This window comes from Perissodus microlepis, chromosome 18 (genome assembly GCF_051167445.1).
Source record: "Perissodus microlepis isolate ML-2025 ecotype Zambia chromosome 18, ASM5116744v1, whole genome shotgun sequence".
Taxonomy (NCBI): Eukaryota; Metazoa; Chordata; class Actinopteri; order Cichliformes; family Cichlidae; genus Perissodus; species Perissodus microlepis.
Window position 1 is genome coordinate 32,077,287 of NC_140478.1, and position 60,948 is coordinate 32,138,234.

The window sequence follows — 60,948 nt, forward strand, 5'->3', positions numbered from 1 at the left end:
TCAGGTTGCCTAGCAACCATGATACTAACCGCGAGAAACGTTATATTCAGCTTTGTTTGACAGAAATGAAGGAGAAAAAATGTTTTGTTGGTCATTCATTTTTGTCATGACATCACTTTGATTAGTTGAGTATCTGAGGCTGAAACCACAGGACTGTAAAACATGATTGTTGGGCTTCATTTCTGTACTGAACACTCATTTCAAGAGTAGCTAGTAAATAACAATTAGCTAATGTTGTTCATGAGACTAAAGTCATCTCACTGTGGTAATGTAAATATAATATGGCCAATATTATATGTATTGTCAGATTATTATGATATATATATTACAGGATATATTACAGCAGTGAGCTTGAACTCTGGGTCAAAGATTCAAGTTGCAGTTATTTATATTTCCTATCACCTTAAATCTTCAGTCAAAGACAAGTATCTTTGACAGTGAATATACAGATGTATTATATATGAGACAAATATTGTTCGTTTAATATGTTGCCATTATTACATTTGGCTCAATGCTTACATATATGTGTAAAAAGAAAATGTACGAGCTGTGATAACTGTTTCTGATAGAATGAAGAGTACACTGATATATTAAATATTCCTTTATTGGGTGAGAAAATCAGACCATGTCATAACTGCTTTAACACTAGATTTACTAAACCTGCGCAAATTTGCGTAACTTCCCTAAACCCAACACCCCCTAGAATTACTGGGTTTTTTATTTTCTGGTGCAAGTCCCGAGGTGTTAAGCACCCCTGCTGAGATTTTCACAGGTCGTCAGCTCGTTTCTCCTCCAGCTTTTGTTGTGCAAACCACCCATTATCCTTGAGGCCTGGCACATTTGTATTTGCTCACTCAGAGTTTCTCAGATCCAAGTCAGGCCAAACCTCTGTGTTACAACTTTCAGAAATGCCTGCCGTATCTATACAAAATATCCCACACATTGACTGACCTGCAAATATAAAAGACGCACATTCACACCTTCCTTGACTCTCAGCACAGATCTTCCATTGTTCCATTGTCACTGTGTATGTGAGGAAGTGGCATCGCTTGACTACAGCACAGTGCTGTGCATAAAAGCAGATCGACCCAGGCGGGAGAATGATTTCTTGTTTGCATTTCTGAGAACGCACATCAGGATGGCCTCCGTATCACTGCCACACAGGAAGAACCTCTCCGCGCAACAGGCTTTGGCCTTGCTTCAGGAAATGGACGAAGCAGATTCTGATGGAGGAGAGGTTTCATTTGTCCAGCAGGCCACTGATACCTCCTCAGAAGAATCTGAAAAGGAGATGGAACAAGAACCCAACATGCCTCCACAGAAGAGTCCCCGTGGTTCTGGGAAGCCGAGCCAGAGCCACACGGCAAAAGACGGCACTGTGTGGGTTGAGGAGGACATTGGAAAGCCCAGTGCAGTAGCAAATCGTTCGTGCTTCACTTCACTGTCCATTCACACAGTATATTGCAACCAAGCCAGACAAATTTGGGATCAAGTTCTGGATGGCCACAGATTTGGACACCAAGTATGTCTGCAGTGCATCTCCTTACTTGGGAAAGGACCCCAGTCGTCAGAAGGGAGAGAGGCTGGCAGAGAACGTGGTCATGAAACTGATGGAGCCGTTTTTGGATGATGGGAGAAACGTCACAACGGACAATTTCTTTACTTCACTGTTACTGTCGCACAGACTGCTGCAGCGCAAAACAACGTTACTGGGCACGGTGAATAAAGTCCAGCGTGAACTTCCTCAAGTTGAAAAAGATACTGCAAAGCGAGAGGTATTCTCCACTTCAGTGCTTAGAAGTGGCGTTGTCTCCTTGACAATTTATGCACCTAAAAAAACCAAGACTGTGTGTGTTCTAAGTTCCATGCACCAAGACGTGATGATCTGTGACGGCAGAAAGAGGAAACCCAACACGATAATAGACTATAACCACATGAAGGTATGTGAATGTGTGTACAATTTTACACCAGTGCTACAATGTTTTCTGATGTGTGCTATACAGGCCTATAGAAAAAAAAAACATATACTCATGACTCTCTCTGCTTTTACAGTGTGGTGTAGACGTGTTGGACCAAATGGCACGGATGTATTCCGTAAGAGCAGCAACACGCAGGTGGCCAGTAGCGGTTTTCTACAATATGCTGGACTTGGCGGCGGTGAATGCCTACATTTTGTACAAGGCATGTACAGGGTGGACAGGCAAAAGAAGATTGTTTCTGAGTCTTCTAGCGCAGCAACTTCGTTGCCGATTCATGCAGCTCAAGGAAATATTAGCACAGAGGCAGGCTGCTGAAGCTGCTGCAGCTGCTGTGCCAGGGACTGTAAAGACAACGCAGTGCCAGGTGCAAGAGAGCTGCAACAGGAATCGCAGCAGGTTTACCTGTGCAACATGTCAGAAATTCACCTGTGCCAAATGCAGGGATGATGGACACTGGGTCTGCAAACGCTGTAAAGTCTGAAACACTTTGAAATAAAACAGACTTGTGTACCCATATATTGTGAATGTGTGTCTTTTGTATGTAGGTTGTAACACAGAGGTTTGGCCTGCCTTGGATCTGAGTAAACAAATGCCAATGTTGCACAAACACACACACACGCACGCACACACACACACACACACACACACACACACACACACACACACACACACACACAGCAAATCTGCATTTATTTGTCCCACAAGTGGAAAATCTGCATTGTCATTGCAAAAAAGTGGACAGTGCAAGACAAAAGCAGCTAAATAAAAACTGTACAAAGAGCACGGTATAGAAAGTGCACTATACAAACAATACACACACACACACACACATATATATATACCGATCTATCTATCTATCTGTGTGTGCGTGCGTGCGTGCGTGTGTGTATATATATATATATATATATATATATTAGGGGTGAAACGATACACAAAATTCACGGTTCGGTTCGATACTTTGGTGTCACGGTTCGATATTTTTTCGATACAAAAAAAAAATGTTCATGCCTTTTTAATTTGTCATTTATTAAAATTATAAATATATATTTTAACTCAAAAGTACAGTTTTTAAATTTAATGTTGCTGAAACAAAAAAGTAATAAAAAAAATAAATATATCTCAGGGCTCGCAAAATGTCAAAATCCCTGGTAGCCCTTCGGGCAGGGACTCTTCAGTTTTTGGTAGCCCAAAATAAATTTAAGTAGCCCGAATAAAAAAGAGAGCAATTTTTTGATTGATGTTTTGTTTCCTTTACAATATTATTCACTAGAACTGAAACAAACATTTATTTTTAGCTCCATTCTGCTGCTGATACATACTTTAGGTTTCTGAACATTAAACTTGTTGCTGCCTTTCATAGTGTGTAACTTGAAGGCCCTGAGTACTTTCTCCCACACTGAAAACACTGGAATGGTAAAATTATTTGAACATTACCTAATAAGACTGATTCAGGACAGACAGTTATGTTAAACTTTCCTAGCAGTCCTTCACAAACAGGGAACAGTCTGTCTATTCTCTCCATCTGTCAGCTGCTGTTGGCTCTTCCTCCTCCTCTTCCTCACACACTGCTGAGTTTGTCCTGCTGGATCATCAGGGCTGCAAAGCCTCACAGATGATGTGTAGCAGTGGGTCCCTCAGTCTGTCCTCACTCTGGACACTTGCAGTCGTCACACACGGAAATCAAATGTGTGATAAGCTGCAGGATTCAAACACAAGTGTAACTTATAAACACATGTTCATACTTTTATTCCACAATCAGAGAGAAAGAAACAGAGAGAGAGTGCAGGACAGACAGACAGGTGACAGTCTCAGGTGTACACACTGCTACACAACAGCACCAGAGAAGCAGGATTTAGTGTTTGTGTTATTACGAGTGTAAACAAGAAGAGTTCCAGATGGTCCAGTGGACACATGTGTGACTGCTGTGATTAAAGCATCTTTCTTTCAGCTTAACGAGTGAACCGTCAGCTCGTTCAAACACACGTTAAAGTCCGTTTGGCTCGACACCACCGAACAGAGGCAGCAATATAACATAGCTAACATTAACAGTGCAGTGAATCCTGCTTGTGCCGTGATATTCAGGACTGCAAACCGAGCAGCATCACTGACTTTCAGCTTGTTGTGTTTGTGGATATATGACTGACTTTAATTATCCACAAAATCATCACATTCTCTGTAAGATTAAAGTCAACTATATATATATTTTGAAGTAGAGGCTTTAAAACCAAGTTAACGCTGAAAGTACAAACATCACTAATGTCACACAACTTTGCCAACATGTGGCCAACAGTAATGATTTAATGTTCTTCATTATTAAACATTCGCACATAAGTGACGTCATATTCAGTACTTACTTTTGACAGTTCACCCTTTGGCCGCTCCCTTCTGCCGTATTTTGCGGCAAAATTATCCACACCCACCACCGCGCTATGAATTGTGGGATATATGGGACCACGAAGCGTGCACCGGACCACGCTTGATATTTGGGGAACTCGACGGCGCATTTGGAGTATGCATTTGAAGTACACTTCGAATTGGGACAGCCGCCGTTGCGTGGCGGTGACATAATCGCACTTAAAATGCGTACTTCAAGCGTGCAGACCCTGAATTGGGACACAGCCATTATGTTTCATTCCAGCTGTGTCCTCATGTGTCTCCACTTCCCCTGATCATCTCATGTGTGTATTTAAGTCCTCAGTCTTCCTGTGTTCAGTGTCGCGTTGTCTGTGTTTCCTTCTGTATGTACCCCTTGTCACAGTTTCCCAGTCAGGAGAGGATTCAAGTTTTTTATTTGTCACAAACAGGTAACAACAACACATCACTCCCAGCAGTAAAATGTTTAGGCTCAGAGCCTCAGATTCCAGCAGAGATGATTGATCGCAGACCAACATGCGAACCTGCAAACTGATTTTGTAATTTTTTGCCATGTTAGGGAAAATATCAAGAAGACCTGGATTTCCACTCAGCACAGAACACAGACATGAGGATGTCCAACATGTCTGTGGCCTGTGTGGGGCCCTTTCTCGCCAATATGTCTGTAAAGGTTCTCTGTCATTCAGGTCATCATACTCTAAGACACTTGAAAAAAAGCATCTGGACGTCTTTAAGTTTCTTGAAGACGTTTCACCTCTCATCCAAGAAGCTTCTTCAGTTCTAGGGTCAAATGGTCCACAGCAGGACATACTGGACACCTGCAAGGCTGCGGGCAATATTCATGCTGGCTGCAGGACCCTAGGTGTGCACCGAGTGTGTGGCCTGAGAGACATGGCACCAGCAGCACGTCACTGAAGGAGAGATTTTCCATTTTGGATCGGGGCAACAGAAATCTAGGAGGCTGCCTCGAAAGGCTCCCACCACAAAGGTAACAAATACAATTGTGGTGCTGCATGGCCCACTTTCTCCTGGGATTCAGTTCACAGACAGATGTTCTGATAGTTTTCTGTAGAATTTGCTGCTATAATTCAAAATTGATTGTGTGATTAATGATGGTGAGCCAGATGGGCCAAACCATGATACTATCAGCAGCATGTTTCATTGTAGTGGTGCATCATTGATGGGATAAATGGACTGGTGCTTATATAGTGATTTTCTATTTTCATGTGGACTAAAGTAGTGGACTGACCAACAGACTGACATTAACATCAGAGCCGTGCTGCTAGTGTGGCTAAAAGAAAAGAGAAGAAGAGACAGTCATGTTGATATGAACATTAGAGAAACACATCATGGAGCTGAAATATGATCCTGCTTCCTCATTTGGACTCATTCACCTCAGCTGACACATTCAACAGCAGACAGGTTTTTGTAGCAGTCTGTCTCACTGTGGAGATTATAACGACTACTTCATCTTTGGCTCTGGAACTAAACTGTCTGTAACAGGTAAGAACAAACATTTATTTTCCTTCAGTTGTTTTATTGTAGAAGCTGAAAATGTGTTTAAAGTCAGTTTCTGCTGCTTCAGGCTTTACATGTTAGTTTTTCATCATTAGTAGAGAATTCATCTGCAGCCATTGTTACATAAGAAAAGCTCAATAATCTCTGAAAACATGTTGAAATCTCACTGAACAACTAAAGTTATTCTTTATTTCTGCAAATATTAGTGATGTTACAAATATTTAGGATTTGATCCTCTCAGTGATTCTGCACCATCTGCTGGTTTTTAACACAAGATCATATTTGATGTTAAAAATAATACAGTAGTACATTTGTAAGTATAAATATTGCTGAAGAGAAAATGTAAACATGTTTTTAATATTCAAAAATAGATTCTATTGGTGATTTTTTTTTTTTTTTATATATTAATATATAAATTGACATGGATACTGATTAGGGACACAAAGTGTTTAAACAGTGAAGAAAAAATATAAATAATAAATAATATAGATCAAACAACAAAATATGAAATTGTTAAAGTCATGTTTGTGTTTCTTGCTTGTTTGATTTGTCAGTCTAAATTAGAAATGAAGAAAAAATTTCACAATGTTCATATTTCAGTAAATATTTCTTCAGAAAAATGTACTTTTCATGATGTTTCAGATTCTTTAGATTTTATATTATAAATAATGATGAATTAATTTATACTGTTGAAAAAAGGTATTTAATTCTCATTCAAATTGCAGCTTAATTACATTTAATTTCTGCATTAATTCAAACATACACCGTATATAATCAAAACAAAATAAAAAAAAAAACAATAATAAAACTAAATAATAGATGTAGTGCCCTTCAAATTATTCCAATAACATTTTTAAGGACTGTGAAGTCTGTGAAAGAAGTATAGTATTGATTAAAACATGAATGAAACACCTGTTTAAAAACTGATACAAAAGTGGAAATTTCATTGCTGGAATTAAATCATGTTGAATTATGTTGGGTTGTATTTTTTAGGAAGCAAAACATCTCTGGTAAAACTTGTGTTTGAGATGGAAAACTGTTAGGGCTGAGAGGGCCAGGCTGTGGGTGTGGACTCAAATGCAGACACAGAGGGAGGCAAAACGGGCGTGAACACAGTGCTTTATTTACAGTGCCTAGTGAACTTACAAAGCAGGAAACTATGAATGCTATGAACGGAGAATGCTATGAACTGTGGAAGCTATGAACTGAGAACTGTGAGGCCAAACTGTGAACATGAAACTCTGAATGCTATGACTAGGTGCTAGATTTCACGGATGGATCCTGGGAATGGAAAAAAGGGGCAGCGGCTTGGATGGAGGTACGCAGTCACTATAATGAGAGGAGACAAGTAGTCAGTGGCAATCTAGTGAATCACAGCTGAAGGATTAGACTATGGTGGTTAGGGCTTAGGGCAGGTTAAAGTGTCATGCAAGGAGGGGGTGTCCAAGGGGTTCCGGGTGAGGAGTGTCCAGAGAGGATCCAGAATATGCTTGGAGTGAGGGACTTGGCAGGGAGGCAGGCAGGTGTAGTCCAATGATGGAAAGGAAGCAACCAGATGACAGAACCAGCGTCCAGGCGGAGATGTGAGTAGTTTAGGTTGGAAAGCGCGACTGCCAGGTGGGTCCTATGACAAAGAAAACACAGTGAGGAGAAAAGCAGTAGTTAAGGGCTTGGCGGCCTAGCACTAACATGAGTTAGCAGAAGATCTGGCAGAGGTCTGTTGTGAATGCTGGTCTTGTATGCTGGTGACTTGATTGGAACCAGGTGTGGAAGCTGATTGGAGTCTCTGCCTGAAGGTGGAGCCCAGCGGAGTGGAAAAACCCCGTACTCACCCGGACCATGACAGAAAATAAAATTTAAATAGTTTGAAGACAAATCTATATATGCGTACATTTGTGATAAATAATATATTAAAACAACAGCAAACAGATATTTTATTTCATAATGTAAAGACACACTGAGTGTTCCTCATGTGAGCCATGATGACATGAGGTGATGACTGTGTTTGATATGAAGCTGAATCCAGTGTATGTAGTGAACTTTGTGCTGTATTGATGAGTAGTTTAGTGATCAGAGTCCATGTAGTTTTGTTACGGATTCAAATATTGGGGATGGATACAAGAGGAAAAACCACAATAACAACACTGGTCCGGCCGGGTTGAGTCAAATGATGATTTTAATGATCACACGCGTGGGAGATGGACACCGTACGCAGACGGCATCAGATCTCAAAATGGTGCAGCATTGATCAAACTCTTATAGCCTCTAGTGGCCCCCACCTAATCATAAAAGCCTAAACATTCACATTCTTTCTCTCACACAGCGCCTAAGCTACAACCTTGGCTCCCTGTTTATCTGCTCCTGCTGAGATGGGGCAGAAAACTCCAGTTTGTTCTGTTCTCTTCTAATCAGACAAATAAGGCGATGACTTTCTGCAAATAGTATTTCTCATAACTAATTAATAATTATCTGCTGAATTGAATTTTGTGAAATGATATTTAATTTTATTAATAGTACAAAACAATATGAAAAAAGATGAATTTATTTTTGGGCAGAAGAGGATCTCTGTTAGAACTCGTGTCTAAGGACTAATAAGAAAAATACATTTTCACTTGTATAAAGACAAATGTAAATATTTTAAAATTGGACTGAACTAAATTTCTATAAAACAATAAAAAGCAAACACATGACGAATTAAACTGAAAGGAATTTAATTTTACTTTAAAATCATGCTGAGTGTTCCTCATGTGAGCCATGATGACATGAGGTGATGACTGTGTTTGATATGAAGCTGAATCCAGTGTATGTAGTGAACTTTGTGCTGTATTGATGAGTAGTTTAGTGATCAGAGTCCATGTAGTTTCCAGGATCAGACTGAATGCAGTGCAGTGCTGGAAGCTGCTGCTGACTGTGTGAATGTGTGTCTGTGCTGCTTGTTGCTGCTGTCAAACTTCAGATGAGCAGGTAGTGAAGCCCGTGGTGAGCGTGTACCCAGCAGCATCCAGAGCCCACCTGGAGGGGAACAGCTCCCTGCTGTGTGTGGCCTCAGCCATGTTTCCTCCTCTGGTCCAGTTCTCCTGGAAAAGACAGAAGAAGAACGGCGGAGAACCGGAGGAGCTGCCCCCTGCTGAGGGAGAGCAGCTGGAGCTCAGAGAGGCGGGACGCACCATTGCCATCAGGATGGTTGATGGGAGCCATTCTGACACATATAAATACAGCTGCTGGGTGAAGCACGAGGGGGGCACAGTGGAGGCCCAAACACAACAAGGTAATGAAGGCTTGGTGACTGTGTTCAGCAGTGATTCAGCTTCATGTGGAGATGCTGTCAAAGAGAGCAGAGCAGCAGAGGACTGACATTTCTCACTGCAGCTCCAAACATTTGACTCCTTTTCTGTTTCAGAGCTTCCAGCTCTTCCACCAGCCTCGTATCTTCCTTCTCTTCCTTCTATACACGAGGTGAAGCTGCTCTGCCTGCTGTACACAGTGCTGATAGTGAAGAGTCTGGTGTACTGCTGTGGACTCTCTCTGCTGATGATGCTCACAAACAAGGGACCGTCCACCAACTGCACACATGCTGACTGACTGTTTCCTGCTCGCCTTTTCTCACCATCAGATTTCCTCCAGTCAGCAGTCAGAAATGTAAATTATGTGCTGGTTGGTTCAATATTTGTTTATTGAAAATGTATTGTTTTCTCATTTAACATCTTAAACCTTCTAATATAAATGCACATAATAAGTGTGCTTTACGTGCTTGTAAAAAGCGTAGATTCTTTGTGAAGTTTACATTTTTTAATGTAAAGTTTAATTAATTTTTTGTTCAGCTGTGCAGTAAAACTCAGTTGATGCATTCAGATCCCACCATAACAAAATAACAGTATAGTTATTTGTTCTAAGTAAAAATAAAGATTTGGATTTTAAGAATGTGTTTCTCATTTCTTCTGTGATACATAACCTGTGTGACTGCAGCATTCACAGATCATAAACTTGCTCTCCTGCAGCAGACGGGCTGTGTGGGTTTCTGCTCTGCAGCCTCCACACCGTTAGCTGTGGCTTTTCACTTTAATAACACAATGACAGTTACAAGCATGAACTCTGCTTCAAGTTATTCAGGAAGCATCTGTGTTCATGTGTGTGAGAGAAACAAAGTGTGAACTCAGAGCTGTTACAGAGTTGATGTTTAGTACGATCACAAAAGACAAATACAAGATGAAGTCTAAACATTAAATCCCACAGAACTCAAGTTGAACCGTTATGATTTAAAAACACTGAAAAAGGGAATAAATTCGACATTTGTAAAAACAATTTCACAAAACACCATCAGTTCAGATGGATATTGAGCATCTTTCTCACTTTTTCTAATAATCATAAATATGTAAAATGTTTAATCAAAATGTGTCATTGATTAATCAGCTTAATTATTCAGACTAGTACAATTTATACAAATAATATAATTGAGTTAAAAATTGAAATCAAATCATAATTATTATAATTAAGACCAGCACAGAGAAACAAACTCAAACAAAGAACATTCATCAATTTGATGATTTAACCAGTGCTGAATATTTATTAAGTTCACCCACGCTGTGCTGTAAATTCTGTTGATATTAATATTAAGATTTAACCCTCATAATGTCGTCCTGATTTCCATACACCTGTGGTCCTCAGGGGTCAGAAATGTCCCCACTTCATTTCAGTGATTTTTAAAGTATAAAGTATAAATTGTCAATCAATTCAGTGTAAACAAATACATTAAATGATCAGTTATTGTGATTATTGTTTCACAACCAGAGTCGGTCGCTTTAACAGATGATCACAGACGGGTTTATGTCAAAGTTAATGTAGGAAGCTGTTTTTAAACTACTTCAAGTTTTTTACTGGCAGCAAATAATCAGGTTTTCCTTTGGGCTCAAAAATGACCCCGTCTGCTTTGACTATTTATAAATGAAAGGTATAAAATATCATCCATCTCTGTGTTTCAAGGTTTGATTCAACTTTATTCCAACTCATTGCCTGACATGTTTCTGTGTTTTGGCATGGTAGGAACACCAGGGCATGGGTCTGAGTGAAGGCAAACTTTCATGAGGACAAAGGCGTGTCCATATTTGACACAAGTGCAGGAGGATAAATTATAAATTCGCTGAACTTTAGTGATGCTTTTAAAGAATCTGTGATTTTAAAATCTTAAATGCAAATATAAAATCTGATGAGATTTATTCCACAGATTTGTGTTTTATGTCAGGGAAAATAATCTATAACAAGTTAAGTGATTTACTATGAAGTGAAAAAGACCAAATATGAAACAGATGTTGTCATGGAGGAGTGGACTCAGGCGCAGACAAAACTCAGACGCTCGATGGCGAAGAATTAAGTGAAGTTTATTACAGGAGGTTCGGTGTGACGACAACGAGTGATGAAAACAAACATGAACTAAAGGCGAGAGCCTAAAAATCGGCTCTGAGGTAAATGACTAATTTACAAGGTGTCACGTATCACACCACGCTGTGAGACGCTGTCAGCAGCACTGAAGGAAAACACTATGAACAGTGTTGAGACGACACCAGCCTCTCCGATCCTTTTGTCTTAGTAGAGATCACAGAGATGTTTCCAAATATTCCTACTTTTGTACTGTTGTGTAAATGTGTGTGTAAAGGTGGATGACTGCCTGCTGCAAATGAAATCTAACCATGGGTACAAATAAATGAAGCTGAAGCTGACGTGAAACACAGCCCTGTTTTTATTACTGTTTATAGATATTAGAATTGATGATCATCATTTTAATGATTCTTAAAACTGTCGTCAACAAAACAGAACAATTAAAAATGCGATGCTGTGAATATTATTTATTCATTTTGATTTACAAAAATAAACATATTTTAAACACACAACAGAACCACATGTAAGTAAGTAAGTAAAACTTTATTTACTTTATTTACCTTTCAAGATGAAAATCACAAAGTGCTTCACAGAAGCTAAAACCTAAAAAAAATTTGTTTGTTTTTTTTTTTTTAAAAAAAGAATTTGACTATAAATTATGTTTTATGAGATTTTATTATTTTAAAGTCCTTTGTTTATAATTTATGAACTTTTAAATGATTTTTACAGAATATTATTTTTTATATTTGTATTTTTATTAATAGTTTCATTATATTTAGTGTTTTCATCACAGCTGTTAAACAACAGATAACAGTGTGTGTTACTAAATTCACAGCAACATGAATGTTTCTGAGTGTTTGTGCATCATGTGACCCAGATTTTTGGATCTGCTGTCAGATTGAAATGAAGACGATGAAACCACAGCAGCTTCAGCTGAGCTGTCAATCAGCAGCAGCAGTCTTATCTGTGGGCCGCAGGGGCTGATGGGAGCTTTGAGGACCTGTTAGAAACCACGTGGCCCTCGTCTGATCTCACAGCTCGTCCTTGTTTGGCCTCAGCTGCATCAGAGCGCCACTTCTCCCCAGGTTCACCAGAGGAAACACCACTGCACAAAATGCTTTTCCTCCCAGCTGCTGCTCTGTGCTGTCTGTGTTCAGGTGAGTGTTTCCAGCCAATCAGGAGCCAACAAAGTCAACCTGTAACAAACACTGTCACACTAACCTTCATCTATCTGTCTGTGTCTCTACAGCACTGGTTACCATGGCCGCAGAACAGCTGATTCAGGACGATTTAACATTGACCAGGAGAGTTGGAGAAAGTGTCTCCTTCAGCTGTGGAGGGATACAACAGTGTGATAGCAGTGTGCCCTATGTATACTGGTACCAGAAGAAAGAAAAGGAAACATTCAAAGTGATACTTGTTATTGATATAAGAAATGATGACATAGATAAAAGATATGGTCATCCTCAGAAAGATGATTTCTCAGCTGTGAATAAACAGAACGGCTGTGAGTTGAAGATAGAGAAAGTTAAACGTGATCATTCAGCCACCTACTACTGCTCCTGTGTTAAAGTTGATCCCCACAGTGAGAAATGATCCCTGCAGCCTGAACAAAAACCAACAGATGAACAGATGTCAAACAGCGTCTGTGACAGGAAGAGAGCAGTAAACCACAGCCCAGCTTCACATGTTTCACCTCCATCTCAGAGTCACAAACATACTGAGCTCAGGGACGATTTTTATTTACTGCTGTCAGAAATTCAATTCTATTTATTTCTGTTTAAACAGATTTTTCATCCTGTTTTAAGACAGAAACAAGAGGAACAGATGACATCAAACTTCCAAATGTAAACAAATGTATCCTCAGTCCCACAAAAACATTTATTCAAAGTGAAAGAAAAACAGATTGTGTCAAACTGAATCAAAGTCCATCCCTCATTCACAGTGTTAATGTTCTCTTCATGAAAACTCTTCCAGCAGCACTTGTTGTTTAACACCTTTCAGTACATTTAACCAGACACTTGGACTGATGTCAGGTCAGGATTTTGTCCTTCTAGCAGCGGCTCATTAGGACGCTGATTTTGTTGGACAGATTTCCATCAGTTTCCTGTGGATGTTTATAGAGGATGAATCAGTCACGGTGCCTCATCTTTCTGTCACCTTCTTTTCTCTCTGATAGAAAAAAACTGATTTTGTATCTGAATGTGTCAAATCTGGAATCACAGGACAAGATTTCTGCTTTCTCCTTTTGTTTCCTGACCAATCACATTTGAGCAGCTTTGGCTGCTTAATTTCATTTCCAGCATCGCAGCTGAAGAAGAATCAGAGTCTGACTGGATCAAACACACAGATTTAACAGCAGAAAAAGTGATTCCATGTAAAACACTCTCGTTCACCAGTTTTAACTCACATAACTTCACATTTCCTCAAATTGAATCTTAGTCATTTAATCACAGGAAGTTTCTGGGATTTTGTTCCAGACTGTATATTTATTTATAGATTTTTCTCTACTGAATTTGTTTGAAATATTCAGGTTTAAAATCAGTCTGATTTATTCTTAATGAGTCTTGTTCACAAAGTTACATGTGCAGTACTCTGTACATCTTCCATCCTTAGAGATAAATAATATATGTTGTCAAATACTCAGCAGACTGAACCAGGACTGGAAACTTGCTCATCATCTCATCTTTGAGGTCTCCATTTAAAAAGCACCAATGACTCAAAGGTAAATATTATACTGGATAATGTGTTAGTATATAAGACTTTGTCTTTTTTAACAAACAGCTCATCTATCAGCTGTCAGCAGAACTGTAGAACTTCAGATCCTGAAGTGTGTGAGGACAGAGAAGAGTCAGCTTTATTTCAGGTTTGATGGATAACCTCCTCTCCGTGAATCGCTACCTTATCGTGGTGGAGGGGTTTGTGTGTCCCAGGGATCCCAGGGGCTATGTTGTCTGGGGGCTTTTGCCCCCTGGTAGGTCTCCCATGGCAAATTGGTCCTGGGTGAGGGACCAGACAAAGAGCGATTCAGAAGACCCTTATGAAGAGAACATCGAGGGAACAGTTTACCCTGCCCGGGATAGGGTTACCGGGGCCCCGCCCTGAAGCCAGGCCCGGGGAGGGAGCCCGAGGGCGAGTCTCTGGTGGCCAGGCCTTAGTCCATGGAGCCCGGCCGGGCACAGCCCGAAGAGGAGACATGGGCCCATCCTCCCGCAGGCCCACCACCCGCAGGAGGTACCATAGGGGTCGGGTGCATTGTGTACCGGGTGGCGGCCAGGAGCGGAGGCCCTGGCGGACTGATCCCCGGCTGCCAAGACTGGCAATAGGGACATGGAATGTCACCTCTCTGGTGGGGAAGGAGCCTGAGTTAGTGGTTGGGAGGTACCGGCTAGATATAGTCGGGCTCACCTCTACGCATGGCTTGGGCTCTGGAACCAGTCTCCTGGAGAGGGGCTGGACTCTGTCTCAGTCTGGAGTTGCCCCTGGTGAGAGGCGGCGGGCTGGGGTGGGTATTCTAATATCCCCTCGGCTTGCTGCCGGTACGTTGGGGTTTTTCCCGGTGGATGAGAGAGTTTGTTCACTGTGCCTTAGGGTCGGGGAACGGGTCCTGACTGTCATCTGCGCTTATGCGCTGAGTGGCAGTTCAGAGTACCCAGCCTTCTTAGAGTCTCTGGGGTGGGGGGGGGGGGTGCTCCACCTGGAGACTCTGTTGTCCTCCTGGGAGACTTCAGTGCTCACGTGGGTAACGACAGCGAGACCTGGAGGGGCGTGATTGGGAGGAACGGCCTCCCTGATCTGAACCCGAGCGGTGTTTTGTTATTGGACTTCTGTGCAAATCACAGTTTGGCCATAACGAACACCTTGTTCAAACATAAGAGTGTCCATAAGTGCACGTGGCACCAGGACGCTCTAGGCCGCAGGTCGATGATCGATTTTGTAATCGTATCACCAGACCTGCGACCATATGTTCTGGACACTCGGGTAAAGAGAGGGGCTGAGCTGTCAACTGATCACCACCTGGTGGTGAGTTAGATCAGGTGGCGGGGGAGGACGCTGGACAGACCCGGTGCACCTAAACGCATAGTGAGGGTGTGCTGGGAACGTCTAGCAGAGGCCCCAGTCCGCAAGATCTTCAACGCACACCTCCGGCAGAGCTTCAACAGCATTCCGAGGGACACTGGGGACATTGAGTCCGAATGGACCATGTTCAGCGTCTCCATTGCCAAAGCTGCTGCATTGAGCTGCGACCGCAGGGTGGTTGGTGCCTGCCGTGGTGGTGTTGTGGAAGTTTTTCCATTTAAATAAAGCCTGCAGACGAGCGGTGAGTGGTAGCTAACATTCTTTAATCCAAACACACAAAGACAACAGACAACCAAGCTTGATGGAGCCCCTGCATGTCCGTGGGACAGACGGTCAGCAGAGTCTCACTGAGCCTAGCATGGCTCTCAGTTAAATACCTTCTCCAGGAACAAAAGGCAGTACACAGCTGTTTCACACCTTAAGGTTCACACTCCCATGCTACTTCCCAGAGTCCTCGAAGAGACAAAAGACTGGTCCTCTGGAGTTCCTGTTTCCCCCAACATCCTTACTACACCCCCTACCATTTGTCTTACAGTATGAGTGTCAGACATGTTAATACAATAAAATAATGTGATTAATACCTAAGTGAAAGAAATTCCTATACAGTGGTAATCCCCGAACCAAATGGTGGACACCAGAGGTGAAGGGAGCCACCAGGCTGAAGAAGGAGTCCTATCTGGCTTGGTTAGCCTGTGGGACTCCGGAGGCAGCCGACAGGTATCGACAGGCCAAGCGGAATGCGGCTCGGGCAGTGGCTGAAGCAAAAACTCGGGTGTGGGAGGAGTTCGGAGAGGCCATGGAAAAAGACTTTCGGACTGCCTCGAAGTGATTCTGGCAAACCGTGAGGCATCTCAGGAGGGGAAAGCGGTGCTCTACCTGTACTGTGTATAGTGCTGGCGGAGCGCTGCTGACGTCGACTGAGAAAATTGTGAGGCGGTGGAAGGAATACTTCGAGGACCTCCTTAATCCCACTGACACGTCTTCCGAGGAGGACGCAGAGTCTGGGGATGAGGGGAATGACCCGCCAATTTCTGGGGGCGAGGTCACTGAGGCATTTAAACAACTCCTTGGTGGCAGAGCCCCTGGTGTTGATGAGGTCCGCCCCGAGTTCCTGAAGGCTCTGAACGTTGTAGGGCTGTCCTGGTTGACACGCCTCTACAGTGTTGCGTGGAGATCAGGGGCAGTACCCCTGGACTGGCAGACCGGGGTGGTGGTCCCCATCTTTAAGAACTACAGGGGGATCACACTCCTCAGCCTCCCTGGGAAAGTCTATGCCAGGGTGCTGGAAAGGAGAGTTCGTCCGCTAGTCGAACCTCGGATACTGGAGGAACAATGCGGTTTTCGTCCTGGTCGCGGAACACTGGACCAGCTCTTTATCCTCTCAAGGATACTTGAGGGTGCATGGGAGTTTGCCCAAGCAGTCTACATGTGTTTTGTGGACTTGGAGAAGGCATTCGACCGTGTCCCTCGGGGTGTCCTGTGGGAGGTGTTGCGGGAGTATGGGGTGTCTGGCCCATTGCTACGGGCCATTCGATCCCTATACAACCATTGCAAGAGCTTGGTTCGCATTGCCGCCAATAAGTCGGACTCGTTCCCGGTGGGTGATGGGCTCTGCCAGGGCTGCCCTTTGTCACCGGTTCTGTTCATAATTTTTATGGACAGGATTTCTAGGCGCAGCCAAGTGGCGGAGGGCTTTCACTTTAGTGGCCTCAGAATCTCATCTCTGCTTTTTGCAGATGATGTGGTTCTGTTGGCTTCATTGGGTGGGGGCCTCCAGCTCGCACTGGAACAGTTCGCAGCCGAGTGTGAAGCAGCGGGAATGAGGATCAGCACCTCCAAATCTGAGGCCATGATTCTCAGCCGGAAAAGGGTGGAGTGCCCACTCCGGATCGGGGATGAGTTCCTGCCCCAAGTGGAGGAGTTCAAGTATCTCGGTGTCTTGTTCGCGAGTGATGGGAGAAGGGAGCCGGAGATCGACAGACGGATTGGGGCTGCAGCTGCAGTAATGCAGACGCTGCACCGGTCCGTCGTGGTGAAGAGGGAGCTGAGTGTAAAAGCGAAGCTCTCAATTTACCGGTCGATCTACGTCCCTACCCTCACCTATGGCCACGAGCTGTGGGTAGTGACCGAAAGAACGAGATTGCGGATACAAGCGGCGGAAATGAGCTTCCTCTGAAAGGTGGCTGGCCTCTCCCTTAGAGATAGGGTGAGAAGTTCGGCCATCCGGGAGGGGCTCAGAGTAGAGCCGCTGCTGCTCCACATCGAAAGGAGCCAACTGAGGTGGTTCGGGCATCTGACAAGGATGCCTCCTGGGCGCCTCCTGGGTGAGGTGTTCCGGCCATGTCCCACCGGGAGGAGGCCCCGGGGCAAACCCAGGACACGCTGGAGAGATTATATCTCTCGGCTGGCCTGGGAACGCCTTGGTGTTCCCCCGGATAAGCTGGAGGAGGTGGCTGGGGAGAGGGAGGTCTGGTCCTCTCTGCTTAGTCTGCTGCCCCCGCGACCCGGCTTCGGATAAAGCGGATGAAGATGGATGGATGGATGGATGGATGGATGGATGGATGGATGGATAAACTTTCACAGTTTGTGATGATTCTGTTCTCTTTGTGATTTTAGGAGCTGCCCTCAGCACCACCCAGTGACATCACACTTATCATCCTACATGTTCACGCTTTGTCAGTGGAAGCTGCAGCTGTTTTATTGATAAAGTTAAAGACAAAAAGTCAAAGGGATTAATCATCCATGTAACTGTGTCACTATATAGGAGCATAAATATTAACTCAGTTTGGTGTTTCAGAAAGTTGCTTATCTCAGACCTGCACAGCTTCTGTTTTAAACACTGAATGTAGTCAGCTGCATAAAGTGAGATTTTCTCTGACACAAATAAATTAAACCTGATGAAGGTCAAAGGTCGTCACTTGTATGTTGAACTAAAAACTTTAATCTGGAATTCACTCACACTGTGTTTTGCCAATATGGTGTTTTTTACGTCATTTTTAAGTCATTCAGAGTCCTTCATACCAGAGTAACCAGAAAGGATAATATATATTTTAAATATGTAACTTTCTACAGGACTGAATATAACATCATTATGTAAATGTCCAGAGTCTCTGTGCTTCATCTGAGGATGATGTGAAAACTTCTAACATCACACAAAGTAAAGGTCTCTATCACACTGCTCATGAAATGCAGATTTGTCCATCTTCTATTTTGGGCGTCTAGTGGAGGTCTGAAGATTTCCCTCTGAGGAAGCTGCTGGTAAAGGTGGCGAGTTCTGCTTGATGTTGGATTTTCTCACATGAACTGCTCGCTTCCAGCTCTTTCACACCATTTCTGTTGGACTCTGGTGGACTTGGTTGTTCCAAAGCTCTATTTTTAACAGCAGGCATGGACACTTTGTGTTCCTACGAGGCTGCTAGAGCTGATTGAGGCCACTCAGTACAACACTGATGATTCCAGCAGACATGCCACAGCACATTTCAGAAGCATCCCTGAAGCATCTCTTTGCTCCGCACCACTAAAAATAATTCTGGCTCTATTTTATACAGAAGCTCCATCAAGCTGCAGAAAACAGAGGAAAATGTGCAGGACAGAAGAAACAGCAAAGGAAATCCTGTCAGTGTTGAAAATAGAAGAGCCTGTGCAGACCAACATGTTTCTCTTCTAAAATACACCAGGTGTGGTTTGAAGGACGCAACAAAACCACATCAGAAAGACATCAGAGACTCATCACATCACTCGCTGGATTCACTGGATTATTTTTCTTTCAACATTATTTGGAACAAAGAAAACAAACGTGACTGGTTTGTGTCATTGTGGTGCTGCATGGCCCACTTTCTCCTGAGATTCAGTTCACAGACAGATGTTCTGATAGTTTTCTTTACAATTTGCTGCTATAATTCAAAATTGATTGTGTGATTAATGATGGTGAGCCAGATGGGCCAAACCATGATACTATCAGCAGCATGTTTCATTGTAGTGGTGCATCATTGATGGGATAAATGGACTGGTGCTTATATAGTGATTTTCTATTTTCATGTGGACTAAAGTAGTGGACTGACCAACAGACTGACATTAACATCAGAGCCGTGCTGCTAGTGTGGCTAAAAGAAAAGAGAAGAAGAGACAGTCATGTTGATATGAACATTAGAGAAACACATCATGGAGCTGAAATATGATCCTGCTTCCTCATTTGGACTCATTCACCTCAGCTGACACATTCAACAGCAGACAGGTTTTTGTAGCAGTCTGTCTCACTGTGGAGATTATAACGACTACTTCATCTTTGGCTCTGGAACTAAACTGTCTGTAACAGGTAAGAACAAACATTTATTTTCCTTCAGTTGTTTTATTGTAGAAGCTGAAAATGTGTTTAAAGTCAGTTTCTGCTGCTTCAGGCTTTACATGTTAGTTTTTCATCATTAGTAGAGAATTCATCTGCAGCCATTGTTACATAAGAAAAGCTCAATAATCTCTGAAAACATGTTGAAATCTCACTGAACAACTAAAGTTATTCTTTATTTCTGCAAATATTAGTGATGTTACAAATATTTAGGATTTGATCCTCTCAGTAATTCTGCACCATCTGCTGGTTTTTGAACACAAGATCATATTTGATGTTAAAATTAATACAGTAGCAGATTTGTAAATATGAATTTTGCTAAGAAGAAAATGTAGATATGTTTTTCATAGTGAACGATATAGCATGTTGGTCCAAAGAGTCATTTTTTCCAAAAACATTATTTTATTAATTGTCATAGATACTGATCAGTGAAATATTAAACGTCTAAAATGTGATGAAAAATACTGGATAAAATATGAAATTGTTAGTCAGGTTTTATGATTCAAAATGACAAATAATAATGAAAGTTCAAAAATGTTACCTGTAAATACTTCTTTGAAAAATATGTACAAGTAAATACACAATCATTCACAAAATGTAATTTTTTTAATTAAAAATAATAATAAATTAATTCAAATTGCCGAAAAAATGTATTTAATTATCTCTCAAATTTAGCTAAATTGCATTTAAATTTATGTAATAATTCATTTACATATGGAAGAAAATAACAATCAAACCAAATAATAAAATTAAAGCTGATCAAATTATTGCAGTAAAAGTATTTTGAAGTCTGTGAAAGAAGATTCTTATTTATTGTAACAAGTATAAAACGTCTTTAAAAGCGATTTAAAATTTACATCAAGATTTGTTGGGAGAAGATCAACTCTGTTGAAATGTGTTTCAGATTGGAAATATATTTTAAAAATTATATGAAGGCAAATATCTATCTATCCATATATATATATATATATATAATTTTGTTATGAATTTAATTTTAAAAGTCAAGAAAATAAAGGAGAAATACATTTTATTTCATGATGTAAAGACACACTGAGTGTTCCTCATGTGAGCCATGATGACATGAGGTGATGACTGTGTTTGATATGAAGCTGAATCCAGTGTATGTAGTGAACTTTGTGCTGTATTGATGAGTAGTTTAGTGATCAGAGTCCATGTAGTTTCCAGGATCAGACTGAATGCAGTGCAGTGCTGGAAGCTGCTGCTGACTGTGTGAATGTGTGTCTGTGCTGCTTGTTGCTGCTGTCAAACTTCAGATGAGCAGGTAGTGAAGCCCGTGGTGAGCGTGTACCCAGCAGCATCCAGAGCCCACCTGGAGGGGAACAGCTCCCTGCTGTGTGTGGCCTCAGCCATGTTTCCTCCTCTGGTCCAGTTCTCCTGGAAAAGACAGAAGAAGAACGGCGGAGAACCGGAGGAGCTGCCCCCTGCTGAGGGAGAGCAGCTGGAGCTCAGAGAGGCGGGACGCACCATTGCCATCAGGATGGTTGATGGGAGCCATTCTGACACATATAAATACAGCTGCTGGGTGAAGCACGAGGGGGGCACAGTGGAGGCCCAAACACAACAAGGTAATGAAGGCTTGGTGACTGTGTTCAGCAGTGATTCAGCTTCATGTGGAGATGCTGTCAAAGAGAGCAGAGCAGCAGAGGACTGACATTTCTCACTGCAGCTCCAAACATTTGACTCCTTTTCTGTTTCAGAGCTTCCAGCTCCAGCAGCCTCCTGTCCTCCAGAGAGAGAGCCAGCAGACCTGCCAGCTCTGCAGCCAGCTGACTGTAAGATCACCTGCTGCCTCTCTGCATGGACAGCTCCAATGTCCAATGAGGGAGCTGGAACAAGTTTAGGGACTCAGTCTTAAAGTTGCACTAATTGATCAAATCTTCATCCAACAAGCTCTGATAAAGCCACTGTACACTAGCTGCTCAGCACCAAACAGCAGACAGACCATAATATGTCAGAGATCAGTTTGTTAGCTGCTTGTGGAGTTCTTCTGCCCCCAAGTGGACACAAACACTACATCAATTCATCCACTTGAAGAAGAAGCTGTGACTGTTTCTATTTGGACTTTTTCTCCTTGATCTGAGAGGAATAACCCGACTGTCTGTCTGTCTCTTTGTGTCTGTCTGTCCTTCAGTGTCCTTCCAGTCTCAGTGCAGGGTGAAGCTGCTCTGCCTGCTGTACACAGTGCTGATAGTGAAGAGTCTGGTGTACTGCTGTGGACTCTCTCTGCTGATGATGCTCACAAACAAGGGACCGTCCACCAACTGCACACATGCTGACTGACTGTTTCCTGCTCGCCTTTTCTCACCATCAGATCTCATCAATTCATCTCATCCATCACTTTGATCAGTGTTCACAAATGTTAGTTATGATGTGTTGTGCTTATTTTGGCTTTTTCTTCAACAGTTAGAAGATCATCTGAAATAAATACATCTTTACATGTATTGTTGCTCTGAGTTAGAATTCTTTTTGTACTTATTGTGACTTTTATTGTAGTAACAAAAATCATCAGGAATATTTTTATCACAAGTTTTCAGTCTGATTTGTTTTTGTTTGATTTTCAAATGTCAAACAGTGTAGTTGTGTTTGTAAGTGTGAATAATAAAGATTTGAAGATGAAGAGTTTGATTCTACTTTCATTGTGTGATCAACAACAACCCGTGTGAGTGAAGCACAAACTGACTGTATCCAAACTTGCTCTCCTGCAGCAGACGGGCTGTGTGGGTTTCTGCTCTGCAGCCTCCACACCGTTAGCTGTGGCTTTTCACTTTAATAACACAATGACAGTTACAAGCATGAACTCTGCTTCAAGAATGATTCCAGGAAGCATCTGTGTTCTTCACCTGTGAGAGAAACAGCTCAAATCCTCAACTCAGAGCTGACAAATGAACTTTAATGGAATCAAAGGAGAGACCATGAAGCCCCTGCAGTCTGCTCAGCTCCCATTTTATTACCTGAGCTGAGTTTTTCATTCTGGATATCACACACGTAAGAACAGATCAAGTCTGAGCAGCAAATGTTGGAGAATCATTTTGAAGTGTTGCTAAATGTCGTTATTATTACAAAAACTACTGAATGATTCAGAAAATCGTTTCCAACAAGCAGAAATATGCAAACAAAGTAGAAACAAGGCAACATGAGTCATTCAGATGCAGATAACATATTCTCCTTCTTTTGAAGAACACAGTCATGAAATCTTTCTGTGTGTCATTCATTGAGTTGAAGTGCCTAATAGAAGAGGAAAAGCAGAAATAATCAATGATAGCTGAGACATTGAGAACATGGCTGTATGCCTGCTATCATAACAGCAAACAAAGCACACAAACAGCAAACAGACAATAATGTGGTCGCAGCTTGTTGTGTGTTGTGTCATTTTTGACATTTAATGAAGTCACAAAAATGTGTGCGACTCATTAAAGGAGTCTGTACGTGTCAGTCAGTGCTCTGTATTCATGTGTTCACCTCATTAAACTCACTGAGACACTTTTCTCCTCCAAACTTACAGCACAGCTTCATATTTCACTGACTGATTCTTTGATTACATCCATTAAGGGTCACACAGTGAAATTAGTGCAAACTTACAAATGTGTTGCAACAATTTTGGCCTCCAAACTGAACTTTGAGACAAACAGTGAAGCTGTGAGCAAAAAGAGGCTCCAGTGTGTGTCATGGTGGAGGAAACTGTTGTATTCCCACATTAAAAACATGCTGATCTTATTGGATTTTTCCCTCAAAGTCTTTTTCCTCCTTTTTCTCTTCATCCAAATGTTCTAGCAGGCTGACTGTGAGTCCCTGTTTAACCTGTACAGCAGAAAGTAACAGCAGTCAGCGGCCTCCACTTGACTTCATGACTTCAACCCCTCGCACAGTCACTTTCACTTTCTTCCTTCTGTCTTTTAGTCCTAAAATGTAGAACAACACCAGATCCAAATATTTGTGTCCTTCACTCACATCTTCAAATGATCCCTTCGATATCAGAGATGATACAAAGGCAACATTTGTCTTATTTCTCTTTCATGAATCAAAAAGTACTTTTGTACTGTTGTGTAAATGTGTGTGTAAAGGTGGATGACTGCCTGCTGCAAATGAAATCTAACCATGGGTACAAATAAATGAAGCTGAAGCTGACGTGAAACACAGCCCTGTTTTTATTACTGTTTATAGATATTAGAATTGATGATCATCATTTTAATGATTCTTAAAAAGGCTTTAATGAATCCTTCAGTCTGAAACCAACTTGGAACAAAACACATTAGAAGATGTGGGAAAGAACCACAGTGTGCACATATTTAAACACACAACAGAACCACATGTTCATATCTGTTAAACAACAGATAACAGTGTGTGTTACTAAATTCACAGCAACATGAATGTTTCTGAGTGTTTGTGCATCATGTGACCCAGATTTTTGGATCTGCTGTCAGATTGAAATGAAGACGATGAAACCACAGCAGCTTCAGCTGAGCTGTCAATCAGCAGCAGCAGTCTTATCTGTGGGCCGCAGGGGCTGATGGGAGCTTTGAGGACCTGTTAGAAACCACGTGGCCCTCGTCTGATCTCACAGCTCGTCCTTGTTTGGCCTCAGCTGCATCAGAGCGCCACTTCTCCCCAGGTTCACCAGAGGAAACACCACTGCACAAAATGCTTTTCCTCCCAGCTGCTGCTCTGTGCTGTCTGTGTTCAGGTGAGTGTTTCCAGCCAATCAGGAGCCAACAAACTCAACCTGTAACAAACACTGTCACACTAACCTTCATCTATCTGTCTGTGTCTCTACAGCACTGGTTACCATGGCAGCAGAACAGCTGATTCAGGAGGATTTAACATTGACCAGGAGAGTTGGAGAAAGTGTCTCCTTCAGCTGTGGAGGGACTGAACAGTGTGTTGGCAGTTACATACTCTGGTATCAGAAAAATGAAACATTCAGAGTGATTCTTGATATAGATCCGAGTAGTGGTGTTGTAGATTCTGATTATTACAAACATCCACAAAAAGATGATTTTTCAGCTGAGAAGAAAGATAGCACCTATGAGTTGAGAATAGAACGTATTAAACTCGATCATTCAGCCACCTACTACTGCTCCTGTTGGTCCCCACAGTGAGAAATGATCCCTGCAGCCTGAACAAAAACCAACAGATGAACAGATGTCAAACAGTGTCTGTGACAGGAAGAGAGCAGTAAACCACAGCCCAGCTTCACATGTTTGATTGATTTGATTGGTAATTTATTTCAACATGTGAACAATATACAAGTACATTTAGAAAAGAAAATAAGAGAGAAAAAAATACTATACAAATTACATACAAAAAAACATTCTGATTAATTTACATGTTGAAAGGGAAGAAGTATACACTTATTTAATCCCACCTGTTCACAAATAGTGAACAGATTTCTGATATACTATATACTATAATATCACATCATGAGTTTTTTGTTTGTTTGTTTGTTTTTAAATAGAGACATTCACTTAATTTAAATATTTTCCTTTTCTTTATAGTTCGAGAAGATCACATTTTTATAACTCTTTTTGAACAGTTTTATGTTTGGACATTGCTTTAATTCCATATTCAGACTGTTCCATAGTTTCACTCCATGAACAGAAACACAAAAGCCTTTTCTTGTAGTACGAACCTTCACGTTTTGAAGTTACAAAAACCCCTTAAATTATAGCTTCCTTCTTTCAAAAAAAACATACTCTGAATATTACCTGGCAGTTCTTTATTTTTTGCTTTGAATAGAATTTGTGCTGTTTGGAATTTCACTATATCGTCAATTTTCAATATTTCAGACTGCAAAAATAGTGAGTTTGTATGTTCCCTATAACCTGCATTGTGGAATTGCTTTTTTTTGAAGAGTAAAAAGTGAATGTAATGTGGTTTTATAGTTATTGCCCCAGACCTCTGCACAATAGCTTAAGTATGGTGAAACCAGTGAACAGTAGAGAATATGAAGTGATGTTCTGTCGAATACCTGTTTTGCCTTGTTTAGTGTTGCAATGCTTCGTGATACTTTGGAATGAATATATCTTACGTGAGCTCTCCAGTTAAGTTTTTCATCTATTATTACCCCCAGAAATTTATTTTCACTGACTCTTTCAATATCAACACCATTTATTTGAATCTTTGCATTTGTATTTAAACTACTATTTCCAAATAACATCAGTTTAGATTTATTCAAATTTAATGATCATTTATTTTTATCAAGCCAGAACTTCACTTTACTTATTTCATTAGTCATATCCTCCAATAAATTCTGCAGATCATCACCAGAGCAAAAAATGTTTGTATCGTCAGCAAAGAGAACCATTTTCAATACTTTGGACACTTTACAGATGTCGTTAATGTACAAGTTGAAGAATTTTGGACCCAAAACTGACCCTTGGGGTACACCACAAGCAATGTCCATACATAAGGAGCAACCACCATTTATTTTCACAAACTGCTTTCTGTCACTTAAATAACTCCGGACCCAATCTAAAGCTACCCCTCTGACACCATAACGTTCCAGTTTTCTTATTAATATATCATGATCTACAGTGTCAAATGCCTTTGTCAAGTCTATGAATAACCCAGCCACATATTGCTTTTTGTCTATGGAATTTGTGATGTATTCTATTGAATCTAAAAGTGCCGATGATGTTGATCTGCTTGATCTGAATCCGTACTGACTCTCAGTGAGTAGTTTATGTTTATCTATAAATTTTTCCAGTCTGTTTTTAAACAGTTTTTCAAGAACTTTTGAGAATTGAGGTAGTAAAGAGACAGGCCTGTAGTTTGTGAAATGGTGTTTGTTTCCAGATTTGTATAGAGGCATAACTTTTGCTATTTTCATTCTGTCTGGAAATCGACCAGTTTGAAATGATAAATTACAGATGTATGTAAATGGTTTTATAATAGCCTCAATGACTCTTTTAACCACTATCATATCAATATCATTACAATCCAAAGATTTCTGATTTTTACATTTTTTGACAATTTCAAGAACTTCATTTTCATCAACGGCTGTGAGAAACATAGAATATGGATTTCTGTCAATCAGTGTATCCGGTTTTTCCTGTGCTTTCCCAGGATGAGTGATTGTTCTTGCTAAATTTGGTCCAGCAGTTACAAAGAATTCATTGAGACTATTTGCCACAACATCCATATTGTATTCTTCATGGTCATTACAAATGAAATACTTGGGATAGTTCTTTTGTCCAGTCCCACATTTTATAACACTGTTCAGGATTTCCCACAATCTTTTATTATTATTTCTATTTATATCTAATTGCTTCTTATAGTATTCCTTTTTACTATATCTAAGTATATTAGTTAACCTATTTTTATATTTTTTTTTGTATCTGATTTCAGCATCTTTAGTTCTCGTTCTTAAGAACTCTCTGTATAGAGCATTTTTCTTTATACATGCATTTTGCAGACCTTTTGTTTTGTTTCACCTCCATCTCAGAGTCACAAACATACTGAGCTCGGGGACGATTTTTATTTACTGCTGTCAGAAATTCAATTCTATTTATTTCTGTTTAAACAGATTTTTCATCCTGTTTTAAGACAGAAACAAGAGGAACAGATGACATCAAACTTCCAAATGTAAACAAATGTATCCTCAGTCCCACAAAAACATTTATTCAAAGTGAAAGAAAAACAGATTGTGTCAAACTGAATCAAAGTCCATCCCTCATTCACAGTGTTAATGTTCTCTTCATGAAAACTCTTCCAGCAGCACTTGTTGTTTAACACCTTTCAGTACATTTAACCAGACACTTGGACTGATGTCAGGTCAGGATTTTGTCCTTCTAGCAGCGGCTCGACTAAACACACAGATTTAACAGCAGAAAAAACTGATCCCATGTAAAACACTTTCGTTCACCAGTTTGAACTCTCATAACTTCACATTTCCTCAAATTGAATCTTAGTCATTTAATCACAGGAAGTTTCTGGGATTTTGTTCCAGTCCTCCTGACAGAAATGCTGGAACTGAATCAGGTTTTTAAGACTCTTTGTTGAATTTTGCTTCTTTCCATAAATACATAATAAATAAACTTGACTTTGCTTTCTTTAAAGTGTAATGTTTGTCTTTTTGTCCACTTCTTCACTGATGACCTGAGGTTTTCTGCACTACAACCACATTAGTGTTCTTCTTCATGCCACCTTGTGAAGTAAACTTATACCTTGTCCCTGTTTCAGCATCTTCAGAAGCTCCTTTGTTCTGGGACTGATTTGCACTTTTCAAAACAGAGTCTGTCCATTTACAGGAGACTGAACACACACTTATGATATGACGGCCATATTCAGTGTTTCCTCACAGGTTAGCTGCACAGAGAAAACCACAAAACAAAAAAACGTAGCACACTTCTCACACGGCAGCTACAAGGATGTTGTGTAATATAGTTATTAGACCCTTTAGACTTACAGAGAATAGCAGCAACAGCCTTCACTGTTTTATAAGACACTAGTTCAGATCAGACAGACGAGCCACTCACTGTTGTCACGTTGTGTTGTGAAAGGAAAGCCCGTCACATCCTCCTCTCCTGTCCACTCCACAGCCTGCCTGTTCAGAGAACCTGTAATATTATCACATGAACTATTACAGTGGAGCCTGAACCCACAGTGGGTGGAGCTCCGTATTTCATTAGGAATGATGTGTGCTCCTTGTCATGATAATTGTTTTTAATCATAAAAGGTGATATTGTACAAGAGAGTAATGGAACAGGAGCGCTGAGGCTTCAGAATTTATCTCTGAATCCTCTTTTTTTAAGATTTCTTCAGCATTAAAGTAATCCAGTGACAGCTGTCAGTGTTTCCATGGCTCACAGCAAACAGTAACTGTTGATGGTTAATTCAACAAACTGAATTGTAAACAAATACAGTTTAAAACGGCGCTTATGTGTAACTGTCCGTCAACGTGACCAATCAGATTAAAACCCTCTTCCTCTGGCTCCGTCCTCCTAACAGTCAAAAGGCAGGTGATTAAACTCCAATTGCATTCAAACTAATGACTGTAGAAAACATGAACTACCTGACAGCTTCCCCCAAAAATGAAGTCAAAACATCTCTATCGCCCCCTGGTGTCTGGCTGCAGGTTTCCTTCCTCCTGAGTTTGACTCTAATTAGTAGGGTTGCAACGATACTCGTATCGATATTGAACCGTTCGATACTGTGCTTTCGGTTCGGTAGGCATATGTATCGAACAATACAAAATTTTTAATTCATTTTATCAACTTTTCTTCAGACGATGCTGTCTGTGTTGAGAGCTCAGTGGATCTGCGTTCGACTACTCCGCCTAGGCTGCACTGTCGAGCGCAGATCCACTGAGCGCAGCGCAAGCTAGCGAGACAGAAGTTAAGCTTGTTGCAACATGGCAAATTGAACCTCCCCCACCCTCATTCAGATCTGGCGTTTGGAACTATTTTGGTTTTCATGTGAAGTATGACCCTGAAGGTAAGCACGTCATGGACAAAAGTAAAACAGTATGTCGGATGTGCCACGCAATGCTCAGTTACATGGGTGGGAACTACTGCGTTAGCGCAGATTGCTCGTTAACGTGTTGCCGTCCAGCCCCACGCACGGGGCGATCCGCGGTAGCTCGTTAACGGAGATTTGCCGTGTTGTGGCGTTAACGTCATTTCAGATTAACGCTGACAGCACTAGTGGGAACACAACGAATATGACTGCACATTTACTCCGACAGCATCCTCGTGCAAAAACAAGTGGAAGCAGACAAAAACAACAAGCACGCATGCTACAAACTTTACCCGAGTCATTTAGACAGCCGTTAGCACAGGATTCTCCTTATGGGGACCTGATATGTTTAATATGCTGCTGAGAATATAGCTTTAATTTGGAAAGAGACATTTCTCTGTAATAAACTCTCTTTTCCAAAGATGAGGGATTTCTCGATCAGATAGATTTATTTTTTTATTACTTTGTTGTTTCAGCAACATTACATTTAAAAACTGTACTTTTGAGTTAAAATATATATTTATAATTTTAATAAATGACAAATTAAAAGAGCATGAACATTTTTTTGTATTGAAAAAATATCGAACCGTGACACCAAAGTATTGAACCGAACCGTGAATTTTGTGTATCGTTGCACCCCTACTAATTACGTTAGTGAGTTAATGCTGTTAAACTGGGTGCAGCGTCACCCAGTTTAACAGCATTATCGTTTAACAGTCGGGTCCTTCCGTCTAACTGACAGAAGGACTGGAGGCACCGACACACTTTGTCGGGAAGTTACATTTTTGTTTGTAAGCTAATCAGTAACTAACGTCATTAGCTAGCTAAGATGATGAAAGTCATGTTTGTTAGCTAATCTGTGCACATGAGTGAATTTACCCTGACTAAAGAAATCACTGTGAGCCTGAATGTTGATTAAAGTCAGTGCTGTAGTTCAGACATTAGCTCTGCTGTTCTGACTGAACTGAACTGAAGGATGTTCAGACCTGCAGCTGAAGATGAGGCACTGAAACGTTTATATGAGAAACAGAAAAGTCACCGATCAGTCTCTGACTAACGTTACTGTACTTTTATTATGAGTGTAAAAACTTTAATCTGGAATTCACTCACACTGTGTTTTGCCAATATTGTGTTCTTTACCATCAAGTCATTCAGAGTCCTTCATACCAGAGTAACCAGAAAGGATAATATATATTTTAAATATGTAACTTTCTACAGGACTGAATATAACATCATTAAGTAAAAGTCCAGCGTCTCTGTGCTTCATCTGAGGATGATGTGAAAACTTCTAACATCACACAAAGTAAAGGTCTCTATCACACTGCTCATGAAATGCAGATTTGTCCATCTTCTATTTTGGGCGTCTAGTGGAGGTCTGAAGATTTCCCTCTGAGGAAGCTGCTGGTGAAGATTGCAAGTTCTGCTTGATCCCTGCGGTGACCTTCAGTTCCTGATGTTTCTGAAATGACACATCAGGAGTCTTCCGGGTCACGGCACCAAGTGTTAATTCCGGTTCTTTTGATTCTTAGGGCCAAGAAAACACGGCTCAAAAGTGGTCTTTTACTTTAAAAAATTATCTTTATTTAACATATCTGGATATGGAGACCTGAGCACACAGCACACAGCCCCAGGTCTGAAGCACAAACAGAAGCCTAGTTATTTATATACTTGCTCTCATGTCACACCACACTTTAAGTTTCGATGAAACAGCCTAGTTGGTTTCACTTTCACTTCATTCTAGCTGCAAAAGCATGCAGTTTCCTGACAGCACTTTTTGGCACAGAGTGTACTCAGAGTTAGGCCTTTCTCATATGAAGCAATATAATCAGCATATAAACATTTGAGATGATAAAATTAAACCTCAACAGCCAACAGAAGCTGTGATAAATGAAAGGGAGGACATTTCTCAAACCTCAGGACCCAGGAAACCCAGCTTGGTCCTCATGGTCACCTTCACTTGTTGTTCCCCAGGGTGAATGTAGCTGTTGATAATAATGTGGACTTTGGACCCTGTTATTAAATGAAAAGAACAAATTACACTTCTATCAAACCTTTTGTCAGTGTGCTTTATTTCATTTAACTTTCCATGTTACCAGGCTGTAGAGCGCTCTGTGTGAACTGAATCTAAAACTGTTTAAATCCATATAATTCAGATACTAACAGTAACTCTGGGTCTCTGTGGAGTCTGCTGCTGATGTCATCTCTGTCTAAAATAGGATAAGAAAAAATGAGACCTGTGGAATCATTGAAGCATAAAGACTACGGGAGTAACAGGTGTGCAGCATCGCTAACTAGCAACAACCCTCTAATACAGTGTGGCTAATCTAGCTAATGATCGCTTACAGTTAGAATGACAGAGATGACATTTTGTATAAAAACTGGTAAAACTGTTTCACAGGTTGTTGATCCTGTCGTGTTCTTTGTGTGTTTGGCAGCCATCATGAAGCTGTACGTGTCCATCACTGCTGTCAGTGTGAGAGCAGGACTTCTGTGTATTCTGGCTATCAAACAGCTTCACTGTTTGTTCTTTAAAACATTTATTTAATCACAGTTCAGTGGCCGTGATATCACCACTCCTCTCTGTAGTTCCACTTTTACATCACAGAATTTTACCTTGGATGTCAGGTTGTGTTTTTGTGCCAGCAAACATTTAAAACTGTTCTGACTTCAGTTCTTCTCAGACTGAACCATCAGGAGGATTCATACCTGCAACACCTGGAACCAGTCAGCTGGAGGCAGCAGCAGTTTGTCTCAGAACAACTTTATGAACAAAAAAAGTAATCTCAGAGAGATAGATACCAACCTCTCAACATGGATTCAAACCAATAACCTTCATCTGATCGACCTTTCAGGCTACACCTGTTATTTGTAGCTGTCCACTGTAACACAGCAGGCTGAAACTGACTCTGATCCACAAAGCAGGACCTCTGCTAACTGGAATGCAGCCGTCATTATCACACCTGTATTTTTCCTCCTGTGAACTAAAGACATCTGCTGTGGAAGAGGTCTGTCTGTGTCCCACATGTCTGTCTGTGACTCTCAGGTGCATCACTGTTTACAGGATCACAAGGATCCACCTGACAGCAAGAACACAGGAGATGGAGGCAAATCCATCAGCAAACCATTAAAGTCCTTCACAGTAATCTGCTTAAATGATCTTAATATATACTGCTCAAAAATAAAGGGAACACTTAAACAACACAATGTTGGCTGCCCCCCTGGCTGGGGGCTGCCTGCAGGACAGGTAGCAGCCTGCGGAACAAAGGATGGACTCAGCCTCAAAGTCCTCCTGATAGCTGTCCTCCAGTAGCCCCTAACTGGCGAGAGAGGGAGCTGGCTACACAGCAAATTGAGGACACTCTGCCATTGCCTGTGAGGTGTCAACCTTCCCTACATTAGCTTTAGGCATGTCAGGAAGTTATTGGCTGGTACGCTTAGAGTAAAAAAAGGCGAGCACGAGCCTCTCTGTTATGTGCCGGCAATATGAAACAGTCCATGCAGGACTGTGGAGCTTCCCTGGTCTGCATGGCATGTTCCCAGAGGGAACACAGCTTACAACAGCGAGCATGGAGACGGCACCGAGCGCGAACTCATGAGACTGTGAGAACAACTCGATGTCCACCAGAGAACTCCCACACACTGGGCATAGGATCCACAGCAGGACCTACTGGACCTACCGGCCGCACACTCGCAAGCCGCCGAGTGTGCGGCCTGCGAAACGTGGCGACAGCAGCACGTCACCGCAGGAGAGCTTTTCCATTTTGGATCGGAGCAACAGAAACCTGGGAGGCTGCCTAGAAAGGCTCCCACCTCAAAGGTAATCAACACACACCAGCCACACACGGTACCACACATAGGTACCACACACAAGCATGCACAAACAGCAAAAAGTGGAGATCCAACGATCACCAGTTTCACATCTGCTGATTTATAGTTAAGCTGGTCTGTAGAGTTCACATAGAGCCGGTGTGGGTGAGGGGACTCGCCCAGCTCGAATGACCAAAGTCGTCATTAGACATTCGTCATTTAACATATTGATCAGGGTTATACTTTGATTATAAATTTGATTAAAAATAAAGATAATTTACTACTAGCTGACATGGACAAAGCTCTTTTTTACAGTGATACCAAAAACCTAACACATAAGGCTGGATGTTAAATCCTTTTACCCCCTCAAAGATGTGATGACAGGGGAAAGCCAGTAGACTTCAGCCTCTCTCTGTCCCATCTCTTCAGAGTGAAATTGGTTGTTTTGTTTTTTTATTGAGCTGAGATCAGACATAAAGACCTGGATGGCCGCTAACTTTCTGCTTCTTAATTCAGATCAAACTGAGGTTATTGTACTCGGCCCTGAAAATCTTAGAAATATGGTATCTAACCAGATTCTTACTCTGGATGGCATTACCTTGGCCTCCAGTAACGCTGTGAGGAACCTTGGAGTCATTTTTGACCAGGACATGTCCTTCAACGCACATATTAAACAAATATGTAAGACTGCGTTCTTCCATTTGTGCAACATCTCTAAAGTTAGAAATATCCTGTCTCAGAGTGACGCTGAAAAACTAGTTCATGCATTTATTACTTCCAGGCTGGACGACTGTAATTCATTATTATCAGGAAGTCCTAAAAACTCCCTGAAAAGCCTTCAGTTAATCCAAAATGCTGCAGCAAGAGTCCTGACAGGGACTAGAAAGAGAGAGCAGATTTCTCCCGTTTTGGCTTCCCTTCATTGGCTTCCTGTTAAATCCAGAATTCAAAATCCTGCTCCTCACATACAAGGTCTTAAATAATCAGGCCCCATCTTATCTTAATGACCTTGTAGTACCATATCACCCTATTAGAGCACTTCGCTCTCGCTCTGCAGGCCTACTTGTTGTTCCTAGAGTATTTAAAAGTAGAATGGGAGGCAGAGCCTTCAGTTTTCAGGCCCCTCTTCTGTGGAACCAGCTTCCAGTTTGGATTCAGGAGACAGAAACTATCTCTACTTTCAAGATTAGGCTTCAAACTTTCCTTTTTGCTAAAGCATATAGTTAGGGCTGGACCTGGTGACCCTGAATCCTCCCTTAGTTATGCTGCAATAGACGTAGGCTGCCGGGGGATTCCCATGATGCATTGAGTTTTTCCTTTCCAGTCACCTTTCTCACTCAGTATGTATTAACAGACCTCTCTGCATTGAATCATATCTGTTATTAATCTCTGTCTCTCTTCCACAGCATGTCTTTATCCTGTCTTCCTTCTCTCACCCCAACCAATCACAGCAGATGGCCCCACCCCTCCCTGAGCCTGGTTCTGCCGGAGGTTTCTTCCTGTTAAAAGGGAGTTTTTCCTTCCCACTGTCGCCAAAGTGCTGCTCATAGGGGGTCATATGATTTTTGGGCTTTTGTCTGTATCTACTGTACAATATAAAGCGCCTTGAGGGGACTTTTGTTGTGATTTGGCGCTATATAAATAAAATTGAATTGAATTGAATTGAATAAAATTGAATTGAATTGAATCTACCCCCACCATCATATGTACTGTTTTTTCTTCCAGCTAAGCCAAATAAGGAGTTTTTAAATGAATTCTCTGCTCTGCTCACTTTTTTCTCTGTACTTTCTCCAAATCTAATAATTGTTGGTGACTTTAATATTCATATGGACAATGATAAAATCCCTCTTTCCAGAGATTTTACCTCCTGCCTGGAAGGTTTTGGGCTTCTACAGTACATAAAATCCCCTACCCATTCTAAAGGTCATATCCTGGATTTGGTCTGTTGTTCTGGCATTACCCCCACCCATTGTAAAGCCACATTGTTTCCCCAGTCTGATCAAGTGTTTATTTCTTTTGATGCAAACATCACCACTTCCAAAACCTGTATCTCTCGTAATATCACTTTTAGAAAAATTAATAATATTAACCTGTTTTAAGCTGTTTTTTCATCTGCCGTCCACGACCTTCCATCTATCCACAGCTCCTCAACCTCTCATGAACTTGTTTGCCATTATAATGTCAACCTTCATAACCTTCTTAACATATTTGCTCCCCTTAAACATCGAACTGTCTCATTTTCCCGTTCAGCTCCATGGTTTACCTCCGACCTGCGTCATCTTAAAGCTAAAGGACGCCACTCGAACGTCTATTCAAGAAAACCGGACTTACTGTACATAAAGAAGTGTACGACGATCATGTTTTGTTCTATAAGGACTGCATTGCCTCAGCCAAATCTGCTTACTACTCTGGTTTAATTAGTTCTAATGAAGGTAACTCCAGGTCTCTCTTTTCATTGTTCAGTAAAATTACAAAACCTCCAGACTCATTCCCCTCCCACATGTATTCTGTTGATTTTTGCAATTCTATTATCTCTTTTTTCACTTGTAAAATTTCAGATATCCACCGTCAACTTAACTCTTTAGGAGCTTCCGACTCTGAAGTAGACTTCCTGTTTCCCCCACTGTCTTCCTGTCAGTTATTTTCAAGCTTTACTCTTCCCTCCATAACTGACGTATCTAATCTTATTAAAAAAATCTAAGTCATCCACCTGTCAACTTGACCCTCTCCCTACTGTGTTAGTTAAAGCCTGTCTTCCCTTGTTAGCACCAACCAGTATTATTCATTCCTCCCTGAACACTGGGATTGTTCCTGAAGCACTGAAAAAGGCTTCTGTTATTCCAATTCTCAAAAAGCCTGGTGCAGACCCCATTAACCTTGTATAATCTTCGCCCTATATCAAATCTCCCCTGTATTTCAAAAATTCTTGAAAAAGTTGTCGCCGCCCAGCTTCATTTACATCTGAATGATCATAATCTCTATGAACAATTTCAATCTGGTTTCCGCCCCAATCATAGCACAGAAACTGCTCTGCTAAGGATTACCAATGACCTTCTGATGGCAGCTGATTCTGGTCTCCTATCCATCCTCATCCTTCTTGATCTTAGTGCGGCATTTGGTACCATTTCTCACAATATTCTCCTGAACCGGTTAGCTTCCATTGGTATTAGTCACACCCCACTTACCTGGTTTACCTCCTATCTCTCAGACTGCACTCAGTTTATCCAACTTAAATCCCATTCTTCAACTCTCTATCCTGTTTCTGCTGGTGTGCCCCAGGGTTCAGTATTAGGGCCTCTTTTATTCATTATTTATATGCTCCCTCTTGGTCATATATTCCAAAAATATAATATAAATTTTCACTGTTATGCCGATGACACCCAGCTCTACATTTCTTCTAAACCCAATTCATCCCTCCCACCTACCTCCCTCTCAGACTGTCTTATTGAGATTAGATCCTGGTTCTCCTCCAATTTCCTCAAACTCAACAGTAATAAAACTGAAGTTTTACTTGTTGGTACACCATCTGTCTTAGCCAAATCCCACAGTTTTTCCATTAACATTGAAAATTCTCCCACCCTTCCCTCCCCTCAGGTTAAGAGTTTGGGCGTCATACTTGATAATACTCTTTCATTCCAGTCTCACATTAATTACATAACCCGGTCTGCATACTTCCACTTACGTAATATTCAGCGACTCCGCCCCTTCCTTACTCCCCATGCTGCTGCCATCCTTGTCCAAGGTTTTATTACGTCCCGTATTGATTACTGTAATTCCCTCTTATTTGGTCTCCCTAAAAGGTCCCTTCATAAACTCCAACTCCTTCAAAATTCTGCAGCTCGGGTCATAACTCCTACTCCGTTAAGAGCTCATATTACCCCAGTTCTTCAGCAGCTTCACTGGTTGCCCGTAGAAGCCAGGATAAACTTTAAAATCTTACTTCTTACATACAAGTGTATCCATAAATCTGCTCCTTCATATTTGTGTGAGCTGCTCCATATCACCACTGTTTCCCGCCCTCTCAGATCCTCATCTGCAATTCATCTTACTGTTCCGTCCTCACATCTCATCACTATGGGGAACAGAGCCTTCAGTCGCTCTGCTCCTCGGCTCTGGAACTCTCTTCCTCCTGCACTAAGAAATATAGACTCCCTTTCCGTATTTAAGTCACAGCTCAAAACACTGTTTAAACTGGTTTATTCGCTTTAGTGCTGATTTCACCTGTTGTCAAGCTCTGTTTTGTAATTTTAACTTATTTTATGTATTTTACTCTTCCTTTTATTAATTTTGTTCTTTGTGAGGTGACCTTGGGTTTCCGAAAGGCGCCCCAAATAAAATGCATTATTATTATTATTATTTATATTTACATAACAGACCTGGCATCACGTCCTTGAAACCGAAAATTCCCCTTTTCTGCTCCTGTACATAAAATTAAAAAAATCAATGCTAGCACTTCCACCTGATTTTAAACTTCATCATGAAACATAACCTGCCCCTCAACTTTCACTGTTTCTTCTTTCAGATGCAGGCTCAGTGCTTGAGAGCAAAAATTAGATTTAAAACCTTTATTCAGTCTCATTGTCAGGGTCCTGGGTCCCCTGACCCAGCGTTTTTAGTTCTTTGTGATTTTTCTATTATTGTACTTTGTGTGATTTATTCTATGGTTTCTAGTTTTGATCCCTTGCCCTTCATGTCTCTCTATGTCCCCTCTGTTCTGTGTAAGTCTGTGTCTGCATGTTTGAGTTTCCCTCTGTGTCTTTTGGTTCATCGAGTCCTCTGCCTTACTGGTTTATGTCTCTGTGTTTCTTAGTTGCTGTCTCCACCGTGTCAAGTTTGCGTCTCTGTGTCATACTTCCTGTTTTACTTTGAAGGTCCGTGTCTTATGTGAATGTGTTCAGTTTACGCTTTCTTGTCTCGTCAGTTCTGATTTCCCCCAGCTGTGCTCTCCTTCTGTGTCTCATTCCCCTCGTTACTTCCTAGTGTATTTAAACCCTGTGTTTCTCTGAGTCAGTGTCGCGTCGTCCCTCATGCTGTGTGGCTCTCCCTGTGAGTTTTAGTTTGTTGTTTCCCAGTTTAGTTTGTATGTTTTTCCTGCCAGCAAATAAAGCTGTGATTTTGAGTTCATCCCCTGAGTCTGAGTCCTGCACTTTGAGTCCTCATCTCCTGCCTGCCACACAGCATTTCATGACAGTACGACGCAACCAGACATGGACTCAGCAGGCTCCTCCCAGGAAAGCGATTTGGCCCGCATCTTCAGCCTGTGGGAGCGAGTTTCCCACGCCTCGGGCACTAAAACAATGTCCATTGGGATAAATGCCATCGAGGCAATTCTCAAGGGGAATCGAGCTCGCGAGCTCGTCATACCGCAACAGCGACCGCCACAATCGGGAAACATTTCCACACCGCTGCCACTGAACTCCTCTCCATCCACCCTCCGCTCTGACTGTCACTCACCCGCTGCTTTTCTCGCAGCAATGTGGTCGGAGGATGAGGAGCCGGCCGTGACCTCTCCGTCGTTGCCAGCTTCCTCCATCCCCCGCACCTCCGGCTTCCCGAAGAAAACGGCGTTCACGCCGCCGACACCCACCGCCACAGCCGGACCCCGAGACTTCTGAGTTGCCAGCTGTGGTGAGTGGAAGGGACAATCACGAGTTTCCTGACTTTGGGACTGTTTATTCCGGGGCTGTGTTTTTTCACTTAGCTGCCCAGCCAGAAGCGCTAGCTCCGTCTCCTGTGTCCCCGCTAGCACAGTCGTTAACTCCACCACAAGCTCCATTTTCACCCCTACCATCACTTCAGTCTCCCTCAGTTCAGTCTGCCACTCAGTTACCTCCTCAGTTGACCGTAGCTCAGTCGTCTACTCAACCACCAACTCCACTTTCTCCCCAACCATCACTACTACCTCTAGCTCAGTCCCCTGTGCAGTCACCTCTAGTTCATTCTCCTGTGAAGTCATCAACTCCACCACCAACTCCACTCTCACCACCACCGTTACTACAGACATCAGTTCAGTTCCCTGTGCCAGTGCAGACGCTCTCAGTTCAGTCTCCCGTGCAGTCATCTACTTCACCACCACCAGTAGCTCAGCTCCCACTCTCACCTGTGTCTCCAGTAGCTCAGCTCCCACTCTCACCTGTGTCTCCAGTAGCTCAGCTCCCACTCTCACCTGTGTCTCCAGTAGCTCAGCTAGCTGCCCAGCAGCCACTCTCTGCTCAGTCTCCAATGTCGCCAGTTTTGCTCATTCACTCCATGCAGGGAGGTAACTTAATTTCCACTCAGGGTACTTTTCATGGTTTAGCCGCCGTTGGCACAGTTTGCCACTCCAGGGCTTCCCCAGAGGCTAGGTCTCAGTCCCCAGCTGATTCTGGACCCCTGAAGTTTAAGCAGCCCCCTAAGAACTGCACCATGTTAGCGTTGCCTGGGCAGAGTCAGTGCTCGGTGCAGCGCCAGTTGTCCTCATGTCAGCCAAAGGACTTCATGCTTGTTGGCTTTGTTTTGGCCTCCGCTGGAGGGTCCGAGGGACCGCTCCGGCCTTTGCCTCCTGTCTCCGCTGGAGGGTCCGAGGGGCCCGTTCAGCCTCCTGTCTCCGCTGGAGGGTCCGAGGGGCCCGTTCAGCCTCTTGCCTCGTCAGCTGGGGGTCCAGGAGGACCCAGCCAGCACATCCTAATGTCTGCTGACAGTTCTGGCGAGACCGTTCAGCCACCACCGGCTCCACCGCCTGCAACCTCAACATCCACGCCGCCTGCGGCATCGGCATCAGCTTCTGCTTCCGTCTCGTCTGGTCCAGCCTCGTCCGGGTCTTCGCCTCCGCCTGGTCCAGCCTCCTCATCAGCTTCACCCACGCCGTCGCCTGGTCCAGCTCCCTCATTGGCTTCACCCACGCCTGGTCCAGCCTCCTCATCGGCTTCACCCACGCCTGGTCCAGCCTCCTCATCGGCTTCACCCACGCCGTCGCCTGGTCCAGCTCCCTCATCGGCTTCACCCACGCCTGGTCCAGCCTCCTCATCGGCTTCACCCACGCCTGGTCCAACCTCCTCATCGGCTTCACCCACGCCTGGTCCAGCCTCCTCATCAGCTTCACCCACGCCGTCGCCTGGTCCAGCCTCCTCATCGGCTTCACCCACGCCTGGTCCAGCCTCCTCATCAGCTTCACCCACGCCGTCGCCTGGTCCAGCCCCCTCATCGGCTTCACCCACGCCTGGTCCAGCCTCCTCATCGGCTTCACCCACGCCTGGTCCAACCTCCTCATCGGCTTCACCCACGCCTGGTCCAGCCTCTGCCTCAACTTCGCCCGCTTCGCCTGGTCCAGCTCCCTCATCGGCTTCACCCTCGCCGTCGCCTGGTCCAGCTCCCTCATCGGCTTCACCCTCGCCGTCGCCTGGTCCAGCTCCCTCATCGGCTTCACCCTCGCCGTCGCCTGGTCCAGCTCCCTCATCGGCTTCACCCTCGCTGTCGCCTGGTCCAGCTCCGGCTTCAGCTGCTTCATGCTGGTCTGGTCCAGCCTCATCCGAGTCTTCGTCCTCGTCGGCTGCTAAGCTGCCGTCGGGTCCTGCCTCGCCTGGTCCTGTGCCCACCAAGCCCCGGCCAGTACGCCTGACGCTTGGGAGCCGCCGCCGCCTTCCACGCGGCCGGCCCCCTGAACAGCGCCGTCGTCTCCTTCGCCGCCGCCGTTGCCTTCCGCGCGGCCGGCCCCCTGAACTGTTCTTTTTTTTTTTTTTTTTTTTTTTTGGACTCGTTTTGTTTTGGAGTTTTCTTGTGCTTCGGTGTTTTGAGTTCATCCCCTGAGTCTGAGTCCTGCACTTTGAGTCCTCATCTCCTGCCTGCCACACAGCGTTTCATGACACTCATTCTACATACAAACCTCATATCAAGAGGTCGGCAAGTACAGTGCAGCACAAGTATCCTGTTTTAGGATCAGATATTAATGCTTGTAGAACAATAAAATTGGTGTAAAATAGTTTACTGCCAACAGAAAAAAATATAAAATCAGAGAGATTAATAATAACTCAGTATAAAATCCAGATTGGTGTAAAAAACACAGCAAGTGCAGAAAAGATGAGAGAAGGAGAAATGTTCACTGCATCATGGGAATCTCCCAGCAGCCTAAGCCTATAGCAGCATAACAGAGGGAGGATTCAGGGTCACCTGATCCAGTCCTAACTACAGGGAGTGCAGAATTATTAGGCAAATGAGTATTTTGTCCACACCATCCTCTGCATGCATGTTGTCTTACTCCAAGCTGTATAGGCTCGAAAGCCTACTACCAATTAAGCATATTAGGTGATGTGCATCTCTGTAATGAGAAGGGGTGTGGTCTAATGACATCAACACCGTATATCAGGTGTGCATAATTATTAGGCAACGTCCTTTCCTTTGGCAAAATGGGTCAAAAGAAGGACTTGACAGGCTCAGAAAAGTCAAAAATAGTGAGATATCTTGCAGAGGGATGCAGCAGTCTCAAAATTGCAAAGCTTCTGAAGCGTGATCATCGAACAATCAAGCGTTTCATTCAAAATAGTCAACAGGGTCGCAAGAAGCGTGTGGAAAAACCAAGGCGCAAAATAACTGCCCATGAACTGAGAAAAGTCAAGCGTGCAGCTGCCAAGATGCCACTTGCCACCAGTTTGGCCATATTTCAGAGCTGCAACATCACTGGAGTGCCCAAAAGCACAAGGTGTGCAATACTCAGAGACATGGCCAAGGTAAGAAAGGCTGAAAGACGACCACCACTGAACAAGACACACAAGCTGAAACGTCAAGACTGGGCCAAGAAATATCTCAAGACTGATTTTTCTAAGGTTTTATGGACTGATGAAATGAGAGTGAGTCTTGATGGGCCAGATGGATGGGCCCGTGGCTGGATTGGTAAAGGGCAGAGAGCTCCAGTCCGACTCAGACGCCAGCAAGGTGGAGGTGGAGTACTGGTTTGGGCTGGTATCATCAAAGATGAGCTTGTGGGGCCTTTTCGGGTTGAGGATGGAGTCAAGCTCAACTCCCAGTCCTACTGCCAGTTTCTGGAAGACACCTCCTTCAAGCAGTGGTACAGGAAGAAGTCTGCATCCTTCAAGAAAAACATGATTTTCATGCAGGACAATGCTCCATCACACGCGTCCAAGTACTCCACAGCGTGGCTGGCAAGAAAGGGTATAAAAGAAGAAAAACTAATGACATGGCCTCCTTGTTCACCTGATCTGAACCCCATTGAGAACCTGTGGTCCATCATCAAATGTGAGATTTACAAGGAGGGAAAACAGTACACCTCTCTGAACAGTGTCTGGGAGGCTGTGGTTGCTGCTGCACGCAATGTTGATGGTGAACAGATCAAAACACTGACAGAATCCATGGATGGCAGGCTTTTGAGTGTCCTTGCAAAGAAAGGTGGCTATATTGGTCGCTGATTTGTTTTTGTTTTGTTTTTGAATGTCAGAAATGTATATTTGTGAATGTGGAGATGTTATATTGGTTTCACTGGTAAAAAATAAATAATTGAAATGGGTATATATTTGTTTTTTGTTAAGTTGCCTAATAATTATGCACAGTAATAGTCACCTGCACACACAGATATCCCCCTAAAATAGCTAAAACTAAAAACAAACTAAAAACTACTTCCAAAAACATTCAGCTTTGATATTAATGAGTTTTGTGGGTTCATTGAGAACATGGTTGTTGTTCAATAATACAATTATTCCTCAAAAATACAACTTGCCTAATAATTCTGCACTCCCTGTATATGCTTTAGCAAAAAGGATGATGTCATCCTGTATTGAGTGTAGAAACAGCCAAATATAGAATGCTGACAAAGCTGACTGACTGCCATGTATAACTACATTTTAAGCAGACTAAACAGAACCCTGTAAATTGCAGTTGCATTATGCATGTCAGGTGTTTCAGTCCAGACCTCAAATGCTGACCTAGATCAAAAATTCAGAATCAACCGAATCAGTTAATGAAGAATCCATGTGCATTAAAGAAAAGAGAAGAAGAGACAGTCATGTTGATATGAACATTAGAGAAACACATCATGGAGCTGAAATATGATCCTGCTTCCTCATTTGGACTCATTCACCTCAGCTGACACATTCAACAGCAGACAGGTTTTTGTAGCAGTCTGTCTCACTGTGGGCGACATCTTTGGCTCTGGAACTAAACTCTATGTAACAGGTAAGAACAAAGAATTTTCCTTCCGTTGTTTTATTGTAGAAGCTGAAAATGTGTTTAAAGTCAGTTTCTGCTGCTTCAGGCTTTACATGTTAGTTTTTCATCATCAGTAGAGAATTCATCTGCAGCCATTGTTACATAAGAAAAGCTCAGTAATCTCTGAAAACATGTTGAAATCTCACTGAACAACTAAAGTTATTCTTTATTTCTGCAAATATTAGTGATGTTACAAATATTTAGGATTTGATCCTCTCAGTGATTCTGCACCATCTGCTGCTTTTTGAACACAAGATCATATTTGATGTTGTAATAAGTTGCAGCAAACTTGTAAATTAAAAACTATGCTGAAGAGAAAATTTAGATTTAGTTTTCAAAGATGTATCTTCTTCATGAAAAGAGGATTTCTTGCAATTACATTCATATATAAATTGACATAGATATTGATCAGGGACGTATAAAACATTTGTAATATGGAATATAAAAAATGAGGCTAAAATATGACATTGTTCTTACTGAGTCAGGTTTGTTTGATGTGTGAGTCTAAATTTCAAATGAAAAGAAAAACTTGAAAAATGTTACCAGTAAATGATTCTTTAAAAAGAATGAAGAAATAAATAGACATTTTCACAAACTTTAAATTTATAACATAAAGTATGACAATTATTTTATATTATGTTAAAAAAAGGTACAAAATGCTCATTCAAGTTTCTGCTTCATTGGATTTAAATGTAATTATTTATTCACACATATGAAAAGCGCATAATAAACCAAACAGTAGATGTATTGCTGTTCCAGTTACTGCAGAATAAAACCAAAACATTATGAAATCTGAAAAAGAAGTATGGTATTAATTAAAGCATTTAAAAATCACCTGTTTAAAAACTGATACAAAAATTTAAATTTCATTGTTGGAATTAAATCATGGTGAAAAATGTTGTGTTATGGTTAGTGCAGAATAATGTCAAAAATGATTCATGTATTTTTTGAACAACAGTATCGAGAAAAAAAAATAAAAAAATATATATATATATATATATATTTATATATATATATAGATAGATAGATAGATAGATATATCTCAATAAAAAATACAAAATTTGAAATACATTTTATTTCAGTTTTAAAATCATGCTGAGTGTTCCTCATGTGAGCCATGATGACATGAGGTGATGACTGTGTTTGATATGAAGCTGAATCCAGTGTATGTAGTGAACTTTGTGCTGTATTGATGAGTAGTTTAGTGATCAGAGTCCATGTAGTTTCCAGGATCAGACTGAATGCAGTGCAGTGCTGGAAGCTGCTGCTGACTGTGTGAATGTGTGTCTGTGCTGCTTGTTGCTGCTGTCAAACTTCAGATGAGCAGGTAGTGAAGCCCGTGGTGAGCGTGTACCCAGCAGCATCCAGAGCCCACCTGGAGGGGAACAGCTCCCTGCTGTGTGTGGCCTCAGCCATGTTTCCTCCTCTGGTCCAGTTCTCCTGGAAAAGACAGAAGAAGAACGGCGGAGAACCGGAGGAGCTGCCCCCTGCTGAGGGAGAGCAGCTGGAGCTCAGAGAGGCGGGACGCACCATTGCCATCAGGATGGTTGATGGGAGCCATTCTGACACATATAAATACAGCTGCTGGGTGAAGCACGAGGGGGACACAGTGGAGGCCCAAACACAACAAGGTAATGAAGGCTTGGTGACTGTGTTCAGCAGTGATTCAGCTTCATGTGGAGATGCTGTCAAAGAGAGCAGAGCAGCAGAGGACTGACATTTCTCACTGCAGCTCCAAACATTTGACTCCTTTTCTGTTTCAGAGCTTCCAGCTCCAGCAGCCTCCTGTCCTCCAGAGAGAGAGCCAGCAGACCTGCCAGCTCTGCAGCCAGCTGACTGTAAGATCACCTGCTGCCTCTCTGCATGGACAGCTCCAATGTCCAATGAGGGAGCTGGAACAAGTTTAGGGACTCAGTCTTAAAGTTGCACTAATTGATCAAATCTTCATCCAACAAGCTCTGATAAAGCCACTGTACACTAGCTGCTCAGCACCAAACAGCAGACAGACCATAATATGTCAGAGATCAGTTTGTTAGCTGCTTGTGGAGTTCTTCTGCCCCCAAGTGGACACAAACACTACATCAATTCATCCACTTGAAGAAGAAGCTGTGACTGTTTCTATTTGGACTTTTTCTCCTTGATCTGAGAGGAATAACCCGACTGTCTGTCTGTCTCTTTGTGTCTGTCTGTCCTTCAGTGTCCTTCCAGTCTCAGTGCAGGGTGAAGCTGCTCTGCCTGCTGTACACAGTGCTGATAGTGAAGAGTCTGGTGTACTGCTGTGGACTCTCTCTGCTGATGATGCTCACAAACAAGGGACCGTCCACCAACTGCACACATGCTGACTGACTGTTTCCTGCTCGCCTTTTCTCACCATCAGATTTCCTCCAGTCAGCAGTCAGAAATGTAAATAATGTGCTGGTTGGTTCAATATTTGTTTATTGAAAATTTGATGTTTTCTCATTTAACATCTTAAACCTTCTAATATAAATGCACATAATAAGTGTGCTCTACGTGCTTGTATAAAGCGTAGATTCTTTGTGAAGTTTACATTTTTTAATGTAAAGTTTAATTAATTTTTTGTTCAGCTGTGCAGTAAAACTCAGCTGATGCATTCAGATCCCACCATAACAAAATAACAGTGTAGTTATTTGTTCTAAGTAAAAATAAAGATTTGGATTTTAAGAATATGTTTCTCATTTCTTCTGTGATACATAACCTGTGTGACTGCAGCATTCACAGATCATAAACTTGCTCTCCTGCAGCAGACGGGCTGTGTGGGTTTCTGCTCTGCAGCCTCCACACCGTTAGCTGTGGCTTTTCACTTTAATAACACAATGACAGTTACAAGCATGAACTCTGCTTCAAGTTATTCAGGAAGCATCTGTGTTCATGTGTGTGAGAGAAACAAAGTGTGAACTCAGAGCTGTTACAGAGTTGATGTTTAGTACGATCACAAAAGACAAATACAAGATGAAGTCTAAACATTAAATCCCACAGAACTCAAGTTGAACCGTTATGATTTAAAAACACTGAAAAAGGGAATAAATTAAGACATTTGTAAAAACAATTTCACAAAACACCATCAGTTCAGATGGATATTGAGCATCTTTCTCACTTTTTCTAATAATCATAAATATGTAAAATGTTTAATCAAAATGTGTCGTTGATTAATCAGCTTAATTATTCAGACTAGTACAATTTATACAAATAATAAAATTGAGTTAAAAATTGAAATCAAATCATAATTATTATAATTAAGACCAGCACAGAGAAACAAACTCAAACAAAGAACATTCATCAATTTGATGATTTAACCAGTGCTGAATATTTATTAAGTTCACCCACGCTGTGCTGTAAATTCTGTTGATATTAATATTAAGATTTAACCCTCATAATGTCGTCCTGATTTCCATACACCTGTGGTCCTCAGGGGTCAGAAATGTCCCCACTTCATTTCAGTGTTTTTTAAAGTATAAAGTATAAATTGTCAATCAATTCAGTGTAAACAAATACATTAAATGATCAGTTATTGTGATTATTGTTTCACAACCAGAGTCGGTCGCTTTAACAGATGATCACAGACGGGTTTATGTCAAAGTTAATGTAGGAAGCTGTTTTTAAACTACTTCAAGTTTTTTACTGGCAGCAAATAATCAGGTTTTCCTTTGGGCTCAAAAATGACCCCGTCTGCTTTGACTATTTATAAATGAAAGGTATAAAATATCATCCATCTCTGTGTTTCAAGGTTTGATTCAACTTTATTCCAACTCATTGCCTGACATGTTTCTGTATTTTGGCATGGTAGGAACACCAGGGCATGGGTCTGAGTGAAGGCAAACTTTCATGAGGACAAAGGCGTGTCCATATTTGACACAAGTGCAGGAGGATAAATTATAAATTCGCTGAACTTTAGTGATGCTTTTAAAGAATCTGTGATTTTAAAATCTTAAATGCAAATATAAAATCTGATGAGATTTATTCCACAGATTTGTGTTTTATGTCAGGGTAAATAATCTATAACAAGTTAAGTGATTTCCTATGAAGTGAAAAAGACCAAATATGAAACAGATGTTGTCATGGAGGAGTGGACTCAGGCGCAGACAAAACTCAGACGCTCGATGGCGAAGAATGAAGTGAAGTTTATTACAGGAGGTTCGGTGTGACGACAACGAGTGATGAAAACAAACATGAACTAAAGGCGAGAGCCTAAAAATCGGCTCTGAGGTAAATGACTAATTTACAAGGTGTCACGTATCACACCACGCTGTGAGACGCTGTCAGCAGCACTGAAGGAAAACACTATGAACAGTGTTGAGACGACACCAGCCTCTCCGATCCTTTTGTCTTAGTAGAGATCACAGAGATGTTTCCAAATATTCCTACTTTTGTACTGTTGTGTAAATGTGTGTGTAAAGGTGGATGACTGCCTGCTGCAAATGAAATCTAACCATGGGTACAAATAAATGAAGCTGAAGCTGACGTGAAACACAGCCCTGTTTTTATTACTGTTTATAGATATTAGAATTGATGATCATCATTTTGAATGATTCTTAAAACTGTCGTCAACAAAACAGAACCATTAAAAATGAGATGCTGTGAATATTATTTATTCATTTTGATTTATAAAAATAAACATATTTTAAACACACAACAGAACCACATGTAAGTAAGTAAGTAAAACTTTATTTACTTTATTTACCTTTCAAGATGAAAATCACAAAGTGCTTCACAGAAGCTAAAACCTAAAAAAGAATTTGTTTGTTTTTTTTTAAGAAAAAAAAGAGAATTTGACTATAAATTATGTTTTATGAGATTTTATTATTTTAAAGTCCTTTGTTTATAATTCATGAACTTTTAAATGATTTTTACAGAATATAATTTTTTATATTTGTATTTTTATTAATAGTTTCATTATATTTAGTTTGTATATTTAGTGTTTTCATCACAGCTGTAAAACAACAGATAACAGTGTGTGTTACTAAATTCACAGCAACATGAATGTTTCTGAGTGTTTGTGCATCATGTGACCCAGATTTTTGGATCTGCTGTCAGATTGAAATGAAGACGATGAAACCACAGCAGCTTCAGCTGAGCTGTCAATCAGCAGCAGCAGTCTTATCTGTGGGCCGCAGGGGCTGATGGGAGCTTTGAGGACCTGTTAGAAACCACGTGGCCCTCGTCTGATCTCGCAGCTCGTCCTTGTTTGGCCTCAGCTGCATCAGAGCGCCACTTCTCCCCAGGTTCACCAGAGGAAACACCACTGCACAAAATGCTTTTCCTCCCAGCTGCTGCTCTGTGCTGTCTGTGTTCAGGTGAGTGTTTCCAGCCAATCAGGAGCCAACAAAGTCAACCTGTAACAAACACTGTCACACTAACCTTCATCTATCTGTCTGTGTCTCTACAGCACTGGTTACCATGGCAGCAGAACAGCTGATTCAGGAGGATTTAACATTGACCAGGAGAGTTGGAGAAAGTGTCTCCTTCAGCTGTGGAGGGATACAACAGTGTGATAGCAGTGTGCCCTATGTATACTGGTACCAGAAGAAAGAAAAGGAAACATTCAAAGTGATACTTGTTCTTGATATAAGAAATGATGACATAGATAAAAGATATGGTCATCCTCAGAAAGATGATTTCTCAGCTGTGAATAAACAGAACGGCTGTGAGTTGAAGATAGAAAAAGTTAAACATGATCATTCAGCCACCTACTACTGCTCCTGTTGGTCCCCACAGTGAGAAATGATCCCTGCAGCCTGAACAAAAACCAACAGATGAACAGATGTCAAACAGTGTCTGTGACAGGAAGAGAGCAGTAAACCACAGCCCAGCTTCACATGTTTCACCTCCATCTCAGAGTCACAAACATACTGAGCTCAGGGACGATTTTTATTTACTGCTGTCAGAAATTCAATTCTATTTGTTTCTGTTTAAACAGATTTTTCATCCTGTTTTAAGACAGAAACAAGAGGAACAGATGACATCAAACTTCCAAATGTAAACAAATGTATCCTCAGTCCCACAAAAACATTTATTCAAAGTGAAAGAAAAACAGATTGTGTCAAACTGAATCAAAGTCCATCCCTCATTCACAGTGTTAATGTTCTCTTCATGAAAACTCTTCCAGCAGCACTTGTTGTTTAACACCTTTCAGTACATTTAACCAGACACTTGGACTGATGTCAGGTCAGGATTTTGTCCTTCTAGCAGCGGCTCATTAGGACGCTGATGTTGTTGGACAGATTTCCATCAGTTTCCTGTGGATGTTTATAGAGGATGAATCAGTCACGGTGCCTCATCTTTCTGTCACCTTCTTTTCTCTCTGATAGAAAAAAACAGATTTTGTATCTGAATGTGTCAAATCTGGAATCACAGGACAAGATTTCTGCTTTCTCCTTTTGTTTCCTGACCAATCACATTTGAGCAGCTTTGGCTGCTTAATTTCATTTCCAGCATCGCTGCTGAAGAAGAATCAGAGTCTGACTGGATCAAACACACAGATTTAACAGCAGAAAAAGTGATTCCAAGTAAAACACTCTCGTTCACCAGTTTTAACTCACATAACTTCACATTTCCTCAAATTGAATCTTAGTCATTTAATCACAGGAAGTTTCTGGGATTTTGTTCCAGACTGTATATTTATTTATAGATTTTTCTCTACTGAATTTGTTTGAAATATTCAGGTTTAAAATCAGTCTGATTTATTCTTAATGAGTCTTGTTCACAAAGTTACATGTGCAGTACTCTGTACATCTTCCATCCTTAGAGATAAATAATATATGTTATCAAATACTCAGCAGACTGAACCAGGACTGGAAACTTGCTCATCATCTCATCTTTGAGGTCTCCATTTAAAAAGCACCAATGACTCAAAGGTAAATATTATACTGGATAATGTGTTAGTATATAAGACTTTGTCTTTTTTAACAAACAGCTCATCTATCAGCTGTCAGCAGAACTGTAGAACGTCAGATCCTGAAGTGTGTGAGGACAGAGAAGAGTCAGCTTTATTTCAGGTTTGATGGATAACCTCCTCTCCGTGAATCGCTACCTTATCGTGGTGGAGGGGTTTGTGTGTCCCAGGGATCCCAGGGGCTATGTTGTCTGGGGGCTTTTGCCCCCTGGTAGGGTCTCCCATGGCAAATTGGTCCTGGGTGAGGGACCAGACAAAGAGCGATTCAGAAGACCCTTATGAAGAGAACATCGAGGAGACATGGGCCCATCCTCCCGCAGGCCCACCACCCGCAGGAGGTACCATAGGGGTCGGGTGCATTGTGTACCGGGTGGCGGCCAGGAGCGGAGGCCCTGGCGGACTGATCCCCGGCTGCCAAGACTGGCAATAGGGACATGGAATGTCACCTCTCTGGTGGGGAAGGAGCCTGAGTTAGTGGTTGGGAGGTACCGGCTAGATATAGTCGGGCTCACCTCTACGCATGGCTTGGGCTCTGGAACCAGTCTCCTGGAGAGGGGCTGGACTCTGTCTCAGTCTGGAGTTGCCCCTGGTGAGAGGCGGCGGGCTGGGGTGGGTATTCTAATATCCCCTCGGCTTGCTGCCAGTACGTTGGGGTTTTTCCCGGTGGATGAGAGAGTTTGTTCACTGCGCCTTAGGGTCGGGGAACGGGTCCTGACTGTCATCTGCGCTTATGCGCTGAGTGGCAGTTCAGAGTACCCAGCCTTCTTAGAGTCTCTGGGGTGGGGGGGGTGCTCCACCTGGAGACTCTGTTGTCCTCCTGGGAGACTTCAATGCTCACGTGGGTAACGACAGCGAGACCTGGAGGGGCGTGATTGGGAGGAACGGCCTCCCTGATCTGAACCCGAGCGGTGTTTTGTTATTGGACTTCTGTGCAAATCACAGTTTGGCCATAACGAACACCTTGTTCAAACATAAGAGTGTCCATAAGTGCACGTGGCACCAGGACGCTCTAGGCCGCAGGTCGATGATCGATTTTGTAATCGTATCACCAGACCTGCGACCATATGTTCTGGACACTCGGGTAAAGAGAGGGGCTGAGCTGTCAACTGATCACCACCTGGTGGTGAGTTGGATCAGGTGGCGGGGGAGGACGCTGGACAGACCCGGTGCACCTAAACGCATAGTGAGGGTGTGCTGGGAACGTCTAGCAGAGGCCCCAGTCCGCGAGATCTTCAACGCACACCTCCGGCAGAGCTTCAACAGCATTCCGAGGGACACTGGGGACATTGAGTCCGAATGGACCATGTTCAGCGTCTCCATTGCCAAAGCTGCTGCATTGAGCTGCGACCGCAGGGTGGTTGGTGCCTGCCGTGGTGGTGTTGTGGAAGTTTTTCCATTTAAATAAAGCCTGCAGACGAGCGGTGAGTGGTAGCTAACATTCTTTAATCCAAACACACAAAGACAACAGACAACCAAGCTTGATGGAGCCCCTGCATGTCCGTGGGACAGACGGTCAGCAGAGTCTCACTGAGCCTAGCATGGCTCTCAGTTAAATACCTTCTCCAGGAACAAAAGGCAGTACACAGCTGTTTCACACCTTAAGGTTCACACTCCCATGCTACTTCCCAGAGTCCTCGAAGAGACAAAAGACTGGTCCTCTGGAGTTCCTGTTTCCCCCAACATCCTTACTACACCCCCTACCATTTGTCTTACAGTATGAGTGTCAGACATGTTAATACAATAAAATAATGTGATTAATACCTAAGTGAAAGAAATTCCTATACAGTGGTAATCCCCGAACCAAATGGTGGACACCAGAGGTGAAGGGAGCCACCAGGCTGAAGAAGGAGTCCTATCTGGCTTGGTTAGCCTGTGGGACTCCGGAGGCAGCCGACAGGTATCGACAGGCCAAGCGGAATGCGGCTCGGGCAGTGGCTGAAGCAAAAACTCGGGTGTGGGAGGAGTTCGGAGAGGCCATGGAAAAAGACTTTCGGACTGCCTCGAAGTGATTCTGGCAAACCGTGAGGCATCTCAGGAGGGGAAAGCGGTGCTCTACCTGTACTGTGTATAGTGCTGGCGGAGCGCTGCTGACGTCGACTGAGAAAATTGTGAGGCGGTGGAAGGAATACTTCGAGGACCTCCTTAATCCCACTGACACGTCTTCCGAGGAGGACGCAGAGTCTGGGGATGAGGGGAATGACCCGCCAATTTCTGGGGGCGAGGTCACTGAGGCATTTAAACAACTCCTTGGTGGCAGAGCCCCTGGTGTTGATGAGGTCCGCCCCGAGTTCCTGAAGGCTCTGAACGTTGTAGGGCTGTCCTGGTTGACACGCCTCTACAGTGTTGCGTGGAGATCAGGGGCAGTACCCCTGGACTGGCAGACCGGGGTGGTGGTCCCCATCTTTAAGAACTACAGGGGGATCACACTCCTCAGCCTCCCTGGGAAAGTCTATGCCAGGGTGCTGGAAAGGAGAGTTCGTCCGCTAGTCGAACCTCGGATACTGGAGGAACAATGCGGTTTTCGTCCTGGTCGCGGAACACTGGACCAGCTCTTTATCCTCTCAAGGATACTTGAGGGTGCATGGGAGTTTGCCCAAGCAGTCTACATGTGTTTTGTGGACTTGGAGAAGGCATTCGACCGTGTCCCTCGGGGTGTCCTGTGGGAGGTGTTGCGGGAGTATGGGGTGTCTGGCCCATTGCTACGGGCCATTCGATCCCTATACAACCATTGCAAGAGCTTGGTTCGCATTGCCGCCAATAAGTCGGACTCGTTCCCGGTGGGTGATGGGCTCTGCCAGGGCTGCCCTTTGTCACCGGTTCTGTTCATAATTTTTATGGACAGGATTTCTAGGCGCAGCCAAGTGGCGGAGGGCTTTCACTTTAGTGGCCTCAGAATCTCATCTCTGCTTTTTGCAGATGATGTGGTTCTGTTGGCTTCATTGGGTGGGGGCCTCCAGCTCGCACTGGAACAGTTCGCAGCCGAGTGTGAAGCAGCGGGAATGAGGATCAGCACCTCCAAATCTGAGGCCATGATTCTCAGCCGGAAAAGGGTGGAGTGCCCACTCCGGATCGGGGATGAGTTCCTGCCCCAAGTGGAGGAGTTCAAGTATCTCGGTGTCTTGTTCGCGAGTGATGGGAGAAGGGAGCCGGAGATCGACAGACTGATTGGGGCTGCAGCTGCAGTAATGCAGACGCTGCACCGGTCCGTCGTGGTGAAGAGGGAGCTGAGTGTAAAAGCGAAGCTCTCAATTTACCGGTCGATCTACGTCCCTACCCTCACCTATGGCCACGAGCTGTGGGTAGTGACCGAAAGAACGAGATTGCGGATACAAGCGGCGGAAATGAGCTTCCTCCGAAAGGTGGCTGGCCTCTCCCTTAGAGATAGGGTGAGAAGTTCGGCCATCCGGGAGGGGCTCAGAGTAGAGCCGCTGCTGCTCCACATCGAAAGGAGCCAACTGAGGTGGTTCGGGCATCTGACAAGGATGCCTCCTGGGCGCCTCCTGGGTGAGGTGTTCCGGCCATGTCCCACCGGGAGGAGGCCCCGGGGCAAACCCAGGACACGCTGGAGAGATTATATCTCTCGGCTGGCCTGGGAACGCCTTGGTGTTCCCCCGGATAAGCTGGAGGAGGTGGCTGGGGAGAGGGAGGTCTGGTCCTCTCTGCTTAGTCTGCTGCCCCCGCGACCCGGCTTCGGATAAAGCGGATGAAGATGGATGGATGGATGGATAAACTTTCACAGTTTGTGATGATTCTGTTCTCTTTGTGATTTTAGGAGCTGCCCTCAGCACCACCCAGTGACATCACACTTATCATCCTACATGTTCACGCTTTGTCAGTGGAAGCTGCAGCTGTTTTATTGATAAAGTTAAAGACAAAAAGTCAAAGGGATTAATCATCCATTTAACTGTGTCACTATATAGGAGCATAAATATTAACTCAGTTTGGTGTTTCAGAAAGTTGCTGATCTCAGACCTGCACAGCTTCTGTTTTAAACACTGAATGTAGTCAGCTGCATAAAGTGAGATTTTCTCTGACACAAATAAATTAAACCTGATGAAGGTCAAAGGTCGTCACTTGTATGTTGAACTAAAAACTTTAATCTGGAATTCACTCACACTGTGTTTTGCCAATATGGTGTTTTTTACGTCATTTTTAAGTCATTCAGAGTCCTTCATACCAGAGTAACCAGAAAGGATAATATATATTTTAAATATGTAACTTTCTACAGGACTGAATATAACATCATTATGTAAATGTCCAGAGTCTCTGTGCTTCATCTGAGGATGATGTGAAAACTTCTAACATCACACAAAGTAAAGGTCTCTATCACACTGCTCATGAAATGCAGATTTGTCCATCTTCTATTTTGGGCGTATAGTGGAGGTCTGAAGATTTCCTTCCGAGGAAGCTGCTGGTAAAGGTGGCGAGTTCTGCTTGATGTTGGATTTTCTCACATGAACTGCTCGCTTCCAGCTCTTTCACACCATTTTTGTTGGACTCTGTTGGACTTGGTTGTTGCAAAGCTCTATTTTTAACAGCAGGCATGGACACTTTGTGTTCCTACGAGGCTGCTGGAGCTGATTGAGGCCACTCAGTACAACACTGATGATTCCAGCAGACATGCCACAGCACATTTCAGAAGCATCCCTGAAGCATCTCTTTGCTCCGCACCACTAAAAATAATTCTGGCTCTATTTTATACAGAAGCTCCATCAAGCTGCAGAAAACAGAGGAAAATGTGCAGGACAGAAGAAACAGCAAAGGAAATCCTGTCAGTGTTGAAAATAGAAGAGCCTGTGCAGACCAACATGTTTCTCTTCTAAAATACACCAGGTGTGGTTTGAAGGACACAACAAAACCACATCAGAAAGACATCAGAGACTCATCACATCACTCGCTGGATTCACTGGATTATTTTTCTCTCAACATTATTTGGAACAAAGAAAACAAACGTGACTGGTTTGTGTCATTGTGGTGCTGCATGGCCCACTTTCTCCTGAGATTCAGTTCACAGACACATGTTCTGATAGTTTTCTTTACAATTTGCTGCTATAATTCAAAATTGATTGTGTGATTAATGATGGTGAGCCAGATGGGCCAAACCATGATACTATCAGCAGCATGTTTCATTGTAGTGGTGCATCATTGATGGGATAAATGGACTGGTGCTTATATAGTGATTTTCTATTTTCATGTGGACTAAAGTAGTGGACTGACCAACAGACTGACATTAACATCAGAGCCGTGCTGCTAGTGTGGCTAAAAGAAAAGAGAAGAAGAGACAGTCATGTTGATATGAACATTAGAGAAACACATCATGGAGCTGAAATATGATCCTGCTTCCTCATTTGGACTCATTCACCTCAGCTGACACATTCAACAGCAGACAGGTTTTTGTAGCAGTCTGTCTCACTGTGGAGATTATAACGACTACCTCATCTTTGGCTCTGGAACTAAACTGTCTGTAACAGGTAAGAACAAACATTTATTTTCCTTCAGTTGTTTTATTGTAGAAGCTGAAAATGTGTTTAAAGTCAGTTTCTGCTGCTTCAGGCTTTACATGTTAGTTTTTCATCATTAGTAGAGAATTCATCTGCAGCCATTGTTACATAAGAAAAGCTCAATAATCTCTGAAAACATGTTGAAATCTCACTGAACAACTAAAGTTATTCTTTATTTCTGCAAATATTAGTGATGTTACAAATATTTAGGATTTGATCATCTCAGTAATTCTGCACCATCTGCTGGTTTTTAACACAAGATCATATTTGATGTTAAAATTAATACAGTAGCAGATTTGTAAATTTGAATTTTGCTAAGAAGAAAATGTAGATATGTTTTTAATAGTGAACGATATAGCATGTTGGTCCAAAGAGTCATTTTTTCCAAAAACATTATTTTATTAATTGTCATAGATACTGATCAGTGAAATATTAAACGTCTAAAATGTGATGAAAAATACTGGATAAAATATGAAATTGTTACTCAGGTTTTATGAGTCAAAATGACAAATAATAATGAAAGTTCAAAAATGTTACCTGTAAATACTTCTTTGAAAAATATGTACAAGTAAATACACAATCATTCACAACATGTAATTTTTTAAATTAAAAATAATAATAAATTAATTCAAATTGCCGAAAAAATTTATTTAATTATCTCTCAAATTTAGCTAAATTGCATTTAAATTTATGTAATAATTCATTTACATATGGAAGAAAATAACAATCAAACCAAATAATAAAATTAAAGCTGATCAAATTATTGCAGTAAAAGTATTTTGAAGTCTGTGAAAGAAGATTCTTATTTATTGTAACAAGTATAAAACGTCTTTAAAAGCGATTTAAAATTTACATCATGATTTGTTGGGAGAAGATCAACTCTGTTGAAATGTGTTTCAGATTGGAAATATATTTTAAAAATTATATGAAGGCAAATATCTATCTATCCATATATATATATATATATATATATATATATATATATATATATATATATATATATATATATATATATAATTTTGTTATGAATTTAATTTTAAAAGTCAAGAAAATAAAGGAGAAATACATTTTATTTCATGATGTAAAGACACACTGAGTGTTCCTCATGTGAGCCATGATGACATGAGGTGATGACTGTGTTTGATATGAAGCTGAATCCAGTGTATGTAGTGAACTTTGTGCTGTATTGATGAGTAGTTTAGTGATCAGAGTCCATGTAGTTTCCAGGATCAGACTGAATGCAGTGCAGTGCTGGAAGCTGCTGCTGACTGTGTGAATGTGTGTCTGTGCTGCTTGTTGCTGCTGTCAAAGAGAGCAGAGCAGCAGAGTACTGACATTTCTCACTGCAGCTCCAAACATTTGACTCCTTTTCTGTTTCAGAGGTTCCAGCTCTTCCACCAACACTCTTCCACCTCCCACCAACTGTGCCTTCTCTTCCTTCTACAGGGAGTGCAGAATTATTAGGCAAGTTGTATTTTTGAGGAATAATTTTATTATTGAACAACAACCATGTTCTCAATGAACCCACAAAACTCATTAATATCAAAGCTGAATGTTTTTGGAAGTAGTTTTTAGTTTGTTTTTAGTTTTAGCTATTTTAGGGGGATATCTGTGTGTGCAGGTGACTATTACTGTGCATAATTATTAGGCAACTTAACAAAAAACAAATATATACCCATTTCAATTATTTATTTTTACCAGTGAAACCAATATAACATCTCCACATTCACAAATATACATTTCTGACATTCAAAAACAAAACAAAAACAAATCAGCGACCAATATAGCCACCTTTCTTTGCAAGGACACTCAAAAGCCTGCCATCCATGGATTCTGTCAGTGTTTTGATCTGTTCACCATCAACATTGCGTGCAGCAGCAACCACAGCCTCCCAGACACTGTTCAGAGAGGTGTACTGTTTTCCCTCCTTGTAAATCTCACATTTGATGATGGACCACAGGTTCTCAATGGGGTTCAGATCAGGTGAACAAGGAGGCCATGTCATTAGTTTGTCTTCTTTTATACCCTTTCTTGCCAGCCACGCTGTGGAGTACTTGGACGCGTGTGATGGAGCATTGTCCTGCATGAAAATCATGTTTTTCTTGAAGGATGCAGACTTCTTCCTGTACCACTGCTTGAAGAAGGTGTCTTCCAGAAACTGGCAGTAGGACTGGGAGTTGAGCTTGACTCCATCCTCAACCCGAAAAGGCCCCACAAGCTCATCTTTGATGATACCAGCCCAAACCAGTACTCCACCTCCACCTTGCTGGCGTCTGAGTCGGACTGGAGCTCTCTGCCCTTTACCAATCCAGCCACGGGCCCATCCATCTGGCCCATCAAGACTCACTCTCATGTCATCAGTCCATAAAACCTTAGAAAAATCAGTCTTGAGATATTTCTTGGCCCAGTCTTGACGTTTCAGCTTGTGTGTCTTGTTCAGTGGTGGTCGTCTTTCAGCCTTTCTTACCTTGGCCATGTCTCTGAGTATTGCACACCTTGTGCTTTTGGGCACTCCAGTGATGTTGCAGCTCTGAAATATGGCCAAACTGGTGGCAAGTGGCATCTTGGCAGCTGCACGCTTGACTTCTCTCAGTTCATGGGCAGTTATTTGGTGCCTTGGTTTTTCCACACGCTTCTTGCGACCCTGTTGACTATTTTGAATGAAACGCTTGATTGTTCGATGATCACGCTTCAGAAGCTTTGCAATTTTGAGACTGCTGCATCCCTCTGCAAGATATCTCACTATTTTTGACTTTTCTGAGCCTGTCAAGTCCTTCTTTTGACCCATTTTGCCAAAGGAAAGGAAGTTGCCTAAAAATTATGCACACCTGATATAGGGTGTTGATGTCATTAGACCACACCCCTTCTCATTACAGAGATGCACATCACCTAATATGCTTAATTGGTAGTAGGCTTTCGAGCCTATACAGCTTGGAGTAAGACAACATGCATGCAGAGGATGGTGTGGACAAAATACTCATTTGCCTAATAATTCTGCACTCCCTGTATACACGAGGTGAAGCTGCTCTGCCTGCTGTACACAGTGCTGATAGTGAAGAGTCTGGTGTACTGCTGTGGACTCTCTCTGCTGATGATGCTCACAAACAAGGGACCGTCCACCAACTGCACACATGCTGACTGACTGTTTCCTGCTCGCCTTTTCTCACCATCAGATCTCATCAATTCATCTCATCCATCACTTTGATCAGTGTTCACAAATGTTAGTTATGATGTGTTGTGCTTCTTTTGGCTTTTTCTTCAACAGTTAGAAGATCATCTGAAATAAATACATCTTTACATGTATTGTTGCTCTGAGTTAGAATTCTTTTTGTACTTATTGTGACTTTTATTGTAGTAACAAAAATCATCAGGAATATTTTTATCACAAGTTTTCAGTTTGATTTGTTTTTGTTTGATTTTCAAATGTCAAACAGTGTAGTTGTGTTTGTAAGTGTGAATAATAAAGATTTGAAGATGAAGAGTTTGATTCTACTTTCATTGTGTGATCAACAACAACCCGTGTGAGTGAAGCACAAACTGACTGTATCCAAACTTGCTCTCCTGCAGCAGACGGGCTGTGTGGGTTTCTGCTCTGCAGCCTCCACACCGTTAGCTGTGGCTTTTCACTTTAATAACACAATGACAGTTACAAGCATGAACTCTGCTTCAAGAATGATTCCAGGAAGGATCTGTGTTCTTCACCTGTGAGAGAAACAGCTCAAATCCTCAACTCAGAGCTGACAAATGAACTTTAATGGAATCAAAGGAGAGACCATGAAGCCCCTGCAGTCTGCTCAGCTCCCATTTTATTACCTGAGCTGAGTTTTTCATTCTGGATATCACACACGTAAGAACAGATCAAGTCTGAGCAGCAAATGTTGGAGAATCATTTTGAAGTGTTGCTAAATGTCGTTATTATTACAAAAACTACTGAATGATTCAGAAAATCGTTTCCAACAAGCAGAAATATGCAAACAAAGTAGAAACAAGGCAACATGAGTCATTCAGATGCAGATAACATATTCTCCTTCTTTTGAAGAACACAGTCATGAAATCTTTCTGTGTGTCATTCATTGAGTTGAAGTGCCTAATAGAAGAGGAAAAGCAGAAATAATCAATGATAGCTGAGACATTGAGAACATGGCTGTATGCCTGCTATCATAACAGCAAACAAAGCACACAAACAGCAAACAGACAATAATGTGGTCGCAGCTTGTTGTGTGTTGTGTCATTTTTGACATTTAATGAAGTCACAAAAATGTGTGCGACTCATTAAAGGAGTCTGTACGTGTCAGTCAGTGCTCTGTATTCATGTGTTCACCTCATTAAACTCACTGAGACACTTTTCTCCTCCAAACTTACAGCACAGCTTCATATTTCACTGACTGATTCTTTGATTACATCCATTAAGGGTCACACAGTGAAATTAGTGCAAACTTACAAATGTGTTGCAACAATTTTGGCCTCCAAACTGAACTTTGAGACAAACAGTGAAGCTGTGAGCAAAAAGAGGCTCCAGTGTGTGTCATGGTGGAGGAAACTGTTGTATTCCCACATTAAAAACATGCTGATCTTATTGGATTTTTCCCTCAAAGTCTTTTTCCTCCTTTTTCTCTTCATCCAAATGTTCTAGCAGGCTGACTGTGAGTCCCTGTTTAACCTGTACAGCAGAAAGTAACAGCAGTCAGCGGCCTCCACTTGACTTCATGACTTCAACCCCTCGCACAGTCACTTTCACTTTCTTCCTTCTGTCTTTTAGTCCTAAAATGTAGAACAACACCAGATCCAAATATTTGTGTCCTTCACTCACATCTTCAAATGATCCCTTCGATATCAGAGATGATACAAAGGCAACATTTGTCTTATTTCTCTTTCATGAATCAAAAAGTACTTTTGTACTGTTGTGTAAATGTGTGTGTAAAGGTGGATGACTGCCTGCTGCAAATGAAATCTAACCATGGGTACAAATAAATGAAGCTGAAGCTGACGTGAAACACAGCCCTGTTTTTATTACTGTTTATAGATATTAGAATTGATGATCATCATTTTAATGATTCTTAAAAAGGCTTTAATGAATCCTTCAGTCTGAAACCAACTTGGAACAAAACACATTAGAAGATGTGGGAAAGAACCACAGTGTGCACAGATTTAAACACACAACAGAACCACATGTGTTTGTGTAAAATAAGATTTTCACTCTAAATGTTCTTATATATGATTTTGTTTTTTTAACTATTTTGTGTGCAATTTATGAACTTTTAAAATATTTAACCATATTATCTTTTTTTAGATTTTTCTATTTATTTATAGTTTAGTTATATTTAGTGTTTTCATCACAGCTGTTAAACAACAGATAACAGTGTGTGTTACTAAATTCACAGCAACATGAATGTTTCT

General features: G+C 42.1%; 2 protein-coding genes and 1 gene segment (V, D, J or C); all 3 read left to right on the forward strand.

Annotated features, from left to right (window-relative positions):
* Positions 1–8,600: 8,600 nt before the first annotated feature.
* On the forward strand, positions 8,601–9,604 carry LOC146368599 (uncharacterized). Its single transcript, XM_084912338.1, has 2 exons — positions 8,601–9,138; positions 9,271–9,604. Exons 1-2 carry the CDS (start codon positions 8,787–8,789, stop codon positions 9,450–9,452), a joined length of 534 nt encoding a protein of 177 aa, XP_084768464.1. The 5' UTR covers positions 8,601–8,786; the 3' UTR covers positions 9,453–9,604.
* A 33,147-nt stretch (positions 9,605–42,751) lies between these two features.
* Positions 42,752–59,030, forward strand: LOC146368600 (immunoglobulin lambda-1 light chain-like). Of its 2 annotated transcripts, none has more exons than XM_084912319.1 (4): positions 42,752–43,107; positions 44,460–44,771; positions 54,442–54,453; positions 58,548–59,030. In XM_084912319.1, exons 1-4 carry the CDS (start codon positions 42,981–42,983, stop codon positions 58,691–58,693), a joined length of 597 nt encoding a protein of 198 aa, XP_084768445.1. In that variant the 5' UTR covers positions 42,752–42,980; the 3' UTR covers positions 58,694–59,030. The 2 variants fall into 2 exon arrangements, with proteins under 2 accessions (XP_084768445.1, XP_084768444.1); XM_084912318.1 differs by lacking the exons at positions 54,442–54,453; positions 58,548–59,030 and adding exons at positions 44,904–44,978; positions 45,338–45,790 and having other exon boundaries at positions 42,758–43,107.
* On the forward strand, positions 47,590–49,021 carry LOC146368601 (Ig kappa chain V-VI region NQ2-6.1-like). The segment is given in 3 exon segments: positions 47,590–47,593; positions 48,273–48,452; positions 48,545–49,021. Coding segments are annotated over 3 exon segments (516 nt in total).
* Positions 59,031–60,948: the final 1,918 nt, after the last annotated feature.

Excerpts from the sequence above, each read along its gene's own strand:
- LOC146368599 (XM_084912338.1), top strand. The coding sequence starts at position 8,787 with ATGTGTGTCTGTGCTGCTTGTTGCTGCTGTCAAACTTCAGATGAGCAG. Across the intron at positions 9,139-9,270 it reads GGAGGCCCAAACACAACAAG|AGCTTCCAGCTCTTCCACCA; the intron begins GTAATGAAGGCT and ends TTTCTGTTTCAG.
- LOC146368600 (XM_084912318.1), top strand. The coding sequence starts at position 42,981 with ATGATCCTGCTTCCTCATTTGGACTCATTCACCTCAGCTGACACATTC. Across the intron at positions 43,108-44,459 it reads AACTAAACTCTATGTAACAG|ATGAGCAGGTAGTGAAGCCC; the intron begins GTAAGAACAAAG and ends GTCAAACTTCAG. Across the intron at positions 44,979-45,337 it reads AGCTCTGCAGCCAGCTGACT|TGTCCTTCCAGTCTCAGTGC; the intron begins GTAAGATCACCT and ends TCTGTCCTTCAG.